General features: G+C 40.7%; 2 protein-coding genes and 2 non-coding genes across 5 annotated transcripts; 1 reads left to right on the top strand and 3 right to left on the bottom strand.

Moving 5' to 3' along the window:
* Positions 1 to 5,450: 5,450 nt before the first annotated feature.
* On the bottom strand, positions 5,451 to 39,335 carry zgc:85932 (calpain-9). The gene is made up of 20 exons (XM_028573883.1): positions 38,854 to 39,335; positions 32,018 to 32,087; positions 31,427 to 31,545; positions 30,770 to 30,903; positions 28,872 to 29,040; positions 28,598 to 28,669; positions 27,630 to 27,721; positions 27,288 to 27,362; positions 26,168 to 26,319; positions 24,806 to 24,951; positions 21,461 to 21,669; positions 18,988 to 19,030; positions 16,548 to 16,619; positions 15,798 to 15,858; positions 14,123 to 14,187; positions 10,584 to 10,652; positions 9,842 to 9,920; positions 7,535 to 7,651; positions 6,324 to 6,382; positions 5,451 to 5,816 (listed from the first exon to the last, which is right to left on the bottom strand). The coding sequence occupies exons 1-20, from the start codon at positions 39,106 to 39,108 to the stop codon at positions 5,790 to 5,792; spliced, it is 2,085 nt and encodes a 694-aa protein (XP_028429684.1). The 5' UTR covers positions 39,109 to 39,335; the 3' UTR covers positions 5,451 to 5,789.
* On the top strand, positions 12,646 to 12,718 carry trnak-uuu (transfer RNA lysine (anticodon UUU)). Its single transcript has one exon. It is a non-coding gene; the product is annotated as a tRNA-Lys (tRNA).
* trnak-uuu (transfer RNA lysine (anticodon UUU)) lies at positions 13,841 to 13,913 on the bottom strand. The gene has a single exon. It is a non-coding gene; the product is annotated as a tRNA-Lys (tRNA).
* A 1,716-nt stretch (positions 39,336 to 41,051) lies between the features above and the next one.
* Positions 41,052 to 47,099, bottom strand: eif3k (eukaryotic translation initiation factor 3, subunit K). 2 transcript variants are annotated; one of them, XM_028573103.1, is made up of 8 exons: positions 46,863 to 47,099; positions 45,914 to 46,012; positions 44,872 to 44,992; positions 43,023 to 43,097; positions 42,774 to 42,840; positions 42,526 to 42,603; positions 42,283 to 42,408; positions 41,052 to 41,206 (listed from the first exon to the last, which is right to left on the bottom strand). In XM_028573103.1, exons 1-8 carry the CDS (start codon positions 46,922 to 46,924, stop codon positions 41,175 to 41,177), a joined length of 660 nt encoding a protein of 219 aa, XP_028428904.1. In that variant the 5' UTR covers positions 46,925 to 47,099; the 3' UTR covers positions 41,052 to 41,174. The 2 variants fall into 2 exon arrangements, with proteins under 2 accessions (XP_028428904.1, XP_028428903.1); XM_028573102.1 differs by having other exon boundaries at positions 43,023 to 43,100; positions 46,863 to 47,097.
* Positions 47,100 to 53,507: the final 6,408 nt, after the last annotated feature.

Genomic DNA, 53,507 nt, shown 5'->3' with positions numbered 1-53,507 from the left:
ACCAAACTCTGGTACACTAGCCCGGTCCTACCAGACTCTGGTACACTAGCCCGGTCCTGCCAGACTCTGGTCCATTAGCCTGGTCCTACCAGACTCTGATACACTAGCCCGGTCCTACCAAACTCTGGTACACTAGCCCGGTCCTACCAAACTCTGGTACACTAGCCCGGTCCTGCCAGACTCTGGTCCATTAGCCTGGTCCTACCAGACTCTGATACACTAGCCCGGTCCTACCAGACTCTGATACTCTAGCCCGGTCCTACCAAACTCTGGTACACTAGCCTGGTCCTACCAAACTCTGGTACACTAGCCCGGTCCTACCAAACTCTGGTACACTAGCCCGGTCCTGCCAGACTCTGGTCCATTAGCCTGGTCCTACCAGACTCTGATACACTAGCCCGGTCCTACCAGACTCTGGTACACTAGCCCGGTCCTGCCAGACTCTGATACACTAGCCCGGTCCTACCAGACTCTGGTACACTAGCCCGGTCCTACCAAACTCTGGTACACTAGCCTGGTCCTGCCAGACTCTGGTACACTAGACCGGTCCTGCCAGACTCTGATACACTAGCCCGGTCCTACCAGACTCTGGTACACTAGCCCGGTCCTACCAGACTCAGCACAACTCAGCAAATATTGTTCTTGCTAGGGCTTTAACTTCTGGATATTCTGCAGCGTTGCCACAACGGACCGAATGGCTTCGCTCGCATCTTTCTCCGCCGCCACTCAAACTAGCCCACGACCTCAACGCCATCGTTCTCAGCCACTCCCTCTGTTCGCTGATTGGACCGGTAAAGATTTGACCGGAGAAAACCTGCGAATATACCGTAAACCCAGACGGTGTACTGAAGGAAAATGAAAATTGAGTGGAAGTACGTAGGAGGGCGATCAGACGAAATACAAGTGTAATGTTGTGTTTCAGATGTAGTCACCCCTCAGTTTGGCTGTTTCTGTAAAACCCACTGTAATGATTGGCCTCGCATTCTGGTGAGTTATTGAAAGTAAATATATATATTTATTTTTTTTATGTGTCGGTGCGGTCATAGGCATGGGTGCCTCGACTGTACGCTGACCTGACGTACATGGGTGCTCGGGTCTTCTCCGTAGGTGCTCAGGACCTAGAAGCACCCACGGAGAAAGCAGAGCACCCACGTGCGTCAGGTCAGCGTGCAGTCGGGGGCAACATTTACATTGATTTGATAGTAGTCTGCCAGACCTTCCTCCACAGCGCTGCGGAGCAGGGTCTGGCTAGTCCACACAGCGTTCCGGGATGGGAAAGAAATGTGCTCTGGTTTATTGCCATTTCTTTAAACCAGAGATCTTCAACAGGGGGTCTGGGACCCCTAGGGGATCCTCAGAAATGCTTAAAAAAAATATGTCACAAAAAAAATATGTCTGAAAATATACATTAACATGAATCCAACATATTATTAGTAAAGATACATCTTTTTTAAATGTAGACAACATTGATGATAGACTTACTGGCCTATAAGTCAGGTAGCCATATGGTTGCCAACAATTTTAAAAAGGTATGTGTATAGGCTTTAGGCCGCCCTTAATATGCAAATCAATTTTAAGCAATATATGTAGTAGGAGGTCCCTGATTCGTCTCTCATTTAGCTTGGGGTCCTTGGATTAAAAAACGTTGAAGACTCCTGCTTTAAACCAATCCCAATCATCGGAGCCATGGTGCCGCTGCAAAATAGCCTCAGGAAGGAACTTGTAGAAACAGGCACACAATAGAAAAGTAAAATTAGTGCCTCTGAGGGCCACGACTTCTCTGAGCATTTCCAGATGATGATGATGAGGAGGATGTGGGGCCAGGAGTCGCTCTTTAATTTAAAGTGAATGTCCTTTATCATTATTCTTACTTTTAAAAACCTTTCTCTGTAAAATATGAAATAGTATCCAGGTTCTCGGCCTCCTCTGATAATAATAAAAAAAAAAAATTAAATAAGCCAAAAAGGGGAAATCAATCTTTAGCAGTTGATTCATGTCCAGCTGGTGAACCATCCAGAGGCCATTGAGAGCCACTGACCCAGAGGACTGACCCCCATAAAACAGAGAGATATCACCCATCACACAGAGGGTGACTGTCCTGCCTGCAGGAGCCACCTACAGAAGTAGGTCATCCTCAGGCTGTCCTGGTCCATTAGTGTCACTGCGGCCCGGAGCAGCATATAGACCGGAGGAGGGGCCATTCTCAGCTCTGATGTAGCGCCGCTACCAGCAGCTCTGTGATTGGTCAGTCTGAGGTTGGGATCATTGGCAGGAAGGAGCCACTTATGAAAGGACTGTTTTTATTTATTCTGAGGGACTGAACAAAGACAAGTTGAGTCCCAATTGTAGCAGGTGATGTTTACCCAGGAGGCACAAAAACTCAATCACTGTTTTGTGTTCTGTGTGTGCGTGTGTTTGTGCGTGTGTTTGTGTGTGTATGTGTGTGTGTATTCTCCCAATCCTTGGATCCAGTTTGTACATATCCAACAAACTACCCATTTCTGTTATCTTACAAAGAGTGACAACAATATCTCCCATTAAAATACTGCAAATGTATGTTTTTTGTCACACACACACACACACACACACACACACACACACACACACACACACACACACACACACACACACACACACACACACACAAAGCATTGTTAAAGACTTAAAGCACATGTGTCAAACTCAAGGCCCGAGGGCCAAATCTGGCCCCTTGCAGATTTTGATCCGGCCCGCATTTCAATATAGGTTCACAATAAATAAAGGCACTTTTTTTGATGTTTTTGGCCCTTTTTCCGATGTTTGTGACGTTTTTAGACAATATTGGCCCTTTTGATGGCTAAGCAACTTTTTTTTCCCGACTTTCTGGGGGCTTTATGTGGCCCAAACTCTAAGTGAGAAAGCTATATGAGACATGCTTTCTCTTTCTCTTCAATAAAAGCATGTCAATAAACTGTACATGTCTGGTCCTTAATTTGATTCTCATTTTCCAGTCTAGCCCTTAGCAAAATTGAGTTTGACACCCCTGACTTAAAGAGTTGGTTCATCCAAATTACAAAACAACATACTTTCTCCCTTGCTTTCAGTGATATAATGATGATTTTTGGTTTTATTTGAAAGTCTGTATCTGTTTTTGGAAACCTCTTTCATTGTGAAACTACTCTGGACTGAAGAAAGCCCCTTCAACTGACAATATTTCTGGAAAGAGATGTTACTTGTAAAATATGTTTATTCCAGTTTCAAAGCTATGAAACAAAATTCACGTATCCTCCTCTGATCTTTGAGGTGGCGGCAGATATTTCAGAGCCAGATATCTTAAATAAGCAGGGCCATATAACAGTCCAGTTAAGTAAGTTTGTTTTTGCTTTTTCTTTGTACTTGTTCTGGCTGCCACCAGTTTCTGTTATCGGGGTGAACTGAGCCTTTAGGGTTATATTTGTGTCATGCAAGAAAAAAAAGAAAAGATTTAAAACAGAAAGAGTTCAGTTATATCATACTCATTTCAATAAAGCACACAGAGAGGTGACAGACAGAGAGAGAGAGACAGGAAGAGAGACAGTGTCAGGGTGTGGCTGGTGTATGACTGTCATATGGCAACAGGATATTCAACACACAAACACACACACACACACACACACACACACACACACACACACACACACACACACACACACACACACACACACACACACACACACAGGTTTGTGGCACTATCTTTGTGAGGACCTGTCATTGACATAATGCATTCCCTAGCCCCTTACCCTAACCTTAACCATCACAACTAAATGCCTAACCTTAACCCTTACCCTAACCTTAACCATCACAACTAAATGCCTAACCTTAACCCTTACCCTAACCTTAACCATCACAACTAAATGCCTAACCTTAACCCTTACCCTAACCTTAACCATCACAACTAAATGCCTAACCTTAACCCTTACCCTCACCTTAACCATCACAACTAAATGCCTAACCTTAACCCTTACCCTCACCTTAACCATCACAACTAAATGCCTAACCTTAGCCTTTACCCTCACCTTAACCATCACAACTAAATGCCTAACCTTAACCCTTACCCTCACCTTAACCATCACAACTAAATGCCTAACCTTAATACTTACCCTAACCTTAACCATCACAACTAAATGCCTAACCTTAACCCTTACCCTCACCTTAACCATCACAACTAAATGCCTAACCTTAATACTTACCCTAACCTTAACCATCACAACTAAATGCCTAACCTTAGCCTTTACCCTCACCTTAACCATCACAACTAAATGCCTAACCTTAACCCTTACCCTAACCTTAACCATCACAACTAAATGCCTAACCTTAATACTTACCCTAACCTTAACCATCACAACTAAATGCCTAACCTTAATACTTACCCTAACCTTAACCATCACAACTAAATGCCTAACCTTAATACTTACCCTAACCTTAAGCATCACAACTAAATGCCTAACCTTAACCCTTACCCTAACCTTAACCATCACAACTAAATTCCTAACCTTAACCCTTACCCTCACCTTAACCATCACAACTAAATGCCTAACCTTAACCCTAACCCTAACCTTAACCATCACAACTAAATGCCTAACCTTAACCCTAACCCTAACCTTAACCATCACAACTAAATGCCTAAACCTAACCCTAACCCTAACCATAACCTAATTCTATCCCTAATCCTAAAACCAAATCTTAACCCTCAAACAGCCCTTTAATGTTGTGGGGTCCAGCATTTTGGCCCCACAAAGCTGTCGGGACCCCACAAGTATACTGGACTTTTTCGGACCCCACGGATTTAGTTAAACAAGAACACACACACACACACACACACACACACACACACACACACACACACACACACACACACACACACACACAGACACACAGACACACTGTTCTCACTTGAAAGAATGATGCGGGAAGATGGATATTTACACATTCCAGGTCATTGCAGACTGTAGAAAAGTTACAGAGATGTTCTACATAACTATAGAACTTTTATACCATTTGTTACAAGAAAATAGTATCAATCCAACAATACAGTACAAAATCGTGGGACACAAAAAACACGTTAGTCTCAAAACTGGACAGTAGGATAAACATTTAGTATGTCAGTCATGTCAGTATACATATTGATACCACACTGTGAGAATACTCCACCACAAATAAAAAGTACTTAAAGTTTCAAAGAAAAAGTAGTTATTGTGCAGGAGAACATTCCCTTCCCCGTCTGAATTTTCCTATTATAGCTGATGTTTCTGGATTAATATCCCTGCTGTGTAATGATTAATGTGTATTTTGCATTTCCATTCATTAAATCGTTGAGGGGACCACTGTGAATCATAAACTTTCCTCTTCCTCACGGCTCCCCTCATCTTGCTTTGACCTTTGACCCCCGGATGTTTCCATGACTGAAGAGACTTTCTTTTTGTGACCACATTTTTATTATTATTTGAATACAGACATATCATAGCTGCAGTAAAGAACATAAAGTGATAATTACTAGTGTAAATGGTACTGACTTAAGCAGCATTGCGTCCATCCTTGTACATTGGAGCCAGTATTACTACACTGGACGATGATCCTATTGCTACTGACTACTAACTGAAATATAAATGGCCTATCATCACATCTTCGTTTGCTACATGTTTCTATCATTAAACACTTCTGTACATCTACTGTCCTAACTGTATGGAAAATAGAATGATGCATGGAAATCAGAAGAGCTCAGCAGAAAAAAAGACTAAACAAAGCAAATCCTGAAGAATCCGTCTGAGTGGTCAGTTGTACATCGTCATGTAGAGCCACTGGAACCAATCAGAGAACAGAAAACATTTAGTTAAAACTCACCTGGTTTCAAAGGTATCATTTACAGGGAATAATCAAATCTGGCCAGTGCAACCCACCCCAAAAACCTATTATAATTTCCTTTACAAAAGGAAATTATAATAAATACAGAGATTTGCACCGTAAATTGATGCAGAAAATGTCACCAGAATGCAGAAAATGAAGTCTTTGACGCTGAAAATTTAAATTCTTTGGAGATCTCATGTCTCTTATGTTGTAGAAAGTTTGGGCGCGTTGTGCGATCACGGAAGGCTTGTATCATGTGGATCCGACAGTGTTGTCATTACTTAGAATTCCTTATGGAGGCGACAGAAACTACGCACTATAGCTTTAAAGGCATTCATATTATAAAGGTAAAATGTCACACCTGCTACTTCTACTGCTGTATTTCTTTTAATTCTGTTTTCAAAGGCACATTAAGAGGAAGGAGTCAGTGTTGTTGGTCAGATACAAAACCATGCTCATACCTGTCTGTAGTTCACAGGTATGATTCCCTTTCCCACCACGTCGTTCGCTTGAAATTTGTCTGCAAGAGGACAAAAACCATGAACAATAAAGTTGACTTTGAATTATCGACATCTACACAGTTAACTCTAAGTATTTACACTCTGCATTTCTTCCTGCTTTTTCCTCATTAAACATAGTCTCTACTGTTTTCTCTTCTAACTTGTAGCCAATCTTTTCCCCACATCTCCTCACTCATCCTTTGTTTCTCCTCCTCCGTCCCCTCTTCACATCCAACTGTACATGTCAGCCTTGTCGTAGTAATTAGAGGATATGTTGGATTCAATTATTTTGGATAGCAAACATGTAAGTGTTTTAAACATGGTATTGTTTTTGTAAAATCTGTAGCACACAGCTTCCAGAAGAAGTATTCAGATGCTTTACATTAGTAAAAGTACTAATACCACACTGTAAACTACTCTGTTACAAGAGATATTGTTGGTTAGTTTAATTTATAATAAAACATCAGATTTTATAAATTTCATGTGTTTTGTGTGCAAAACTCTTAATTTGTAAAGTGACTAGTAACTAAAACTGTCAGATTAATGTAGTGGAGTAAAAAGTACAATATGTCTCTCTGAAATGTAGCGGAGTAGAAGCAGAAAGTGGCATGTAAAGAAAAGACAAAAGTAAAGTACAAGTACCTGAAATTTGTACTTAAGTACAGTACTGAGTAAATGTACTTGACAGTTACAGCTTTATTTACATTCCACCCAGTGGTGTAGTCTACATGATACGCAGGTATACGCACTAAGAATGCTCCAGTATTTATATATACCCACTTAAAAATGCCCAATGACATGTAACAACATACTTTCCATTATAATTTTGATATCTTTTGAATTGTCATCTGTGTTTTTCTTCTTCACATAGGCTAAATAGAGGTAATTCCACCGCAAATTGGTGCATTAAAGTGTCTTTGAATACAGGAAATGAAGTCATTGATGTTCAAAACTTTCCAGGGGAAGGACACCTAGACCCCCCACTATGATATGGCCCCCCCCCCATCCCACAAAAAGGCAGATTCTGGCCAATATGCATATACAGGACAGTATACCCACTATAATACATTAGACCACACCACTGATTTCACCACTGACTGTAACAATCTGCCATTGGTCTTCTTCCTAAGACCAATGGCAGATTTGTCAAAGGAAGACAAATCCCCCCTTACAGATCATGCTCTCCAGTTTCATCAGCAGGTACAGGAAGCCGGGGTAACTGATGGTCAAGTTGGGCTCCGTGTATCTCAGTCCAACCAGCTGCATTATCAACTCATCCACCATGATGCCTGGAGCAAAGACAGACAGACAAAGCCAGGTCACAATAAATCCCTTCATTCAACATGCTCAACCCTTTTCAGCGTGTCTCGCATATCAAAACCCACATATCATATGTATTTTATATTTATAGGCAGCGGTGGAAGAAGTATTCACATCTTTGATTTACAGTAAGTAAGTGGGAACATTTACTTTGTTACATTCCACCACTGAATGTAGATGTAGATCAACGTGCCAATTTAGTCGTTTAGCCACAGACAAATGAATGAGGATCAGTTGATACAATATATCAATATATAACTGAAAGATGAATCCTGGAATTCATTTAAAACTCGAATTTGATTTTTAAAAGTCATAAATACTGTTATATACTCTATATTGTTAATTGCAATTATTTCTGTAACAATTCATTGTACAGCAACATTTGGACTTGTTACAGCCATTGACATATATACAATGGACCAACAGATCCCGTTGCTCTGGACGGAGACCAGTGAAGGATATTAGAAGCACTTTTCCGGTGATCTCTTGCTTTACTGCGCAGCCTCCAACTGACAGAGACAACGTAGATGTGACGTGAGCAACCTGTCTGAAAGTTGTAAGTCTTCTGGTAGCTGTGCCAAGAGAAATCTCAATCATTCCCAATCTTACAGAGACGGAGAGTGTAGGTATATGTAAGGAGATAACATGGGCACAGGCTAATTATTGCTAACTAACATGCTAGTTAACATTAGTAATTAAACCTAAACAGCTAATGTAAGTCGAAACTGCCTGTGAGCTTCTCCTGTACTGTACGGTAATTCCTCTACTGTGCGACAGTAAGTCACTTGGTTATGACACAATCGTTAGCCTATTTTTATAAAAGCGTCTGCTACGGAGACATAACGTGAGGTACAAGGTAATGGAGCCTTTTATACATTGTCGTGTTTCTTTATAAATAAACGACGGACAAATAGAGTCTTTAAACGCTTCAGATGTAAAGTTATTCGCAGTCAAGTGACGTAAAAAAAAATGGCGGTCAGTGTAAGGCTACCAAGAGGTGATCGCTTTGTAGCAACAAAATGGCGCCATCGGAGGTTCGCGTTCTGAAGCAAAGCTCACCCCTTTGGTTACAGCTCTAAATATAACTTAAAGTTACTTCCTCCAATGAGCTGCAGAGAAGAGGTGTTTGGGTTCCCCCTGCTGGTCAGATGAGTTTTCCTGATGGATGACTGTTGGACGCCCGTGTGACCGTGTGACCCATGAACACACAGACAGTGCATGGTTTAACCCTTGTGTTGTCCTCGGGTCAAATTTGACCTGTTTTCACAGTTTTTTATGACAGAAAGATGGGTTTCTTTAACCTGGATGCATGCATGTGCAGTATGTTGTATGGAACCCATACAACGTTCTTCACAGGTACAATTAATGATTACTTTCTTTGCATTTTGGGTGTTTTATTCAATTTCATAGCATTTAAAAGAAAAAAAAGTTTAAATTGCTTTCAAAACAGTATCAAGACTAACTGTGATCCACTTAACATCCTCTGATCCTAACCCTTGTGTCGTCCGTCTGTTTTGCACATATATGAAGCATAAAGTATAAACTTAACCCAATTCTGTGTTACTGCTCTCTTCTTAGCCAACTTCATTCCAACTTATTACCGCTAGTTTTACACTTATTTTTGGATTTAATGGTCAATAAACCTAATTCATAGTAAACTATATCTAATATTCGAGTTAAAACCCCCCAGAAATTAGGACTAATTTTGACTAATAGTTAAGATCAGAGAAACGTATGTTGATGGATAATCACACCCTGTTTCGTGTATGGAACCATCCGTGTTTTCTGGCAGTTTGGTTGAAAGAATCCCATATTTTTCATATTCAAACTTTCAAAACGGGTGAAATTTGACCCGAGGACAACAGAAGGGTTAATTATTAGTCAAAATAATTCAAAATTTCTGCTTTGTTTTAACTAAAAAAAAAATAGGTATAATGTCATATAAATTAGGTTTATTTAAAATGAAATGAGTGACAAAAACATTGTAAAATAAGCGTCAAAGGCATCAGAAAAAGCGACAAAAATGTCAAAAAAAGCACCAAATTTTTTTATTTTGACCCGGCAGGACAACAAGTGCACGGTCGATGGACTGACAACACAAGGGTTAAGTGTGAATGAATGATCTATTACTTCACGTGGCTGTGTGTGCTGAGTCCTACCTGCTGCCTCCAGAGCGGGGGCCACCTCTTGATACTCCAGGCGCTTTGTTTGGTTCTTGTCAAACACCAGGAAGATATCCTGAGGAGAGATATAATATTTATTTACTGAATGCATGAAAAACTGCATATACACTGACAGCTTGTGCTTATTTTCTGACCCTCTGATGAACACATGGAGTACGTTCTATGAAGAAACAAAAGAGTATTCTACATATTTTTCTAATCATAACGCAAACATTGCCCAATTATTTTCAGCTTCACTTAAAGGTCCCATGAGATGCTGTTTTTTGGATGCTTTTATATAGGCCTTAGTGGTCCCCTAATACTGTATCTGCAAGGGTTGAGGGTGGGGGTGTGGCCTTGACCAATTGCCCTGCTTTGCTCGTTTGAAAGCCATGATGTCTCTCTCTCTCTCATGGGTGGGCCAAATTCTCTGGGCGGGCAAAGCAGAGAAAGGGGAGGTAACCTTGCTCCTTATGACCTCATAAGGAGAAGATTCCAGATTGGCTCAGAGAAAAAGGTTTTTTTCTATTTTTCTAAACAAATCTAAACATCTGTTTTATTTTTCAGAGATGTCATGATCTTAGTCATGTCGACATTTATTTTGGTCTCTCTTTGATATAACATGGTTGATCATTTTGCAAAGCTAAAAAGACAGAGACAGCCAGACTATTATATAGGGAGCAAAAGCTATACGCAGACAGCTTCCGTGTTGGTGTGCATGGTGTGTTCGGAACCTCACCGTCCACCTCCTGATCTTGTCCCACAGGATCTGGAAGTCCTGCCAGGTCAGGTGAGCGCTGCCTTGGCTCTGAAGAAAACGGCGAGGTCAAGGAAATGAACCGCACAAACACCGACAATCCTCAACAGTGACGACTCTGGAAGGCCGAGCCGATGACATGCAGAGTATAAGAATCCCAGAGATAAAACCAACGCAGTCTAATAAGTAGGGCTGGGAAGCAATGTGTGTCATTTCGCAAAGATAATGTAACGGTCACCAGGGCTTCTGTAAGAGGTGACTGTTACACTCAATTTAGGAAAACTACATTTGGTCAATCAGCTTTTTCATTTACTGTAGTAGAAAAGTGGAACTTAATTCCACTTCATATTAGAAATTGTGCAAGTCTCAGCAGTTTTAAATGTCCTTAAAGACTTGGCTGAAGGCAAATCAACTATGTGATCATTGACCTTTTTATAACATGGAATGTATATTTGTATTTTGGTTTATGTATGAGTAATGCTTGTCACATTTTGTTGTTGAGTTTTTATCTCTTTTTGATAGTATTGTCTGTATTGTCTATATTGTCTTTTTATCTCCCTTGCCCAGGGACCACAGATGTAAATTAGCTGTATAGCTAACTCTGGTACAGGGCCTGAACTGTGCATGGTCCCTGACAAATAAACTAATAAAATACAAAAATACATTTTTCTTTTTATACGGGTACCGATACCAATACTGTGACTTCGGTGAATTTTATAAAATCCATTTAAAAAAAAAAAAAAAATAACAACATTACACATTACGCAAATCTTTTTTGCAGCTCCAGAGTATTCTCTGAGTGTCTTGTAATGGTAAAAATGACATTTAAGCATTATTCCTTATAATCCTTATTTATTTATTAGCACATTGCATTTCCTCACATTATTGAAAGACAGTTTATCTCAGTTTCACACGTTGATTTGATCCTGCTTAACTGCTGAGACAGAGAGTCTGGAAGGCGAATGCGTATGTCCTTTGTGTAAACTGATAATCTACAAGGTCAGAAGTGAACCATCTCCCTTCCCTTGTCAATTTAGATGTTCGGGGAGCGTGACCCTAGCTGGGGCAGTAGGGAACACAGGATTAGATGAAGTAGGTTTTATGACATTGTCCGGTCTTTTTAGAAAGTGTCAGCTCAGATCTATATCTTTATCGTCGCCTGAGAGAAGTGTCTGGCATTTTTATTTTTATTGCCTGTAAGAAAGTGCAGAGTCATGTTAAGAATTGATTGTGTTTGAATGTCACTCCCCTTTTTCCTAATGTGCATTTAAGCTCACTGTTTCCTCTACTCATTTGAAGAATCTTTTCCACACTGAGCTGCGTGCTTCTTGTGAACTTGTAATTTGCAAATATATCTTTAATAAAATACAAAAACCCAACTTGGTTTTAGTCTCAGACTGTCTTATTTGTTTCACTTTACTAAACTTTGAAAACTTCTCCCCTGCTGCAAAGGAAACTTTCACTACAGTCTCTTACGTCTACATTATTAGATCTCGGTAGGAGCATGCTGCATGCTTACTGGCTCCCTGACTCTGATCAGATTTGCTCCTTAGGTATCGAAATTTGGTAATGAATGACGACGCCTTTTTCAATACTTGATACTTTAGAGGCAATTCAGTCGGTGGCTAAAAAGTATTGAATTCGGTACCCAGTCCTATCAGTAATGAATAAATCCTCCTTCATGTTCAGTTTGTGTTTTTAGTACAGTGTTGATTCCACTGGGTGGTTGTTTTGGAGGCTGTAGTTTGAGGTGCTGTTGAATTATATATTGCATTAAACGTGTTACCCATGTTTCTGTTATTTAGCCTACCCTCGTTGATATAAAAGGGCTGGACAAAATAATAGAAAGACCTGTCAGCGCTCTTTTACAGAGCAACAGTAGTCACCAACATTTGTTTACCATGGAGGCACAGTGGTGGGAAGTAACTAAGTACATTTACTCACGTACTGTACTTGATGTGTTTTACAAAATACAGTGGCTGACTGTAATCGAATAATGGTACTGTGTGGTTCTTTGTTCTCACTGTTAATAACTGAGAACAGAGCCTGGATAGCTCAGATGGTAGAGCATCAGACTTTTAATCTGAGGGTCCAGGGTTCAAGTCCCTGTTCAGGTGAGATGAGTTTTAAGTTTCCTTGGAGCTGAAAAAAAGAACAGGAAGATGTTCTGACTACTCTGGACTGTGTTACAAAGTAACCTCCATCCCAAATCCACCAGATCAGGGGTGTCAAGCTCACTTTCGCTAAGGGCCACACTGGAAACAGAATCACATCAAGGGCCCAATATGTCAAGGTTTATTGAAAAAGCAAATATCTTTGACTTAATTACTGCATGTGGCTTTTTTTCTACATTTTTGTAGATTCTTTTGTCATTTATGTTGTTTTACAGACATTCTGTCACTTTTTTTCTTTTCTTTTTTTTATCTCTTTTTTTCCGACATTTTTGATGCTTTTGGACGCATTTTTGTCAACATAAAGCCCTACAAAAGTCAGCAAAAAAAGTTCCTTATCCATCATAGAATTTAGCAAATCAAGCAAAAACAATGAAAATGTATTTAACAACAACCTGTTTCACAGCCTGAAAATGTAAAGTCTCCCGTTCTGGGGGAATTTATTCGTCTCAATGTTGGCAAATCTACCAAATTCTGCTTTGAATGTCATGTAATTGCAGTTTGAAAAACATTTTCACACGTGTTTTTGGTTAGGCGCACAACAAGGCGGGCCAAAATCTATTGTGGACCTAAATAGACATACAAGCCTGTGGGCCTTGAGTTTGACACATGTGCAATAGAGTCACTATGTCTGAATATTACAAATGGAAGTAACGCCATTGTCCTATAATATAAAAGAAAAAGAAAATTCACTGCAAAAAAATATGAACTAAAAATGGTGGCGAGGAAGATCTGGAAAACCAAAAATGTATTAAATCTTAAAAAGAAAAAAATAATTTACGCAAGGATTGGTCAGTTTTCTTGTTACTAAAGATTCTTTTTTGGGGGGGAATTTTAGGCCTTTATTTATATAGGACGGCAGCTGCGTTGAGGAGTAAACCTCTATACATGGGCGTGTGCTCTAACAGGTGAGCTATCCAGGTACCCATTTTCTTGTTACTGAATGTAGAAACAGTTTACTATAACCATTAGTGTAAAGCGTGCACCATTTAGTCTGTAATTAAACCTAAGTTTCAGCCACTGATTGATTTTCCTGCTGTTGCTGCTTCCTGCATGTAAAACCAGTCTCGCCTGAACAGGGACTTGAACCCTGGACCCTCAGATTAAAAGTCTGATGCTCTACCGACTGAGCTATCCAGGCTCTGTTAGCACCTCTCAACAGTGAGAAGAAAGAATCACAGAGTACCATTACTCTTCTACAGTCTCACTTGCTCATTCTTTACATATCTCTCGTGGTCGGCTCATCTGTCTGCTAACACTGAATTATCTTGTTCAGATAACATAGACAGATAATGACAGACAGATATAATATACGGTTAATATACATATAATTGTACTTGTCAAGGATACGTCCATGAGGATCACCAGGCTCTTGCAGTGCTCCAAAGCCAAGTACTTCTCAGTCCCGGCCAACACTGAACACAACAAGTCAGATCATCAGAGGGCAATGCAAACATTACATTATATAAAAGTATTATGTGAGAAAAGTGTTAAAAGCATGAGGCTGAGACTCTTTCTATAGCTTTAAATACTGGTGGTTGTAGGCTGTGGTGGGGTCGGCAACTCCACCAGGCAGTCAGTGCCATGCATAATGATTTTGTTAGGTTAATGACCCTCAAATGGCCTGTTTAATTGGGCATTCACACCAAGAAAAGGGATCCGGCGATTTGCCAGATCAGGGTCGTTAAATACCTTAAACCCCCCCACCGAAGCACAAGTAGACTTTATATTTCACAATTACTGTATTCCGTCATATAATTTATAGATTTCGACGTTTCCGACCGCACTTGAAGGCAGCTTATTTCACAAAGAGAACAGCGAGACACAGCGAGTGCTTTGTTGTTGCAGGAAACATTCAGCTGTTACACAAACTCCCGGGTAGTTCAGTGCTTGTGTTTTTTTTTTTTACCCTTGTATTGTTATATTGTCTTGTGGCAGCAATAGAGGCAGTGATGTTTCCTGTTTCCTGTACGGGATTCTCACACCGCCTCAAACCGTAGCTCTAAACACACCGAATGGTCTGATCTCCGGTTACACGATTGGCCACCGCAGCATGACGTGATGTTGCGTTTCTCCAAAAGTTAAGTGGGTCTCAACTTTTCGCTGCTGGCCCGCTGCGTTGTTTTTTTTTGCGTGTCCTCCCCCTGCCGCAACCCCTAAACGCAGTACCCCCATTCAAAATGAATGGAAGGACCTGTGTTTTTGCCGGACCGTCGGATGGCCGACGCAGGCAGTGTGAACGCAGCCTATGGCTACATCTACACCACTAAGTTTTCACACTACGTTTTCGAGACACTAAAACGGAGACATTTGGTAACAGTGCCGTCCCTGTTTTGGTTTGAAAACATCCGGGGTTGTTTTGTAGTCTGGACGGGCACAAGCGTAGACCTTTGGAAACGAAGACGCACTTCAGTGTGTCTTATCGTTTAGGTAGGCTTACAGACCTCTCAGTAACGGTAACAGACCCACCTCGTTGTTGGTCCAAGCTAATATTTCCCTACTATTACTTTTTGCCATTGTTGTTTTTTTTCGAAGTAGTTTCAAATAATACATCCATGATTTTCACGTCAGACAGTAACGTCAGACAATCTGCTTCCTGTTTCCACCGGCACGCGCATGCCCAGTGTATGCGAATGGTCATGTGATACGCGCTGTCAGACGTGTTAATACGGACGGAGATTAGTTCTGCTACTGGAGCGAAAACTCATGTATGGACAGAGATCGTTTTTATCTCAAAACGCTGCTTAAAAATGAAAATAGAAGTGTATATGTAGCCTCAGTCGAGGTGCGCGTGGACCCCCTGGGACAAACAATGATGAAGCCAAACAAACTGATGCCGCCAGTCAAAATTCCGACATGATTATCTTGTTGTTCCTGTGGGAATCCTTCGCTGCCGCTTTGTACACAGGAACAACATCAAAGCTGACTTGTAACTTGTTCCCACAATCAGTGAAGGAATTACAACAATGTTCTGTTGCAAGAAACAGGACTGAATACGTCTATTAGTCAGAGAGACGCCACTGACCTCCTCCTTGTATGATCTCGGTCAGCAGGTTGTAGAGGTGCACTGGTTTGCAAATCCCATTCTGATGATGACACAGGGAAAAAGTCACAGCACAAGCCATAAGAGTCAGCGTAACACACACAGAGAGTCGTCTTCATGCATCTACATTCAAAACATATTACAACTCGTGGTTTAAACCAGAAATTGCACGTAACTTCCATTTGTATGAACAAAGCAGTGGGAGGCTGGGGTTTAGCACAGCACAGCAGGTCTGAGTAAGGAAGCCCAGAACATACATTTTACATGAATGATCGTGATTGTCTGAACTGTGTGGGGAAACAAATGTGTTTTCTAGGGTTGCAAAAATCCCCGGGGCACCTTTAACCCTTGCGTTGTCTTCCATTCGACCATGCACTTGTTGTCCTCCCGGGTCAAATCAACACTTTTTCTGATGTTTTCTTTGTCCCGTTTTTTACACTTTTGGTCATTTTTTTCACTGTTTTTGGTGCTATTTTTTTTTGGGCCGTTTAACGCTTCTTTTCACTACCATGTATAAACACCAGGAACAAGAAACTTATTACACTTATTCTTTTGAATTCATAGTCAATAAACTTTATTTATAGGAAATTATTCCTAATCCTTATCCTTATAAAAGCAAACATTATGAATTATTTAGACTTATATTACAGGAAGGATAATCACAGAAGGGCATATGTCAACGTTCAGTGAGGATACCGTTTCGAAACATTTCAATTAGCGAGTACACCTCACCTTGCAGTGCTTATTGAACAGTTGTTCAGTAGATTTAGGCGAAGGAAGAGCAGCCTGGTGAGGAAATGAACGCTGCAGGAAGAAGATACAGACACTTTACTTCCACAAACAAATGCCTACTGTAAAACCTTTCAACCATAGTTTATTGATTAAAAAAATTTTGCTTTGATAAACTAAATCAACCCTCTGAGTGTCAATATTTTTGCATATTTCTGTTCCCTACGTGAGGTGGAAGGCACTGTTTATTTCTTGACTGTTGGCTCTTGCCACACGGATTAACATCAGTTGCATTTAGACTCAAGATGAAAGTAGTGCACTGTTGTGGCAACATTGGAGGGCGCAGCATCATCTGACACGGTGGAAACTAGTTCATTTGGCAGTGTCAAAGGCATGATATGCAGTGTTTTTTTTCCCCTAAATGTAGAAACAAGAAAACTTTCTTTTTAAGAATTAATGAATGAATTAATATATTAATTTTAATATATGTTTTTGTTTTCCCAGGATCTTCCTTTCTCAATTGGCTATTTTTATTTTATGTTTTGCAGCTGTGAGTAGCTGTTATAGTTTCTTTGCGTATTGCATTATGGGATAATGGTGTTACTGTCATTACTGTACTATAAACAGAGCCTGGAAAGCTCAGTCGGTAGAGCATCAGACTTTTAATCTGAGGGTCCAGGGTTTAAGTCCCTGTTCAAATGAGTTTTAAAATGCTAGAAGCAACAACAGAAAAATCAACAAACAGCTACAACTTTTAATTACACATAGTTCATATCCGTGACATTCCACTTCCGGGATTGGTTCGGTGCAGCCGGAAATTCCCCTAGATATCCCTCATTTGGGCCAGATATTCGTTGCTTTGGGCTTTCTTTGTGTTGGCATTCTAAACTCTGGTGGATTTCTGAGGACTATGGTTAACTGCTCCTCAGATCTCTGCAGGGTAAATCCAGACAGCTAGCTAGACTCCAATCTGAGTTTTCTGTTGCACGACTAAAACTACTTTTGAACGTACGCATGTTCTACCAAAACAAGTTCTTTCCCGAGACTATTTTTCAGAGGCATCGTGGCTCCGTCCGGCGCTTTGAGTCGCCCAAGAAGAATCTGATTGGTTTAAAGAAATGCCATTAACCCACAGCACGTTTCTCTCCCATCCCGGAAAGCTGTGTGGACTAGCTAGACCCTCCTCCGCAGCGCTGTGGAGGAAGGTCTGGCAATTTTCTTCTTAAAATGTAATAAAAAAATAATCTCCAGGATCTTCTTCTCCACCAATTCTATTTTATATATATATATATATATATATATATATATATATATATATATATATATTTTTTTTTTGCAGTGCATTTTCTTTTATATTATGATACAATTGCATTACCACTATATATGTAATATTGGGACATAGTGACTCCCATTGGATTTGGGATGTAGTTTACTTTATGACTGCAGTTCAAAGTCCAGAGTAGTCAGAACTTCTGTAGCAGCTAATAAACATGTTACTGTTGTTTTCAGCTCCAAGGAAACTTAAAACTCATCTCACATGAACAGGAACCCTGGACCCTCAGATTAAAAGTCTGATGCCCTACCGACTGAGCTATCCAGGCTCTATGCTCAGTTGTCAACAGTGAGAACAAAGAACCACACAGTACCTGTGGTCTTCAAACCTTTACCTCTGTGAAAACTCTACCATGGTATCAATATATTTTTGAAAGCTTGAATCCAAAAACAGGAGTTAAAGGTGCTGTAGGTAGGATTGTGAAGATCCAGGACTTTTGAAATTTGAACATCGACAACTTCTCAGTCCCTCCCCCCTTTCCGCTAAAGCCCAAAATGGTCTCGTAAGCCCCTCCCCCCACAAGGGAGAATGAATGTGTGTGCATGAGCTGTGATTGACACACAGTTAGACACCCCCCTGGCCCTGATTGGTGCATCTGAACAGGGAGTGGTGGATTTATGCAAATCACACTACAGGCTGTAGGTGGTGCCAGAGGAGCCAGATTTCTTTTTTAAGACCTGCTTCATGTAGTTTTACTGGAAAATAGGGTCAGTTTCAGCAAATATGACAGAAAGTTAGTTTTATAAGGCTTACCTACTGCATCTTTAATAAGTCACTTTATTCATTTGCTGTGTCCTTACTGTAATTCCATACTAAATGGTACACAGTACACAGTGACTGCACACAAAGTGTCAGAGAATACTCTCTTTGCAGTTCATTCAAAAGAACTCTAAGTAAATGTGCTCAGCTCTTAGTGGCTCCTCTGTTCATGTTTGCATTGCATTGTGGGACAACTTCAAATTGAGTTGCTAACATATTTGAGTGTATCTCATTTTTCCAGCGCGAACACACTACGACTAAGCTATCAAAGCTGTACTGAGGCGTTGATGAATTTAGTTTGAGCCCAGTCTACTTCACCAGGAGAAGGGATTTCTTTAACTCGTCTCCTACCTCTGTTATGGAAGAGTCTTGTGGCGATGGTTTGTTGGCTGGACTGGAGAAAAAAAACATAAAACTGATTGAAAACATGAAAACATATTAGAATCATAACATTGAAAATCACAAGGCCTAAAGTCCTAACAGTCCTATCATCAACGACAAATCAGACTGTTCTTCTAGGACACTAATGAGTGCACTAAATAACTGGTTGTTATTTTATGGATTATTATTAAGATATAAACAGGATAAGGGCCCGGTGAGGACCTGAGCACAAGCTGTATTCACAAAGCCTTCCCTCTCTGCTCAACAGCCTCGTCTTGCATCAGAAAAGTACGCAGTTAAAAACCACCAAAGACATAACAGAACAATGGCCAGGCGTCAAGGAGAAGAAAACACAGAATTTGTCAAAAAAGAAGCCTACTGTATAAGAAGGAAAATTAACATGTTGGCCTTCTATTGTCTTCTGGCTAGGAGACTCATACTGTTTGAATGGAAATGGGGGTTTGGTTATATGAGTTTCTTGTTTCTGTATAATGTGAAAACACATTTAAAAAAAACTTTGTCATAAAAAAAGAGAAGTCTCTTCAGTATGAATGTCATGGAAAAATGAGATTGTAAAATATAATAATAATTAAAGCTGCATTCAGCGATGACGGGCCCTCGCTTCTTGCATCGGGGGGTACTGGCAAACGCAACATCACATGTAGACCACACATTCTAAGATTCATGTAAATCGGAATAACTTTTGCCAAGATAAAACCGTTCCTGTTTCCACAACCACCTACAGGAAGTTGGCCCTCCATAACTTGCGCATTGTTTTAGCTATCAAAATTATTTTGATAACTTTTGTCACGAGGGTCCTCCAAGTCTACATGCAAGTTTTCGTGGCCATCGGACTCACGTCCCAGGAGTAGTTAGACAAAGTAGGCTTCCCATATGTCAATATTTTGCTGATTAATGAAAGAAAATGTAAACAGCGCCATCTAATGGCCGATTGCCAGATGCTGAACCAGCCATGAGGAACAACTTTGTCAAGTGTCAGGGCAATCGGAGTAATTGTTGCCAAGATAACGCAACTTCCTGTTTAGAAAGGAAGTTGCTATAACTTGCGCATTTTTTCAACTATCAAAATTCTCTGGATAACCTTTCGTCATGAGGGTCAACAGATAGTACCACGGCCTAGGACGAGTTTGAAAGAATGTAAAACACCTGAAAAACTCATAATTAAAAATGGCCGCCTTCCGGTTGGGCGGAGATAATGAAGGGAAATGGGAAATATGCCTGCAATGATTAGAGCAATATGGGTATTAAATCTGGTGAAGATCGGCGCAACTATGTCAAAGTTAAGACCTTCCACGCCTTAGGGGGCGCTATGGAGCCCGCTTACAGGTATGGCCCAAATCGCTGTACAGTCTCACAAAGCTCCCAGGTGTTTATGTTGGCGCCAATTTTTGTGAGTTTTTGTATATACTGAGGCCGTCAAAAATGTGCCCAAAGGCTAAAACCAATTAGGGGGCGCTATAGAGCAACCGTACCACTCCCAGGCCTAAATGTGTATTCAGATGAAAGAGTTTAATATTCTGCACATGGCTGCAAAATTTTGAGAGTTTTCGTGCATCCTAAAGTCCTCAAACATGTGTTCGTATAATGAAGATTTTTGCACGAAAACCAAGACTTTGGAAATTTTTGAATTTTGTAATTTTTTTCTAAAAATAGCTCCATGGAGTTCAAGATTAGACCTATGTTCCCTCAAAAGTTGGTAGATTAACTTCTTATTTTTTTATTTTTAAAGATTCGGAAAAATAATAATCTGACAAAAAACAATAGGTTCCTTCGCACTTTCAGTGCGAGGCACCGTTGGGGCCTTGCACTTTCGTGCTCGGGCCCTAATAAAAAAAAAAAATAATAATAATACAGAGAATTGTATTAAACTCATCTCTAATGCAATATTCACAGGAAATAATCTGCTAAAAATTCATCCAAATTGATCGTTTTACACAAACTTCCTGTGGCTATGGCATTCACTATTTGGGTTAGACGTACAGTTTATCAGTTGTTCTGTACTGTTATTATTATGCATTGAATATAATATGAAATATCTGTAAAATACTTCACTTAGTAAGGGGTCGTCAGGTTACCCAATGATAGAAAAGAGGGGCCCCTTAATGAAAAAAGTTGGTTTGAACTTTCTCAAATTTCACATCCTCCTCCCAAATCTGCAGTGGTAAATATGATGCCATATCTTATTTTGTGCTCGTCTCTCCTGACCTGCAGCTGTGTGCACTTACTTATAACACCAAGTTAGACATTTTTGAATATTGACTTAACTCTGTAATACAGCATTTAACCTGAAACTTCATTCAGTGATTCTTTGGAGCCCTCTGAGGTTTCTTAATCTCACCAGCAGATTTGGAAGGTTGTCTTTTTTGCCTTTTCGCCTTTTTGCACTTGAATCACACAGTTTGATGGTCAATCCATGACTCACGTGGCAGCGTTGCCCTGCTCTGTCAGCACCCGCAGGAGGAAGTCTCCCTGCTGATTGTGCACGGCGGTTGAAGGGATGATGATGTAGCGGCCGGGTGGAAGGGAGTCGCAGAGGACAACCTCCCGACGCGGGGAGTATAGGGGGCTGTAGAGGACCGGGCGGAGCACATTCAACTCCTCAGGCGACAGGTATTTACTGTTACGAGGGGCCTGGAGGGACAGCACACACGCTTAGAATACACAGATATACAAACTACTAAAACCACAGAATGTCATTTCAGTGACAAAACTTTGTTTCTGGTCTCATCTGAGCAGAGACTTGAGCCCTGGACCTTCAGATTAAAAGTCTCATACTAACCTGGCTCCTATACCATCCTCCCACATGTTCACATCTCCGCAGCGACAGAAGAAGTATTCAGATCTTTTACTTAAAGGGGTGATAGAAAGCAAAACCGATTTTACCCTGTCATAGTTGAATAAAGTTGAATTTGGTGGGTAAATAGGACATACATAGAAGCTCAAAGTCCCACTGACACCCCTTTACTATGAAAATCTCATATTTTGAAACTGCCGCTGAAAACGGGCGAATCTCAACAAAGCTGGAAGTTGACGTCAACCTCCCAAAAACCGGAACCTTTGTCAGCCCATGGGTGTATTAAGAGAAAGGTCACGCCCCAACATTTACATAGGCAGGTAGTCTTCTGAATCTAGCTAGGTCACACAGATCTCTGCTATTCCATTACAAAATTCACTTCTGAAACTTTTTTATGCGAGAAATGTAAAGCTCAAATATGGGCCGTTTTACGAAAATGGATGGCTAATTGCAAATTTTGTCTGACTGTGTGTCGGAGTTCAGCGCCGGTGCTGCCTGTGTTGTTGCCTCGCCGCCCAGCCTGCCTTCCTTTACACACCCCGGCCTGCTCTGAGCTCGATTGAGCTCCGTTACGGCTTGCAGCCCACAGCACTCCATACCCGCGCAAAGTCACCGTTTTTTGGCAAATGGACTACTACACGCCGGTGCTCTGACAGAGCTCCAGGGCCTGCAGCTCCCCTCTTCCTGCTAGATAAATGCCCGGTGTGTGTGAGTGAGAGCACGGTCAGCGAGCTTGTTACGCCAGCAATCTGTTACCACAGGTTCCAGTTAATCTTTTAATGTGTGTAATTATAATGTGTTGAGTTATTTAAACAAACGATTGGGGAAATAAACGCCGCTTGTCCGCGAGTCTCAATGATAGAGCCTGCGGCTGGATGTAGCTCTATCAATGAGAGCTAGCTCCTCCTAGAATTCCTCTGAAATTCACAAATATTCATTAACTTGAAATCGGACACCGTTGTTAGCTTTATAAGACCTTTAGGGTTATATTGTATAAGTGGCGTGATGAAATTCAAACTATAAATATACACACATTATGCTGTAAATGAAGCTAACTATCCCTGATTTGTAGCTAGCAACACATAGATAGAATTGAAGGGACAGTCATAGCTAACGAAACCCCCACTATTCACAAAAATTCATTAACTTGAAATCGGACACCGTTGTTAGCTTTATAATACATTTAGGGAGATTTTGTATAACTGGTGTGACCAAATTCAAACTGTAAATATACACACATTATGCGGTAAATGAAACTAACTATCCCTGAATTGTAGCTAGCAACACATAGCTAGGATTGAAGGGACAGTCATAGATAACGAAACCCCTAATCTTCACAAAAATTCATTAACTTGAAATCGGACACCGTTGTTAGCTTTATAAGATCTTTAGGGAGATGTTGTATAAGTGACGTGATGGAATTCAAACTGTAAATATACAGAAATTACGCCAAAAATGAAGCTAACTATCTGTGATTTGTAGCTAGCCACACATAGCTAGGATTGAAGGGACAGTCATAGATAACGAAACCCCTAATCTTCACAAAAATGCATTAACTTGAAATCGGACACCGTTGTTAGCTTTATAAGACCTTTAGAGATATGTTGTATAAGTGGCGTGACAAAATTCAAACTGTAAATATAGCTAGTTATGCTGACAGCCAGCCAAGATTAACTGGAACTGTGGTAAGAGATTGCTGGTGTAACAAGCTCGCTGACCGCGCTATCACTTTCACACACGGGCCATTTATCTAGCAGGAAGAGGGGAGCTGCAGGCCCTGGAGCTCTGTCAGCGCAGCAGCGTTTGGTCCATTAACCCCAAAACGGTGACTTTGCGCGGGTATGGAGTGCTGTGGGCTGCCAGGCGTGACGGAGCTCCAGCTACCTCACAGCAGGCCGGGGTCTGTGGAGGAAGGCAGGCCGTGCAGCGAGGCAGCAACACAGGCAGCACCGGCAGCTGAACTCCGACACACAGTCTTACCAAATTTGCAATAAAGCCATCAATTTTTCGTAAAACGTCCCATATTTGAGCTTTATATAGTTGATTTCTCGCTTAAAAAAGTCTCAGAAGTGAATTTAATAACGTAATAGCCCGACAAACAATGTATAACTTTGCAATGAGACCTGCTGTCGAGTCTCCCATGTGTTTCTATGTAGTTTGCTCAAACCAATCAGCGCGTAGCTCATTCTGAATATTCATGAGCATACCAGATTTGGAAGAAAAGCTCTTGTTCCAAATAGAGCCATATTCACAGGGTAGTTAAGGGCCTAATAAAATAGCATTCGGGCAATTTTCAGCCCAACCAATGTTACATACCCCATTAGGAGACCTTAAGGAACAGTGTAAAATACCCTATATAATCATTCTATCCTAGCTGGGATTGACTCGCGATTGGTCTATTGGTGTATGGGCGGGACCTTGATACGGCAACTCCACCGCCCGATCCCTACTGCGCAGACTCTGGCTCCAAAACTACAAGATGGAAGCAGCCATATCTATATCTATCTCTATCTATATTTTTGCTTCACTTTGAACAGTGGGAGGAAGTGGGGACGCGTCGTCCATCTTTATACACAGTCTATAGTCGTGAGATGATTAATGGGAGAGGAAACAAGAAAAAAATCATTTCTCATACTCAAATCTGTGGTTAGTTTTTGGACTTTTTTCTTATCTTAATATTGGATAATTTGAACAGTTATAAAATAATAAATAAAACAAAGTGAGAAGTTTAGAGGAGAAATGTCTCATCAACATGATCCCAAACTACACATTGATTTAGTATTAGAGGTCACAAGTCAAAAGGTTTGGAAAACAAACTGTATTTTATAAATGGATATGTTTTTTCATGTGTGTGTGTGTGTGTGTGTGTGTGTGTGTGTGTGTGTGTGTGTGTGTGTGTGTGTGTGTGTGTGTGTGTGTGTGTGTGTGTGTGTGTGTGTGTGTGTGTGTGTGTGTGTGTGTGTGTGTGTGTACCAGGTATATATGCAGGGCTATAGACAGGTCAATGCCCCTACGTCTCTGGTATTTCTGCATCAGAGCCAAAACAAAGGAGCAGGTCTTCTGGTCCCTGTCCACCTCTGACAGATTGAAGTAGAACTGAGGGTTCTGCCAGAAGAAACCTTGACACACACACACACACACACACACACACACACACACACACACACACACACACACACACACACACACACACACACACACACACACACACACACACACACACACACACAATTAGCCTTTAACCATAAACTGAAGTGAGTATATGAATGTGAAGCGTTTCCCTCAGTCTTGTCAACAACTGGCCAGCAGAAAAACTTCATCTACCTTTAAACTCACTGATTTCAAATTCATAAAACGTGCATTTCGGAGTTAATATGTTGTAAAGACACGTGAGGCTCCCATGTGCAAACGACCACCTTCATGTGCAGTCATACAATGACTCTCATTCAAACCAACACTTGTGCAGTGGGCTGTGGTTACATCAAATCTGATGTTAAAAAGTTAAAGAAAAAGAACATTTCAACATAGTTAATTCCTTTTAATTCCCAGAGAGCAACGTCACATCTGGAAAGCAATTAGCTGACTCCAGTATATCTACAAAGTATATTTATGTTATGTGAATAAAGGTCTTAAACTCATCTTTTAGGACAAATGGTTAATTGAAATGGGTTAATTTGAACTTTTAAAGAGCAAACCTCCTTGATGCTCCTTCAGCACCTGTAACCCTTCTGCTTAGATGTTAGATAATGTTCAGTTCCAGAGACGGCTGCCATGTCTCAAGCTCCTCTTTCACCCATCTACCACAAATACATACATATATTTATTTTATATGTATTCTTATATTTTCATTTCTGCACTATTTTATGGCTTAGATTCTTTTTTACTTGCGTGAGTTCTTTGTATACATATTTAATGTTGGAGGGAGCCTTAGATCTAGGAATGAAAATTGATGAGAATAAATAACTTGAAATTTGAAACTAATGTTCCTGTGCCAAGTGATTTACAAGAATGGGCTGGTGCATATATTTGTTAAAGGAACACGCGGACTTATGGTGGCTGTGTCTCATGTTACGTTGTTTTTTGTACACGCTGTGACTATACAAATCACAACATGTAAATAGGAACATGTTGGTGTTATTTTGTCACTTTTGTCACAATTTGGAGCAGTAGGCTCGTTGGAACCAGTTACCTGCAGGATCTGTGCTGGGCTAAGCTAATTCTGGAACCGTCAGTTGGTACTGTGAGAAGTACAAATACATTTTTCTCAACTTGATGTGTTCTTAACAAACAGAACAATAAAAACAGAGTTTCATCGTGCATTGTTATGTGTCTTACGTCCATTGGCAGGACCTCCAGCTGAGATGTCCGGCACCCAGTTCCCATGATGCATTATGCAGTGCCATGGCTGTCCCCTGGTCTCCGATTTGTCAGTCCGGTGACACACCTCCATCAAATCAAAGTTCTGTTGGAAGTCTGACACCGACATCCTGACGGAGAGAGAGAAACTGGTGAGTCTGCTCAAATATACGGTGGCCCTGAGAGCTCAACAACAACGTCAACTGTTTCCTGGGGACACTAAAAAGTGATGCACACATGCTCGTTGTTGCCTTGGTTTTTGGCTTATGATGTTATTGAAGTCGGCTATCCGACAGTGTGATTGCATGATTCAGATATTATTGCAGATACCGGCTGTTAACCTAGCCTTAGCCTTTAGCTTATTGTTAGCCTGCCGATTCAAATAATCTGGAGATAGACACACAAATGAATTGCAAAACAGCCAGGTGGATATGGGTTTTTCAATGGCTGAGAGAGCAGGGCGGCCGATAGTCGATATATAATGTCCATATCGTGTTGTTGTTTTTGGTATTATTAATTCATAATATTAACAAATGAGACACACAATTGCTGAGCATAGGTGAACATTTATTTAACACTAGGATTGTCTGTTTATTGTGTGTTTAGTTGCCAGCTATAACTGGCAGCGTAGTTTAGAAAAGGCGACAAACGTCATTTTCGTAACATTCTGTTGTTGTGTGGACGGCCCCTAAAAGCTTCACAGTTTTACAATTCACTTAAACACGTGCTTACCGTCCCGCAACCATCCCGAACGACACGAGTCACGAGTAAGAGTGGGGGATGGGGACACCCATGCAATCCTTTTTTTCGAGCCCTGTAAGGTAGTTTAGCTGGTTGAAGGGTTGCTACCGTGACGCTGCCTGCTTTTTTTTCCTTCTTTGACAAATGAGAATAAAAAGCAACCGTGCATGACAAAAGTGATCGTTATGCCAACTTGTTTTCCTAGTTTCCTTGTTCCCCTTGTGGTTCTTGTTGTAGTTGAGACTCACATGTCGGAGTGTTTTGTTTTTTCGTGTTTGCAGAAGGCGGGCAGTCAGAGTCTGAGTCAACAGTGATGGCCGGTCGTCACACGGAGAGACGTTCACATGTCTAAACTCACCAGAACTCCCCGTCCTCCCGACTGACTCTGCCCAGTCTTTTCTGCTCCTCGAAGCTCACTGTGTTCCACTCTGGACTGCACAGAGAGAGAGACACAGACACACAAATAGTACCTCAAAATTCTACTTGTACAAGTGTACAGTACAGTACTTGAGTAAATGTGCTTAGTTGCTTTCCACCACTGCATATTTCCATGTACATATCTGATAAACGATCGATGCAAATGCAAGCACATAAAATATTTCAGGTAGTTGTAGAGGGCGCAATCCTATTAATCTTGTAAATTGCCTTCTTCATTTCATTTAAAATTTATCAAATACATTGAAACCCTGTGTGTACCAACCCTTTCATGTCACTCCAGGGCCCCTCCCACTCTGTGTTGCCCCAGGGGTTTAGGATTCGGACCAAATCCTCAGTGCCGTATGCTGTCTTCACCTGGCAGAGGAGCAGAAAAACCAGCGGAAAGAAAAGGTGAGAACAGTGGGAAGAACAGGCCATGATCAACGTTTACAAATGCTTTAAATTTTAGTCTGGTTGATTTCAGTATTTGTAGCCTCAGTAAAAAGAGTTACACTCTTCCTCTCTGAAGTGCACATTTGCATCTTTTATTGCAGCTTCACATTTAAAAATTCAGACAATTGTGGTCCGGTCATGTGAAGCATTTACCGTTGGTGGACATCAGAGATGCTCACAAGTCTCTTAGCTAGAGTCCAAGTCAAGTCTCTTGTGGTTATAAAGAGTGTTGTAGGTCAAAGCTAAAGCGAGAAGCAAGCTAAGCTTAGATGGCCAAAGCTGAGCTAAACATGTTTTCTAACCTATCAGGGTGCGTTTTCAGGTGCCAGAATCCTTTATCTTGCTCTTACATGTTTTGCATTCAGCGCTTCTTTAGTTTGAGCCTAAAAGTAAAGATTCTCCCGCGTCTAGAGTCTGAGTCGAGTCGTAAGTCTTTTGAGGACGACTCTTAAGCCAAGTCTAAAGTCACTGCGTGTGCAACTCAAGTCTGAGTCTCAAACTCGAGTCCCCATCTCTGGTGGATATAATGTTTTTGGTCTACTCTATATCCACAAAGTTCCACTTCCGAATTGTTCTTGTTGTGCCAGAAATGTCCCTTTTTTAGGCCGGATGGCTCTGTTCGACGCTTATCACCGCCCAAGACAATTGTGATTGGTTTAAAGAAATGCCAATAAACCAGAGCACGTTTTTCTCCCATCCCAGAATGCTGTGTGGACTCGCCAGACCCTCCCTCGCAGTGCTGTGGAGGATGGTCTGGCAAAGCGAGACTAGGGTGAGTCAAGCTGAATAATGATTTACCTTCTCTACTGCAGTCAGAGAGTAGGCATGTCTGAACATGATCCCCAGTGCATTCCTTTTCTCCAATTCACCCTGGAGGCAAAAAGAAAACATCCAACCCACAGTCAGAACAGAAGGAAAAGCCAGGACTCATCAAACACAGTTAAAACTTTCCTGGGAACATGTTCAGCTTCAGTCAGCGTTTATCAGCAGGTCCAGGGATTAGAAACTATAGACATACCAAGTCAGTCAAGTTCCTCCACCTTTCATGCCATCGCTAACCTCCTCAACGTACCTGGGAGTTAGCGCAGTTGATGAGCGCTCTTTTAGCCAGCAGGTAGCTGAGGCGGGCCGGCAGTTCTCTGATCTCGGAGATATTCAAGACCTCAGTCACGCCACCCGTCATATCGACCATGGCCTCGTGAGGGAAGCCCATGTTTAGAGCTCTGTAGCCACCTTTCAGCCTGGGACGAAAAAGGCACAGGGAGGACAAAAACATCAGACAGATTCCAGGTGGTAAACGGACACATAAACGACACATGCACAATCAAGGTCCTATTGGGCATACAAAGGTTATTGAGTGAAAATAAATTTGCTAAGAAAACATGACGGTAAATGGTAAATAGATTAACAAATAAAGAGATTTTCCAATTTTTCCAAAGAAAAGATATTTAGAGATGAAAGGACTTCAGGATGTCACAGAGTTAACACTGCATGGTTTGCTCTAAAGTCCCATCGAAGAGACCTGCTAAACATTTTTTCGCAATTCTCACAAATAACTGCTTACGTTTAATTGTGTGTGAATTTCAGATGACTAATTAAGAGCAAATGCCGACAGACAGGCAAGATAGCCACCGTAACCTCTTGAGTCAGACAGCAAAGGAGCTAGACAGCACATGTCCAAAGACATTTTCAAACCCAGAAGCAGATTGAGGGAGATATGTAGCCTACAACAAAGTATTTCATTCATCTGGACAGGTGAAAGGACTGCACAGAATGCAAGAAAGGTTCCACAGACACGGCACATCTGCTGTTTTTCATGCAAAACATCTGTATGTGTTTCCATGTTTGTTATGTATGGTTAAGGGGATTTCTGGTGAAAAAAAAGGTACTTAATGCAGACTTTTTTGCAAATCCGATAACTTATGAAACATTGGTTAAAGGCAGACTACATCTACAACAGACTACAAATGGGCAAAATGGCCAGCATCCCAACTAAATTGCTTCCTAAAGTTTATTCAGAGGGTGTTGTTCAGAGAAGTGTCACCGGCTCATTACAACTCGAATTATGTATCACCCATTTAAAGTATTTGCTCTTATAATTACCCTGAGAGGCTGGCAATGTTTTCCATTTGATAATGAAATAAATTTGTATATATGTCTTGTCTTTACATTAGAAGCACTCTCCTCCCTCTTTTGTGTTTGTTTCAGTGATGAAATGTCTTCGAGGGACCCATGGGAAAAATGGATGGATGGAATTACTGGGATGTTATTGTTCTCACATTACTATTTTGCAATTACATCCAAATGAGATAATGATTTCTACTGACACACACACACACACACACACACACACACACACACACACACACACACACACACACACACACACACACACACACACACACAAACACACACACACAGCGGGCATACTGTACTATGTAAATATGTGGACCAGAATGGACATATGGGGTCTGGGTGTCCTCCCCCAGGGAAATTTTGAGCGTCAAAGACTTAATTTGCTGCATTCTGATACACTTTAATGCACCAATTTACAGTGGAAATCCCTTTATTTAGCCTATGTGAAGGAAAACATAAGTGGTGACACTTAAACATAATAAGTGGTGGTGATGGCGCAGTGAATATAACACGTGCCTTTGGTGTGGAAGATCCAGGTTTAATTCCCACTGTGATACATCAACCAATGTGTCCCTGAGCAAGACACTTAACCCCTAGTTGCTCCAGAGGCGTGCGACCTCTGATCTATAGCAATTAAATAAAGTCACTTTGGATAAAAGCGTCCGCTAAATAACATGTAATGTAACATTTTTAAGTGGGTATATGGAAATCCTGGAGCTTTCTTAGGGGGTATACTGCGTCTACCTGCGTATCATGTAGACTACACCACTGCACGCACACGCACACACACACACACAGACACACTCTCTCTCTCTCTGATTGACAGGGACTGACTTGGCGTAGGCCTTCTCCAGCAGGGAGCTCCAGAACTCGTATTTTTCCGGGGAGTTGAGGTAGATCAGTTTGTTGTCCTGAGTCGGCAACGTGTTGTCTATCTTCACCTCCTCCCACTGACCGTACTGCCAGAACTGTAGAGAGAGAGAGACAAAGAGTTATTTTGTCACAATACCAGTGGCCTGCTTTCAACAACTCCACAAACGTCATAAAAAGACATTTCCCAAAATCTGCGATCGTGGACGAAATGGTCATTTAGATGAAAGCAAACATAACATAAACACAAAAAAATAAAGAAAGAATCATTTTGTGTGATTGTCTTTGAAATGTGTGTATCACACTACTACACTATTTGACAATATTCTGCACGATGCATATTTATTTATTTATTACTCTGTGTCACCTCCTACTGTGCAATATGCCATTTCTATTCATCCCCACCTTATCTCATCTGTATATCTGTATATATTTATTTTCATATTTTACCTGTCTGTATATAATAAGGGTGTGTTTATAGTGTACATATTATTATTAGTAGTATTACTCCTATTCTAATTATTTTTGTATTCTTCCTATGGCTATTTAATGAGTATATTTGTCTTATTCTGATGTGTGTGAATTTTTCTGAGCGTGTTAGGCAGCCTTCAGATGTTTTACCCTGAAGACGAAGCATCCGTTGTATCCGTCTTGGAAGCTCTGTCCTGGAGGCATGACCTGCTTGAGCAGGGAGGGATGCATGGAGAGAGACGCGATAGCAGAAAGCAGCCAGCAGTCACCTGAGGACAGGAGGTTGGAGAAGTGAAGTCAGGTTATCAGCAGAGGAGGGCGGTTTCATCCCTTAAAGCCTGCATCTCACCACAGATTGTCACACACTGTTTATAAGCCCTGTTTGTCCTCCATATGCAGCCGCCTTTAGCCCAAATTTGACACAACTGGTGCGTCCTCTTTAGCACTCAGTTATATCTGATATCTAGCCTCATAATGTTGATATATTGCCCAGCCCTATCCAAAAGCAAACAAAAAAAATTTCCAGGCAAAAGCTCTGATCAAAAATGTAGTGGAGGGTCAACTCACCTGACCTCAGGCCTAATCTATATGACAAAAAATACCAATGTTGATTTCACTGATTTCACAGATAATGCTTTTTACTCAACTGTCTTGTGGGCAAAGAGTCCCTTGGGCCTTTTGGACGCATCATGTCTGAACTTACTGTATTGTGTAACGCTGCAGCAGCAGCTGTCGACTTACTGAGGTTCCCCTGGCGGATGTCCAGGCGCGTAGCCCCATCCACTACAAACTGAGGGCACGGACATATCTCCTGGAAACAGCAGGGGAGTAGGAAGGTTGACCAATAGGAGGAGGAGGAGAAAAGAGGAATCGAAAGAGAAGAAATGAGAGAGAGGATCGAGAGGAAAACAGTCAAATGATGATAAATAAAACGTATCTGAACAGCAGAACCAAAGGGAGCAACAGCTCATTATTTAAGATCAGCTATAAGAGCAATGTGGCATAAACTTGGCAAAACATCTCTTTTATCTTCAAACATGTTGTTTGAAGGAGTACTCAGGACATGTGCCAGACTGCCAGAAGGCTACATTCATTTAAAATGAGTTGATTGGTTATGTTGCTGACTACTAGCATTGATTCTTAATTTCCCGCCAAGCTGATCGCGGTTATGTGTCAGTTAAACTTCTCATCTCCAATCCTATCTGTATTTGTCAGACGTGGCGCTGTCCTGAGTTTAAATATAGCCTTCTTGGGGAGCAAAAGCCTTCAGTTATCAGGCTCCTCTCCTATGGAACCAGCTCCCAATTTGGGTTCGGGGGGCAGAAACTGTCACCTCATTCAAGAATGAACTTAAAACTCTCCTATTTGATAAAGCTTATAGTTAGGGAGTGAGGAGTTGCAGTGTCCACCTACCTGGCCCACCTGCTTCTCTTCATAATTGTTAGATTAATAACATATAACAAAAGTAGAGGGAGGCAGGCCAGCAAAGCCCGATCCGGCAGGGGAGAGTTCAAAGCCCGAACAGGCTACCTCTCCTTATGTCCTGTCTCTCTTAGTTACGCTGTTATAGTTTTAGACTGCCGGGAGACTTCCTTCCTTCCTTTGACACACTGAGCTGCTCTCTCCTCTCCCTTTCTATTACCATTTGTGTGCATCCCATCCAAGAAATGCTTGTTATTAATTCTAGCTTCTGGGGAGTTTACTCCCCGGAGTCCTTATGTTTTTTCCCCCAGCGTATTTCCTTGGAGAACGTTGGCACCAAGGTCCTGGTTGCAGCTGTCGCCGTGGTCCTGCTGCACTCCCTGCCGAGCTCAGCGGTGCCCTGCAATGTCATGCTGCTTCCTGCTGAACCCTGCTGCTTCGAAGTCACTGTTCCATTATTAATTTGACTATTATCGCCACTGTTCATCATATCCCCAACCGGCCCGTCAGACACCGCCTACCAAGAGCCTGGGTCTTTCCGAAGTTTCTTCCCAAGAGGGAGCTTGCTCTTGAGGGAATTACTGTAATTGTTGGAATTGTTGGGGCTTTGTAAATTATAGAGTGTGGTCTAGACCCACTATATCTGTAAAGTGTCTCGAGATAACTCTTGTTATGATTTGATACTATAAACTTCTGGTAGCTGTGCCAAGAGAAATGTCAATCATTCCCAATCTTACAGAGACGGAGAGCGTAGGTATATGTAAGGAGATAACATGGGTACAGGCTAATAATGGCTAACTAAAATGCTAGTTAACATTAGTAATTAAACCTAAACAGCTAATGTAAGTCCAAACTGCCTGCAAGCTTCTCATGTACTGTATGGTAATTCCTCTACTATGCGATAGTAAGTCCGTGGTTATGACACAATCGTTAGCCTATTTTTATAAAAACATCTGCTACGGAGCCATAACGTGAGGTACAAGGTAATGGAGCCTTTTATACATTGTCCTGTTTCTTTAGAAATAAACAACGGACAAATAGAGTCTTTTAACGCTTCAGATGTAAAGTTATTCGCTGTCAAAGTGGCGCCAAAATGTATGCTAGTTAGTGGAATGCTAACGGGAGTTGATCTCTTTGTAGCGTCAAAATGGCGACGTAGGAGGTTTGAGTTCTGAAGCAAAGCTTACCCCCTTGGGGTAGACGCTCCATATTCATGCGCCATCTTGAAATACGTTAGCCGGTGAGGGACATACAGGACATGCTGCTCCGCCTTTCGTGTTTTTGGAATCGAAAGAGAAGAAACGAGAGAGAGGATTGAGAGGAAAACCATCAAATGATGATGAATAAAACGTGTCTGAACAGCAGAACCAAAGGGAGCGGCAGCTCATTATTTAAGATCAGCTATAAGAGCAATGTGGCATAAACTTGGCAAAACATCTCTTTTATCTTCAAACATGTTGTTTGAAGGAGTACTCAGGACATGTGCCAGACTGCCAGAAGGCTACATTCACTTAAAATAAGGGACGGTAAGGGACATACAGGACATATTGCTCCGCCTTTCGCGTTTTCGCTGTCAGGTGTTGCTAATAGAGCTGGGCGATTTTTTCCCCTAAAAAAATCCGCGATTTTTTTATAAAAAACTTGATTTACGATTCGATTTGATTTTTACCCCCTTCCATTTAAAACAAAATAACTACGAACTGTAAATATATTTTAAAAATATATATTTATTGTATTTAATTAAAGTGCATCAACATAAACAAAATTGCAAAGGCAAAAACTTTCTCTAACTGAAAAGTCACTGTGCAGTGTGCAACAAAGATTGTTAAACATCCAAATTATTTATACTGTATTTGGACTGAAAAAAAATCTAAAAAATCGATTTTTTGAAAATATGAATCGATTTGACCTACCAACTCGATTTTTAAATCAAATCGATTTTTTTCCCAGCCCTAGTTGCTAATGCTGCTAACAGGTATCGTAGCTTCCCGGCCCCCGGAAAATTTGAAGAAGGAAACATGGAGGACCACACGTATTCAAAATCCAAATTTCGGGAACAGGAGTCTTCTTCTTCTTCTTTGCCCAGAAAAAGACAAAGGAAATTGAAAAGAGCAAGACTTTTTGAAGCGTGAAGGCTACTGTAGCTGTAATACATACTTTCAACTGCGTGGTGCGAGAGAGTTGATTGTGATATACGATCTCAACGCTAGATGGGAGAAATTCCTACACATTGGACCTTTAAATATAAGTATTATCAGAAAAAAAAGTACTCAAAGTAAAAGTACTCATTGTTCAGTAAAATCTAATGTAAATCAGGAAAATGTACTTAAAGTATTAAAAGTAAAAGTTCTAGATGCAGAAAAATCCTTACATATTAGAAAGTGTAAAGGATCCAAACAGTTGTGTGTTTAATGGTCTAATCATCTCATCTGGACTTAGGCCGTTTTTGTTGGCTAGTTTCAATTATAATAAAACATTGTGGGCCCTATCTTGCACTCAGCGCAATTGCCTTTGTACACCGACGCATGTATAATTCTTATTTTGCACCTGACGCACAGCGGACTTTTCCCTCCACAGACGCACGTCGGTAAATTAAGAAATGTATTTGCGCTCCCGGGGGCGGTTCAGCGAAAAGAGGAGGCGTGTTCAGGCGCAAACGTTCCCTGGTGCTATTCTGCAGTTTCAGAAAACAATTCTGCCACTGACCAGGAAAAACCTGGTCTAAAGGTAGTGGTGCTAGTCTAAAGTCAGTAGCGTGTTATTCAGATGCTATTTTAGGGGCGCATGCTTGGCCATAATGTAGCATGAAAAAGAAAAATATTACTGAAAATGTCAGGAGGCACTTTACAGTACAGTCCTCAAAAAGTCGCAGCATTCTTTGTGTTCTTCCTTGTTGTGTTTTACACAACATTTCCATGAATCATGGATGTGTTGATGACATAAATGAGGAAATATTAGAGGACTTAAGGAGACGTGATGTTGAACTACGGTGGGATTGGACACTCGATGCGCTCCTGGTGGAGCGGGTGGACGGAGATGGAGTGGGGGGAGGAGGAAGGGTCACAACAGGAGCAGGTGGTACGTTTGGAGGCCCACGCTCCATGGCTGCAGCAATCCTCTCCAGACTTGAGGAGATGCGCCCGAGAGGCCGCAGCAACATCTCCACCCGTCCACGACGGGCATTTATTACTTTGCTGCATCCCGCTGGCGTGCGCCAGGCAAAATAATAGCAATCCGCCATTACGCCAAAACCACACCTAGCTACTTCAGACCAACCCATTTTAGATTTGCGTCAGGCGCAAGAGTCATTTGTCCCGGCGGTATAATAGCAAGATCCGCCCACAAAGCTACTTGCGTTTCACGTTTGATCGTTAAAATAGGGCCCTGTATTTTATACACTTCATGTGTTTTTTGTGAAAAAAACTCTTAATTTGTAAAGTAACTAGTAACTAAAGCTGTCAGATGAATGTAGTTGTGTAAAAAGTACAATATTTCTCTCTGAAATGTAGCGGGGTAGAAGTAGAAAGTGGCATGACTCAAGTAAAGTACCTCAAATTTGTACTTAAGTACAGTACTTAAGTAAATTTACTTAGTTACATTCCCACCACTGGTCAGAGACACTGTTAGGTTGCATTATACTGTGCTGTAAAGCATTCTGGTTGTGTTGTTTACCCCCAGCACATTAAGTTACACAGCTAAAGCTACTCATCGAACTTCTGGATACTAATACTGTAAAACATTTTGGTTGGAGCCATAATAAGGCTATTGGTATTTATTCATTTCATTGTAAAAAAAAACAAAAAAGATGATTTGTATTTACTTTATTTTTTTCTATTTCATTTCTAAATTGTTAAATTAAATTTTCGACTCTGGAATCTGGAGAAATAACTTCAAATAATTACTAGAATACAGCAACCACCACTCCAAGTGTAACCTTAAAGGAACATGCCGACTTATTGGGAATTTAGCTTATTCACTGTAACCCCCAGAGTTAGACAAGTCCATACATACCCTTCTCATCTCTGTGCGTGCTGTAACGCTGTCTGACGGTTCCAGCATTAGCTTAGCCTAGCACAGATCCTGCAGGTAACTGGTTCCAACTAGCCTACTGCTCCCAATTGTGACAAAAGTGACAAAATAACGCCAACATGTTCCTATTTACATGTTGTGATTTGTATAGTCACAGCGTGTACAAAAAACAACGTAACATGAGACACAGCCGTCTTCTAACAGTAAACAAACCGGGAACTATATTCTCAGACAGGCTTGCTGCGAGCATATCACTCCGCCCAAGTACTATATACTTCCGCCTGAGAATATAGTTCCTGGTTTGTTTACAGTTATAGTACGGAACCATTCACCTGCATGTTCTGTGATGGCCTGATGCCGCTGGAGCTGTCAGACAGCGTTACAGCACGCACGGAGATGAGAAGGGTATGTATCGACTTGTCTAACTCTGGGGGTTACGGTGAATAAGCTAAATTCCCAATAAGTCGGCGTGTTCCTTTAAAGTGCCCATATTATGAAAAAAACACTTTTTCTGGGATTTGGGGTGTTCTTTTGTGTCTCTGGTGCTTCCACACGCATACAAACTTTTTTCTGGTTTCTGAATGTGTCCTGCCTTTAGTCTCCTGGTGAGCTGTTCAAAATCGGCATGGCTTGTGACGTCACAAGCCAAAACGAGCTGGCTAACCGCAACCGTTAGCTCATAGCGTTACGCTAGCATGCTACCTCGTTCTCAATAGCAAAGCACGGCTACAACACACACAAGTTCACCATAATCTACAAAAGAACTACTTATATGTGCGCCCTCATTTAGAAGTCTCCCAGCTAATCCTGCCTTGTAACTGACCAAAGTTGGAGAAACAGCCTTTCTTTTACTGTCTCTAGAGTTAGCTAGCTGACATGCTCTACATCTGAGCTACTGCGCATGTGCGAGTGCAATCAAAGATAGTACAGAAGAAGAAGATGAAAAGAGGTCTCACTCTGTAGCTAAAAAAGAAACCAGGTGAAAAGAGGATCTGCAGCAGTGAGAGAGAGCTGTGCAGTAAAACAAAAATATGGTGTTTTTTGAAAATTAAACCATGTAAACCTATTCTGGTACAACCTTAAAATACAATTATGAACCTGAAAATGAGCATAATATGGGTGCTTTAATGACTTTGATTGTGCCACCACTCCAGAGAGGAGTAGCTTTTAGCTCACGTAGAGATGTCTGTTTGATATGTCACATATTTACTCAATAAAGGTCCTGTGTACTTACACCACCGGGTTTTATCTTATCCAGACTGTTAGAAGACAGTATACATTTAGGCCTATGTACTCAAGTACTGTACTGCTTATAGAAGTAACCTAGTAAGTTGCATTAAAGTGAAATTTACACAATGAGATTTTAGATAAATAGTCATCAGTGATGTGAATATAATGACTAAGTGGGTAAAGGCAAATAATAGACCAGTTACAACAGTCTGGTAAGTTCAGAAAATTACATCACTTTACTGTAATGCAGCCTTTAAAACCAGGAAAAGACAACACTTATGTCATATTACGATATTACGATATCCAAAACCTAAGACGATATCTAGTCTCATATCACTATATCGATATAATATCGATATATTGCCCAGCTCTAATGTACAGTTCCTTGAGTTAATGTACTAAGTTTTACTACTTTCCTGTACTCAGTGTGGTGGTAAGAAGTACTAGAAATACCACATGGTGGAAATAGTCCAAGTAAAAGTTCCTGCATTCAAAATTTTACTTAAGTAAAAGTACATACATATGTTATCAGGTAAATTAAATTAGAAGTACTCATTATGCATAGTGGCTTATTTCACTGTGTTTGATTATTTTTATTATTCTGCTTTTATCTCTAACGAATATCTCTAACAAATACATGTAAGAGCATTTTCATTTTGTTCTTCAATATAGAGACAATTTGAAATACTTTGTACACTACTGGGCACCAAGCCTACTGCGTCATATCATATTAATGCTGTTTCAATATCAATGCATCAGCATGTCAATCAGTTGCATGTAAATAAGTAGGCCTAGGTAGTGCCAATGTACCTGTAGGCTACATTTTGTTACCTATACAACTTTGAGTCTATTTTGAAGCCACCACAGCGGAGGATTAGTTTACACCTTTTCTTTACCATTGGTCGTTTCCACTTGACCCCGGACGGCATCTCCAGCTCTCCCACAGGGAAGTGAAGGTCCACGAAGAGTCCGTCCCGGCCGGTCGTGTGGACGTCCCCGCTCTCCGCAGGCTTGCCCCGGGTCATGAGGTCCGCCAGCCAGCGGCGGGAATGAGAGCCTAACAGCTCGTCGGAGCACACCGAGTCCACATCATCGTCCTGCGGCGGAGGGAGGGGGACTTCAGACGAAGAGCTCCGCGACGACTTTCTCATGTTAGAAATCTGTTGGGTGCTCTACTCAACACACTCTGAACCGAGAGAGCTTCCGACTTCTAATTTTGTTTACTTTGAGAAGACAAGAAATCCACAGACGCCACGCCCTGTAGGGAAGCTACACGGGACAGGTAGGAGCTCACCTGCGCGAAAGGTGTGGCTGGTGTTGCTGAGTTTACTAGTATGCGATTCCGTGTCAGCCAGCCACTGCCACAGTTTGTATAGTTTAGTTCAGGTGTCTTGAACGGTTTTTTTTTAGGCCAAGGACCCCTTAGCTTAAAGAAAGACGGAGCAGGGATACATATTTTAGGCTACATATTTTATCAAATTGAGTTGCATTTTAAACTTGGCCTACAGTAATGTGTAGGACGGCCTAAAGCCTTTATACATACCCTTTTTATGGTGCTCTACGTATAATAAATAATAATTATTGACATATTTATATATATTTATACATTATGTGTGAATGTTAAACATGCATGTAGCACTGTGAATCTGTATCTGGAGCTATCTATGGATACCACCAGCTACCTTAGTGGCTACATTAACTACAGGCTAGTAAGCCTGTCATTACTATTGTGTACATTAGATTCATAATTGAATTAATTAAATGAAATACGTTGGCCGTATGTTTATGTATATTTTCAGACATATTTAAACTTTTGATACAAAAACAAAAAGATAAAATGATAAAACCATCACTTGGTGCCCAAGTACTGTACTTAAGTACAATTTTGAGGTAGTGGTAGGCCTACTTACTTGAGTATTTCCATTTTCTTAACTTTTTTTTAAACGTATAGATTTTTTTGATAACTTTTGTTACAAGTTACTTTGCAGATTCAGATAAATACACATAATAATGTAATATAATATCATGCATCAATAATTACAATCCCCTAAATGCATTAAAGCAGCTGCCTTGTGATTGCTTGATTAGATAATTTCATTAACGTGAAATTTAACAGGTATTCCTAATAATCCTTCAGGTGAGTATATAATATTCTGAAATGGGCCATTCTGCGTAAAGAGTACTTTTACATTTGGAACTTTATATTTTGATGTTGACACTTTTGCACTTTAACATCAAGGACCAGTGTATATGACTTAGGCCCGGTTCAAAAAAAAAAAAAAAAAAAAAAAAAAAAAAAAAAAAAGATTTATTTTTTGGGGGCATTTTCTGCCTTTATTTTGACATGCAGCAAAGGGCCACAGGTCAGAGTTGAACCCAGGCCTGCTGCATCAAGGAGTTAACCTCTATATATGGGTGCCCGCTCTACCAACTGAGCTATACGTGTGCACAGATTTAGGTGTGTAGATTCAGTGTGCCCCATTTATGCCATGTTTCTACAGTAGCCCAGAATGGACAAATCAAACACTGAATCTAGAGGGTCTTTAGGCTTTTTTTACATTCCCTGAAGGCCACCATAGGTTCCCTTCACACCTGGAAAAGGCTATTCAGTTGGCTGTAATCAGCAACCTCACTGTGATATACCACGAAATCCAACACACTGTCACTTTAAGTAAAACTTTAAATGCAGGATTTGTACATTTTATGCTACTTTTATTTTAGTACAAGATTTAAGTACTTCTTCCACCACTTGACCTTCTAACCAGGGGTTACCAAAAGCTTTTTGTGTAAAGGACCTTAGAATCAAATGTTTTTTATGGCAAGGATCAACGGCCAATTTCTGAGAATTTAAGCAATAGTTCAACACCTAAACTTAAAGTCTAAGCAGCGGCTTTAAGCCCGGTGCCCTAATTCATATCAGGTTTTTATTTGGCTTCATAACCAACACCCTGACATCATTTGGATAAACATTTCTGGAATTTCTGGATTTCTGGAAAAAGCATGCAAACATTTCCACTGAAAGGAGTTAACATGATAAAGCAACAGATGTGAAGGATGTAAGAATGTTTAAAGAGCAGCAAACACAGACACAGGCTGTAAATGATAAATTACTTTTATTGAGAAAAGAGTGATTATGAATACAAATGACCTGGTTCAATCTGTCTTGCTTAATGTGTGAGTGTGTGCGTGTATATATGTGTGTGTGTGTGTGTATGCATCACTGAGATGTGGCCATGATGCTGGATACACCTGAGAAAAGACAAAACAGCGAGAGATGAAAACAGAGAAAGAAGTCACTCGTCAACATAGAAACAAATAACTCTGTAATTTTGAGACATGCCGATTCATCCTGCTCATCTGTATGAAATATGACTGGATTAAATCCAGGTGAGTGTTATGATCTCTTTAATCTACTTCCGCAACCAGGTGGAGACATGGATTTTTGGATGTAGTACTGGAAAACGCACATCACAATGGTCTACTATCTCCATTGCAATGTACTGTGAACTTTTGCACATGCCTAGCTAATTTAGCAATTCCCTGCACAAACTGTACAGTTTGTACATTTTAAAACGAGATATATTGTACATGTATTCTATAGTTTTTTTTAATGTAGATTTTTCTTTTCTATAATTGGGTTTCTTGACTTTTGCAGACAGTAATTGCTTTTAGTTTCTCTTACTGGGTTTGTAGTTGTGCACCAAAACAAAACAAAAAAATCCTAAAAAGGAAACACTGTTGTGTGACGGCAAAATAAAGCTGTGGAAATATAGCGTAAACTGATACGGATTTACTTATGTAAAATACATTAAGCTTCTGCCCCCATCCACAGCAGCGCATTTCTTCTCTTCCCTGTCGGTACTCCGCTCTGCTCCTCCAAACTGCCATCTACTGTAGCTAACATGCTGATTACGGAGAAGTAGCTCATACAGCCACACTTCAAAAGATCCCAACCATCCCTTAAATGCAGAAGAAGACTAGAAGTGCAGTCAACCATAAGCAAAAAAAAAAAAAAAAAAAAAAAAAAACGTGTGCGCAAAATCATGCAATTGAAGTCAGTTCATGAACTGACAGGAAAGATTGCAACTTGCAGCATTAACAATCAGACAACAGGAGTCAGACACCCAAAAGCACACGACAAGTGAAACTAGTCATGTTAATTTCCTGATAAAGTGCAGTGTTACGTGTTACATAGGTTATAAACGGGTTCACCTAAAGAGCCGGCACAAGGCCATTTGATACATACTGGAGTTTGCGACACCTAATTTGATTCAATTTCAAGTAGATTAGCCTCATTTGTCTTTTATCGGAGCGGCAGCACTCACTCTCAAAGTCGATCTTCTCCACGATGTTCTTGGGCTTGACGCTCTCCTCCTGGTTGAAGATGAAGATTTGTCCCTCCTCGTTCTCCGTCCAGCCGTACTTGTTCATCCACACCTTCACCTGAGTGTCTGGACAAACAGAGGGAGACAATGGGCTTGAAGCTGGAAAGTTAAGTCAGGTTTGTCACCGCGTCATTGTATTGTCTAAAGATGGGCAGCGGGCCTGTATATTTCCAGACTTCTTACCCAGCGGGTCTCCCAGCATCTCAGCCAGTAACCGGTGTTCGATGGTCTGGTAGGTGATGCCCACTACGTGGCAGATGACTGAAGAGGAAGATGATTTCAACGACAGACAATGGTGATCGTGTTTAAACCAGTTTAATATGCATCGTTCCAGTATGACTATGCTGGTTTCCTGTTGTTTTTCACAGACTGGTTATATTTACGGAAAGGAACTTAACGTCCACCGTGGTGAGTCAGAAGAGGATACTCACACTTGCGTACAGAGTCCTCAAAACCAGTAATGCCGTCGATGAGCTCTCGGTTCTCCTCAAGACTCGTCTGTCAGGAAGACGAGGAAGAGGACATGATGAAATCACACCGAGAGAACAAAGTCTTTCGCAAGTTTGGAAAAGAGAATGACAACAAAAACTTCTCAGAAGGACAGAGATGTCAGGAGGTATTTAATAATGGATTAGTCAGCAATGACACTGTGTGTGTGTGTGTGTGTGTGTGTGTGTTACCCAGAAGCTCTGGAAGTGGCACGTCTCCAGCAGGTTCCCCAGGTAGAGGATCTGTCTGATGGGGCGCTCCTCTTGCTGCGACACAGTAGTCAAGGAAACGCACCACAATCCAAAGACAGAACCTGCCTAACCCCCACCCCCACCCCCCACTAGTGACTTAATAAATTTACTTGTGACTTAATACTTTTCCTGTTTTAACTTTTTGAATTCCCCTTCAGAACACAAGACAAAAAAAAGAAGAGTGTACTTGCAAAATTGTTTTTCTCAACGACATTGGTTTTTGTAATTGGAAGAGAGCTGAAATCGTAATAAAAAATGTGATAAATTGCACAGCCCTACTACACATAGGGATATACTTTTCCATTTTTTTTTTTAACCTTTATTTAACCAGGAAAGTCCCATTGAGATTAAAAACCTCTTTTTCAAGGGAGTCCTGGCCAAGAAGCAGCAAAAGAGTTTCAAACAATACAATCAATACAATTACATACACATTATGAAAAACAGTTACAAAGGATCGACTCAAGTTACAAAGTTTACCTATTGGGGTTCCACTGACAGCACAAAATAAAGTTGACACAGGTATAAACCTAAAGTAGGAGTCTCAATGTGCTTAAATACACAAACAAACGAAACACTGGCCATCTTTGCCAGAAAGATCAATCTCTACCAAACAGCCGCTGTTCCCTGTGATCATCAGTAGGGCTGAAACGATTCCTTGAATAACTCGAATAATTTGATTACAAAAAAACCTTGATGCAAAATGACTTGCCTCGAAGCTTCGTTAAATCAATGTTACCATCGTTGTATCGCTGACGGACGGTGTTTCTGCACGGAGCATTATTACTGTCGCACAGACGCGGCTCAGTCTGCTGCTGGCGACACATGCCAGAGCGTAATAGCGAGGGGCTAAGAGAAGAGACCGGCTGGAGAAAACAACAGAAAGTGTCCAAAGTTTGGAATCAGTACAAACGTAATTAAAACTAAAACTCTGTACAGTAGGTCTACTGCAAAATCAAACTATCTTATAATACGATAATAGCACGACGTCAGAGCTTCAGCATCTCAACAGAAAACATGGAGTCTAACTTAATCATCCATTCCACGAAGAGGACCGACAAAAGTAAATCACAGGGTCGTATGGACCATGAAACTACACCAAACACAACAACTACCAAAATCAAAAACAAGAAAATACGTAGTGGTGACCGCAAATTGATTTTAAGAACTCTCTCTCTCTCTACGGAGAAACAGCTGATCGATCTAATAGCATAGGTGTAACAGAGCTGTGTGACATTATAATCAAATATATAAATGAAAATAGGTTGAGTATAACTAATATTTACATATTGGCCTATATTCAGATCAGTCTCAGGTTGAAACTTGTAGTTCTGAAAGTTAAGTTGCACAACTTAATGGAATGTTTGTGTATGTTTAATGTATGCCTTAGTTTGAGGTTGATATTATTTGAAAAAAAAAAAAATTCTTTAAAAACAATGTAATATGGCACTTAAAAGCACTTAATGTTTAGATTTTTGAGAGATGATATTGTAAGCAATGTAGGCAATACAAATGTTGATTTTTCCCCTAGTTTTGGTTGTTTAAAAAACGCAAAAAAGAAATTATCCGATTAATCGATCGATAAAGTGCTGATTAATCGATTACAAAAAGAATCGATAGCTGCAGCCCTAATCATCAGTTTTGTGTCAACTTGCACTTCACAGCTCAATGATCTCGGCCTGTGTCGTACAGTACAGACGGTCAGGGAGGCCGTAAAATGTGCACATATTAATAAACGGAAGCTGCACCAGTCAGATGACATGAGATAGATGAAACCGCACCAAAAGGATACGTGTGTTTGGTCGATCATACACTTGCAGAGAGTGAAGTCGGTGTGTGGCAGGTTGGTCAGAGCCTTCAGCAGAATCTGGGAGGTCACCGGAGTCTGGAAGTATGCTGGGTTGAACTGGTACCTGCAGAGGTAAAGATGTATTTACAATCACTTGACATACTTTGTGAAGCACTTTATTTTTCCGGTCTTAGGTGGACATGTAACATTGATCTTGTTAAATGTGACTATCAGTTTTTGCTATTTTTGCTAACCAGTGTATGATGAAGGCATGTTGGGTGGGTGAAATTAGAAAACTAACGTTAGCTAACGAGTAGCAGCCTGTAGGGAGACTCATTCATTTGCAGAGAGAATGGCTGACAGCCCGGGAGAGGCACTGTCTGGTTAACACCAGTTTTTAGCTGGGACTGTCCTTCCTTTATCTGAAGTTGCTGTCTTGAGATTCCTTCATGCACAACTCGTATTCGTTTGGATGTTTCATACGCAAATGTTTTAACAGCGGTGGTGTTGTGTATTGTTTAGGGTCCTCGTCACCAATCTGCATTGCAAATTGAACATGTAGCTGGACTTGAATGGCCTTCTTTTGACTGAAAGTACTGCCAAAACAACACTTTTTCTGCTCACGAGTTCCATTTCCACTTTCTCACAGCCTACTGCATTGAACGCTCCACCTACGTAAACACCTTCCCGTAACCAAAGGCGTCGTTATTACGTCGACCAGCGTAGCGCATGCAGTGCAAGCGTAGGGTTCGGTGGAGAAAAAAAATTCAATCCATGGCCTAAAAACAATAGAAACCAGCTAAACACAAACAACTTCATTGTTGATACAACTAAAAACACATTCACAAGGAAAAGCAACCAACATAGTAAGTAGAAAACTAATTATTCCCCTTGCCAACAGGACTTCCCCCACCATGTTGGCTCCCTTGACAGTGCACGCAAAGAGACTCCCGATAATTCTCAAAGTGACGGGCTGATTAAACAAACTGCCCTGTGTCAGCTAACACCGTTTGCCTGTATTTGAATGGCGGCTGATGGAACTCACAGCTTCAGGACAGCCAGGTTGGCCTCCAGGTCGTAAGCGTTTTCTTTAGCTTGTGTCTCCACGTAGCGCTCCAACGTAGGAAGGTTTTCAGGGTTGTACCTGTGGGGAGAAACAAGACCATTACCTATTAATCAAGTAGGGATGAATCAGTGTTTCTGTGCTGTGGATATACACACTCCACACTGCAGGGCAGACATTTGCAGCACCTTTTAATTAAGCGTATTTGGAATGACAAAAAAAGTTATTAACTAGCAGTTCTGAGAAACAAATGTTTTGGCTTCATATCTTTGACAACAAGAATCAGCTTGTTTAAGTTGATGTCATCTTCAAATGGCAGCTTTCAAAAACATTTCGGGGTGAATGAATTATCTTCATCTAAATTAGAAGATAACAAGTCTTTAAAACGACACCATGAAAGGTTTTAAAATTGTTTAGAGATGCGTGGTTCTCACAGGACAGCGACGCTACAAACATATGATGATCTTATAGAATATGATGCACTGCTGTAGATTAAACTACCCAACAGTATATAAAGGAGTTAAAATGAGCACAACCGAAACACTAACAGGGACCATTTTACTGCACAAAGAGTACTCTTACAGTTGACCTTTATGTACAATTTGACTTCTTCCACCACTGTTTAAAATGGTTTAATGGGGAAAATGTTGGCAAGTCACTCGAGCACCGCTAGCTAACGTTAGCTGCTGTTCCAATCTGCTCTTCCAGGTATAACGTGATTTTACTTTGACATACATAATGCAGTGTTTACATTGACATCAGACCTGCAAAAGTAACGACTACAGAACTTTAAGAATCGCGCATCAAGCGCCTTTGAATGGGCTCACACTGACATCTCAACAAACGCTAGCTTAAAAACATTAGCCGACAGGCTAAGCTATCGTTAGCTTATCTCGCCAGGTTATCAATTCGTTAAGAGCTCCATCCGTACCTGTCGATTCCTCGCAGGAGTTTACCCACGTTCGCCCTCATCTGCTCGAAAGACGTCGACATTTGGTCCGAACTTTTACAGAAAACTTTAGAGGGAAAAACCGAATTAAATCCGCACGTGGGCCGCGGAGTAGAAAAAGGTACCGGAGCGGAGGGAGAAAACGGTCGGACCGGAAAGAGCGACGCACAACCTCACCGGAAGGTTGGAAGGTAGACACGACAGTTCTGCACCTCTTTTGGCATTGCCCGCACACTAGAACATTTTGGCAAAACCTCAGCAGATTCATCATTGACCATATTTATAAAGACTTTGCCTTATTGTGGAAGGATGTTTTTTTTTGCTTTTATAAATATCACAGTAGAGAAAATATATTCTTCATTATAAATTTATTAATTCTTTTGGCAAAATTTCACATTCATAAGTGTAAATTCAGCACTAAAAAACCTAGTTTTGTACTTTTTCTCCATGAAGTTGAACATTATATTAATTTGATTTCCTCTCAAACAACAAAAAGGCTGTTAAAACTGTCAACATATGGTCCTCTTTCTCTTTATAATGACCTATAAGCTTCCCCTAGCAATTCTGTTTTATATTATGTTTATCGTTTTCCTTGTTGTATGTTATGTACATGTTGGCTATTCACATGTGACTTGTACCCTTTTTTTGCAATAAAAAAAAAAAATAAAAAAAATAAGGTAGACACGACAGTTGTGGTGGACGGGATCGGACACGAGGGGGCACTACCCCAATAGACATAATGGAGCAATAGACCACGTTGCTCTGGACGGAGTATATACTGTCTATGGGACGGAGACCAGTGAAGGCTATTAGAAGCACTTTTCTGGTGATGGCCAGCTTTACTGCGCAGCCTCCAACTGAGAGAATGTGACGTGAGCAACGTGTCTGAAAGTTGTAAGTCTTCTGGTAGCTGTGCCAAGAGAAATCTCAATCATTCCCAATCTTACAGATACGGAGACTGTAGGTGTATGTAAGGAGATAACATGGGCACAGGCTAATTATTGATCACTAACATGCTAGTTAACATTAGTAATTAAACCTAAACATCTCATGTAAGTCGAAACTGCCTGCGAGCTTCTCCTGTACTATACGGTAATTCCTCTACTATGCGACAGTAAGTCACTTGGTTATGACACAATTGTTAGCCTATTTTTACAAAAACGTCTGCTACGGAGCCATAACGTGAGGTACAAGGTAATGGAGCCTTTTATACATTGTCGTGTTTCTTTGGAACTAAACAACGGACAAATAGAGTCTTTAAACGCTTCAGATGTAAAGTTATTCGCAGTCATGTGACGTAAAAAAAAAATGGCGGTCAGCGGAATGCTAACAGGAGGTGATGGCCAGTTAGCAACAAAATGGCGCCATGATGGCTCGAGTTCTGAAGCGAAGCTTACCCCCTTGACTACCCCACCAATATAGCCTAAGTGCTCCGCTAGCCAAGGTAGTTGTTGTCTGTTTCTTTCTTTCTTTCTTTCTTTCTTTTTATTTAGTAAAGAACATAGGTACATCGCCTGTATGTAGATATACAAATAGTCAATACCAGAGGTGCATATACAGAGAAAAATATATGTAGAAAATGAATAAAAAAGTAGAAAAGAAAAGTGTAGTACATAAGTCAAATGTATCACCGGTACATGAGACATTTTTTAAACACACTTCCAGTCTTAAATGCCTTCTTATTTTTAACGTCTCTTATAGTGTTGCCGTATTGGTGCAGTTCTTGATAGAAGTGTTCAAAGCTTGGTTTGGAGTCCGCCCATTTCTTCTCGTGAATGTGGAATTTTCCCAATAACAAGATTAATTGAACAATATAAACAACATCATTGTCCATCTCATTGCCTTCAAAACAAATAACAATATCTTTATCTTTAAATTGAATTGATTGCCCAGTGTTCCGTCTTATAAGATGTTGATTGTTTCTTCTTCTAGTTCAAAGAAAGTACAAGTATATTTGTAATTGTCTGTTTCTAAACATTAACTAGCTGTTGTTGTTCTTCTTCTTCTTTGGGGTTTTACCATAGACAGTATATAAACTGGACCACCCATTGCTCTGGACGAAGACCAGTGAAGGATGCGTTACTGCGCAGCCTCCAACTGAGAGAGACAACGTAGATGTGACGTGAGCAACGTGTCTGAAAGTTGTAAGTCTTCTGGTAGCTTTGCCAAGAGAAATCTCAATCATTCCCAATCTTACAGAGACGGAGACCGTAGGTATATGTAATGAGATAACATAGGTTCAGGTTAATTATTGCTAACTAAAATGCTAGTTAACATTAGTAATTAAACTTAAACAGCTAATGTAAGTTTAAACTGCCTGCGAGCTTCTCCTGTACTATACGGTAATTCCTCTACTAGGTAATTCCTCTACTATGCAACAGTAAGTCGCGTGGTTATGACACAATCGTTAACCTATTTGTACGTGAGGTACAACGTAGGGCTGTGCTCGATTGAAGAAATTCTTAGTTGACTAACACTCATTCAGTTGTATCGACTAATCAATTAGTTGATTTAATCGACAGATCTGTAAATCTTAGTTTCTCCGCAAAGAGTCATGCGAAAGCACCACTTTAATTCTTGTGTTTACCAGAGATGTGCTTGTACATTTCTTGGAAATAAGTCATTCAGCATGAAAAAAGCATCAAACATGACTAATCGACTAAAGAAATCTAAGTTGACTAAGACCAAAACGACCGTATTTCTAAAAAAACAAAATTCTCTGAGTAGATCTTGTCTTTGGCGGTCATCATTTCTACAGGAAATCAAAACATGTTGCACTGTCTGAAGCTCCTGAGATGAACACAAGCCACTCCTGTGTTTTCCTAAAATAAATAAAGTGCTGTTCAAAAACGTGTGACCAATCCTCATTCTAGAAATAATAACCTCTTCTTTACGTCTAACCACCCTTCTTTTACAAACATTAACTGAGTCAGTTACCTTACTAGATACTGAGAATAGGTGCCTCCCTTTGTTTTTCTTGCTCCCAGATCTGTTGCCATTTTAAAATTGTTCCCTGCCACACAATACTTTTACCCTCCGCCTTAGAAAGATTTATGTTGACATCTATGGTTTCCTTTTGAGCAGCTTCCGTGGCCAATTTACCAGCCTTTTCATTTGTTGCAATACCTACATGAGCTGGGACCCATTCAAATGATATTTCTATCCCTCTCCTTTTCACATCTCTAATTGCCAGAAGAATATCATATACAAGGTCTTGTCGATTATTTGATGACCCTTTCCCAATACTATTGATAGCTGACACAGAGTCACTACATATCAACACTTTATGGTTCTGAATCTGCTCAGTCCAGTGCACTGCCATCAGGATTGCATATAACTCCACTGTGAACACACTTAGGGAATTTGAGGTTCTCTTACAAGCTTGGGCATTCCACCTCGGAACAACAAAAGCTGCTCCTGTAGCACCTGTTTCTTGATCCTTTGAACCATCAGTAAAAATTATTATGTGTTCCTGATATCTTTCTATTATATGACACTGGAATTCATACACCAAATCTGATTCAGGATTTTCTGACTTAATCCCAAGTATCTCTAAATCAGTCTTTGGGACCTCCAATTGCCATAAAGGAACTGATGGCCACAGTACTCCTGGACAAAAGTTCTTGTCATGTATAGACATTTCTTGTGCCAATGTCTCCACTGTCCATCCAAAACTTGGAAGTCTTGCCACCTCTCTCTCCCAGCTTGCCTGAATTGTTATTTTAATGGGTGATCACACCTTTGACCCATCAAGTTGACCCAATAGTTAGCCTGAAGCTCCTGTCTTCACAAACGGAGTGGCATTTCTTCTGGTTTCTACCTGCAAGGAACACACTGGAGAAGATTGCACAACTCCTGTACATATTCTCAGTGCCTTAGCTTGGACTATATCTAATCCAGCTAAAACTGACTTGGCTGCCGATCCATAAACCAAACACCCATATTCAATTCTGGCTCTAATTAAATATACATACATTTGCTTCAAAGATGCTACATCTGCTCCCCATTCTGTTCCAGCAAGACATCTCATTACATTCATAAGCCTTTTACATTTGTCTACTACTTTTGAAACATGCTCCCTCCATGTAAGAATAGTGTCAAAAACACACCAAGAAATTTAAAACTTTTAACCCTTTCCAAATTCCTACCATACAACTCCAGTTTTATACTTTCATCTATTTTCTTCATAGTAAAAAACATAGCATTAGTCTTCTCACTAGAAAATCTAAACCCCCATTTCCTTCCCCAATCCTCCACTAGGGTTATAGCTTCCTGCACCTTCTTCAGGGTATACTTTACATTTTCCCCCTTTTCCATAAGCAAACCATCGTCTGCAAATAGTGACTTTCCAATTCCTGACAGTAGAAACAGTAGAAAAGACATCATTAATCGTTATGTTGAACAGCAATGGACTAATAACACTGCTTTGTGGTGTCCCATTTTCTACCAAACACCTTCTAGATGTTTCTGTGCCTATTTTCACCTCAATACTTCTATTATTTAAAAAGTCCATTACCCAGTTAAACATATTTCCCCCAATTCCTAGCATATCCATTTTGATTAAAAGAACCTTTACCCATAGCATACCATATGCTTCTTCCACGTCTAAGAATACTGCCACAATAGTCTCTTTCTTTATCAGTGCTTTTCTTATTTCATCCTCAAGGCATATGATTGAATCAATAGTACTTCTCCCCTTTCTAAAGCCACTCTGATAACTATCCATCAACCCCCTTTCTTCAATAAAGTGCATTAGCCTTCCATTCACCAACCTTTCCATTAACTTACCTAAGTAAGAAGTTAAAGCTATTGGCCTATGATTTGCTGGATTATTAGCATCTTTTCCCAGTTTTCTTATTGGAACAATAACTGCCTCCCTTCATCCTGCAAGAATCTTTCCTTCCTCCCAGACTTTATTAAATACCCAGGTGCCCAAAGTGTCACAGGCCCACCTGGCCTTCACCTGCAAAATGTCACCCAAAGAAACACAAAATGACCTCAAACAGACACAAAATGACCACAAAGAACAAAAAATAGAGAAAAGCATCACAAGCCTGTGTCACTTTTGCTCCTAGGAAAGATGGTGAAGCATTTGCATGTCAGTGACGACAATTTTATCAGGCGGCATTCAGGCCGTTTGTTGCATGGCAGCGCGTCTCTGGGTCCAGGTCAGTGTGGTCATACAAAGCTGCTGTCTGGTCAATTTGTGACCGATTTCTAGATCCTAATGGACAATATAGCTGCTGTACCCTTGGTAAATGGAAATAGTTTGATTGCTGTGCAATATACACTACTGGTCAAAAGTTTTAGAACACCCCAATTGTTCTAGTTTTTTATTGAAATTTTAGCAGTTCAAGTCATATGAATAGCTTGGTGGTACAAAGCTTCAGTACAAAGGTAAGTGGTGAACTGCCTGAGGTTAAGAAAAAGTAAAGTTACCCAAAACTGAAAAATAATGTACATTTCAGAATTTTACAAAAAGGCCTGTTTCAGGGAACAAGACATGGGTTAACAACGTAAAGCTGTTCTGCAGCAATGGAGGTTGATCAAGCTTTGAAAGTTGGTGCTACTGTAAGAAATAAAAATAATCAGTCAAGCTGGCTATGCTTTATGAGGATACAAATTATAGTTGAATAGTATTGTGTGTTTAGTGTGTTTAGTGGAAGAGCACTGTGACAGCTTAGTCATGCAAAATGAGAAACGGATATTGTTGTATGTGCAGAAAGCAGCACTGTATGACGGTGGTCAGAAAGCAACAAGAATGCAGCAACAAAGTTGATATCAGTTTGATATCAGTTTGACCATGAAAGTAAGTTACTTCTCAATCTGTGACGGACAACAGTGGCACATTGTTCTTTCTGACCATCAGCATAGTTAAAGTGCCTAACAACTGATGAAGAGGGCTTGTGCCAAAAGACTGGGACCAGTCTGTGCACCAACCAGAGGAGGCTAAGTCTAAACCACGGTACTCCTCCAACTTTTAATAAACAAATCAAAATGCTCTTAGAGACTGATATATGAATTCATGTATAAGCCAGAAAATTCAGTCTGATGAGAGAAGCCTGTGTGCCTGCTCAACTCGGACCCGTGTACACATTTATGTTTTTACTTAAATAAATACTTGTTAAACTTTTAAATCCTCTCCTTGCCTACTTATTGGATTTTGAAACGCACACTACCAATTCCCACAGGTGTTACAACTTGTCTGGATTACTTACAACCCCCTCTGTTTGTATAAAAGTATTGTTGGAACACACTGTGGTACCGTACCCTCGTGACCATTATATGAACAGTATTGTACTGCAGAAAGTAGTGTGTTGCTATAAAAATGGTGGGGAAAAGGCAATTAACAACGGAAGAGAGACAGACCATCATAACACTTAAGAATGTTGGTCTTTTCTACAGAGAAATTGCGAAGAAAGTCAAGAAGTCAGTGAGTACAGTATTCTTCACCATCAAAAGGCACTTACAAACTGGGGGAACCTCTGACAGGAAGAGGTCTGGCAGACCCAAAGCCACAACAGAATCAGAAGACAAGTTTCTGAGAGTCAACAGCTTGCATGATAGGCGGCTCACAGGGCAACAGTTTCAAGCACAGTTGAATAGTGGTCGTAATAAGGAAGTCTC

This window comes from Perca flavescens, chromosome 3 (assembly GCF_004354835.1).
Source record: "Perca flavescens isolate YP-PL-M2 chromosome 3, PFLA_1.0, whole genome shotgun sequence".
In the NCBI taxonomy this organism is placed as follows: domain Eukaryota; kingdom Metazoa; phylum Chordata; class Actinopteri; order Perciformes; family Percidae; genus Perca; species Perca flavescens.
This window is presented reverse-complemented; position numbering and strand designations above follow the sequence as displayed.

Bases quoted from the DNA above. Each gene is read 5' to 3' on its own strand.
- zgc:85932 (XM_028573883.1), bottom strand. From the start codon at position 39,108: ATGAGAAAGTCGTCGCGGAGCTCTTCGTCTGAAGTCCCCCTCCCTCCG. The intron at 26,320-27,287 runs GTGAGTTTAGAC...TCTCTCCGTCAG, and splicing joins CGGGAGGACGGGGAGTTCTG to GATGTCGGTGTCAGACTTCC. The intron at 9,921-10,583 runs GTGAGGTTCCGA...ATCTCTCCTCAG, and splicing joins ACAAGATCAGGAGGTGGACG to GATATCTTCCTGGTGTTTGA.
- eif3k (XM_028573102.1), bottom strand. From the start codon at position 46,924: ATGTCGACGTCTTTCGAGCAGATGAGGGCGAACGTGGGTAAACTCCTG. The intron at 46,013-46,862 runs GTACGGATGGAG...TTCTCCCCACAG, and splicing joins CTCCTGCGAGGAATCGACAG to GTACAACCCTGAAAACCTTC. The intron at 42,409-42,525 runs GTAAGAAGTCTG...CTGTTTGTCCAG, and splicing joins GATGCTGGGAGACCCGCTGG to ACACTCAGGTGAAGGTGTGG.